Source organism: Lycium barbarum, chromosome 10 (assembly GCF_019175385.1).
Source record: "Lycium barbarum isolate Lr01 chromosome 10, ASM1917538v2, whole genome shotgun sequence".
Taxonomy (NCBI): Eukaryota; Viridiplantae; Streptophyta; class Magnoliopsida; order Solanales; family Solanaceae; genus Lycium; species Lycium barbarum.
The window spans coordinates 24,656,876-24,728,964 of NC_083346.1; the positions used below are offsets into that span (position 1 = coordinate 24,656,876).

At 36.5% G+C, this 72,089-nt stretch overlaps 2 protein-coding genes, 1 non-coding gene and 1 pseudogene across 3 annotated transcripts; 2 read left to right on the forward strand and 2 right to left on the reverse strand.

The window, feature by feature from the left end:
• Nucleotides 1–6,447: 6,447 nt before the first annotated feature.
• Nucleotides 6,448–25,822, reverse strand: LOC132612854 (uncharacterized; annotated as a pseudogene).
• A 5,239-nt stretch (nt 25,823–31,061) lies between these two features.
• Nucleotides 31,062–31,651, reverse strand: LOC132612855 (uncharacterized). The gene is made up of 2 exons (XM_060326935.1): nt 31,351–31,651; nt 31,062–31,228 (listed from the first exon to the last, which is right to left on the reverse strand). The coding sequence occupies exons 1-2, from the start codon at nt 31,649–31,651 to the stop codon at nt 31,062–31,064; spliced, it is 468 nt and encodes a 155-aa protein (XP_060182918.1).
• Nucleotides 31,652–32,554: 903 nt separating this feature from the next.
• On the forward strand, nt 32,555–32,661 carry LOC132616314 (small nucleolar RNA R71). Its single transcript, XR_009573104.1, has one exon. It is a non-coding gene; the product is annotated as a small nucleolar RNA R71 (small nucleolar RNA).
• Nucleotides 32,662–44,053: 11,392 nt separating this feature from the next.
• LOC132615210 (uncharacterized) lies at nt 44,054–46,704 on the forward strand. The gene is made up of 2 exons (XM_060329773.1): nt 44,054–45,985; nt 46,073–46,704. The coding sequence occupies exons 1-2, from the start codon at nt 44,687–44,689 to the stop codon at nt 46,484–46,486; spliced, it is 1,713 nt and encodes a 570-aa protein (XP_060185756.1). The 5' UTR covers nt 44,054–44,686; the 3' UTR covers nt 46,487–46,704.
• Nucleotides 46,705–72,089: the final 25,385 nt, after the last annotated feature.

The following is a 72,089-nucleotide window of genomic DNA, read 5'->3' on the forward strand; positions in this document are numbered from 1 at the left end:
TGATTAAAGTGACACTTATTATGGGATGAAAAGAGTAATTATTTTGGTCACATAGAAATTGCGTAAATGTAAATTTTTTGGATTACAAAGGAAATATTCGTTTTCCTAAAAAGTTACTTAAAAATTGAATGTCGGTTTTACTATTCTTCAGCGGCCCCCTTCCGTTTGTAACACTTTTTGGTGAGACATGGGCCATCATATTGTGAAAAATAAGGGTAAAAATTATTTTAGTTCTCCAACTTTATTTTAAAAATTAAAGACCTCCCTAATATTGAACAATCGATATTTTCATCGTCTTATCTCAATTTCTTCGGCCATTGATCAGTAACTTTATTTTAAAAATTAAAGACCTCCCTAATATTGAACAATCAATATTTTCATCGTCTTATCTCAATTTCTTCGGCCATTGATCAGTAACTTTATATTATTTGACTGATCATCAAAGGAGTAAAAGGGAATTTCACTTATATTTTTTTTATTAATTAGTGAGTATCCTAATTAATAATATATAAACTTTACACATTTTCCTCCGTCAACTAATTCGAACGCTTTCTGCCGTCTTCAATTTTTCTCCATAGCCAGAGCTGTTCTTCATATTTCCGGAGAACCTTTCAAACCCTTGTAACCTTCATATTTTCAAAGAACAATTGTTTAACCGGGTTTGAAAGGTTCTCTGAAAATATGAAGAACTACTTAGGTTATGGAAAAAAATTGAAGACGGCAGAAAATGTTAGAATTAATTAACAGAGGAAACTATGAAAAATTTATATATTATTAATTATGGTACTAACTAATTGATTAAAAATATAAGTGAAATTTCCTTTTACCCCTTTGATGACAATCAAATAATATAAAGTTACCGGTCAATGTACGGAAGTTGAAATAAGGGGATGAAAATGTCGATTGTTCAATGTTGGGGGAGGTTCTTTGATTTTTAAAGTAAAGTTGGAGGACTAAAATATTTTTTACCCAAAAAATAATAATATAAAAAGATATTTTCTTTCATTGCCACTCAACTAAATCAATCAGGTTAATATCTTAAATTACATGACCATTCAAGTCGGGTCATACAAAGGATGGGACGTAGAGAGTAGTTTAAGAAATATAGACTTAAAAAAGAAGTAAAAAGAAATATTTTCTTTCCCTACATCAATTAGGGAATCATTAATAACCACAAAGGTTGTGACACCAAAAAGTATACCAAACACCCCGTGGTGTCAGAAAAAAATAGGATCATTAATATTCTCAATGAACTCTGAAAGATGTTCTATTTTGTTGCTTCAACTCGTATTCTCTATAATGTAAGTTCCGATCCAATAACTCTGGATAATTAACGTAAATAAATGTATTAAGATATATGGAAGCTTCACTGAATCCAAAAAAATGAAAATAATGGTCAGTCTTTCACGAGAAATTTCACTTAGAAAAAAAAAGAATGTTTCATTCTAACGGTTTAATATATTTTTTTTTTTTTGGCAATAACGGTTTAATATTCTTATTAGTACTATTTTATTTTCCATGCACGTCATGAGAAGTGCTCAACTTTTCTTAATTTAATTTAAGACATGACGAGGACCGGAGCACTCATGCTGTGACTAGTACCATTAAACAAATAATAAATAATAAAAAAGCAGCGTCATTTGTGACATCGAAAGTGACAACTATATATTAAAGCAAAATATATAGTAGTATTATTGTCCTGGTTGTTAAGAGGAGAATTTTATACATTCCACGTCATACTTAAGTGAGGCTATCTATTGCTATCTATTGTCTGACACATGGAACAGTGGACCCCACCCTGCATCATCACTCTCTACACCTCGTTCTTCTTCTCTACTTTCTCTGCCCTCCACTTATTATAATTGATAAATCCTAATTTTGCTTTCACAATTTCCTTCCAATTAATCTTGTACCGAAAAAATGGATTTCAATCGATTATTTTATTAATCACTTCTCAGAAACCTAAAACCCAGACCACAAAAGGATGAACCTTAAGAAAGCGCACCCAGAATTTTAATTAGCTGTAATCATGAGCAAATGCCAAAGTGAGGAAATAGTCTAATTCGAAAAAATAGAAGAAGAAAGATATACTCCCTCCGTTCACTTTTATTTATCCACTCTTAACTTTGCACACCCATTAAGAATTAATAAATGAACTATGTATTTTATTATAATATTCATATTAATTGGTGTATAGTCTCATTGAACTTAATGAATGATTTAAAAAATGAGTAATTAATGTTAAGGGTAAAACAAGAAATAAAAGTTTGTCTTTTCTTGATATGCTAAAGTGGACAAGTAAAATTGAAAATTTATTTGTTCTTGTGCTTTGATTTCCCCTACTATCTGTTATTTCATGTACTTTGATTATCTTATTTTATCTGTAATAGTTACTGCCCCTTTGCAAACTGCTTCATCATGGCTTAGTAGTTTTCGTTATTTTCATTTTCATATCGCTTTGAATTTCTTGGCCTTATCTGACCTCTTTTTATGCTTTCTATTGAGCTGAGGGTCTTTCAGAAATAGCCGTCCTACCTTGGTAGGAGTAAGGTCTGCGTACACTCTACCCTCACCAGACCCCACGTTATGGGATTTTACTGGGTTGTTGTTGTTGTATAATGAACAAGTAAAAGTGAACGGAGGAGGGGGTATTTGAATTGTGAAATTACTTTGACACGTTCATCTAATCTGAACACTTACAGACTTTTTGATGCATCCTTCTAAAAGTAATTTGTCAAAGCACAATTACGAAAATGCTATTTTTTCCTTTCTTTCTTTGGGATTGCACTTAGCTAGATAATTCAGCCAATTTTTTTTTTTTTCCTTTCTCAATTTCTACTCTTCTTCTTGACCATCCCCTACTAACCCCCCCCCCCCCCCCCCCCCCCCGCAGCCCAGGATCCAAAAGAAGATTGATTGTCAAATTAAACTAAATTTAGAAATTAAGAAAGTTGTGTGAATATGAAGCAAATGTTAATTTCGTTTACCAAATTACATCACATAAAAGTAGACAGGAGGATGAAGTGGAAAGATTTATTAAGAAAAATGAGGAGATGAACCGGGATGTGAGGGGAGTCCGGAACCAAAATGCCCCAAAAAAAAAATATTTTGAACCAAAATACCCAATAAAAAAAATGTTACCAAACTAACTTTAGCGCAGTAATTTACTGCGCTAAAGCAGTTAACGGGGACGACTCCATTAACTACTATAGCGCAGTAAATTACTACGCTATAGTGCGCCTTTTTTTTTTTTTTTTTTGTTAACCCTTCTTTCATTACACTTTTTAACGTACTTTGACCATAGTGTCACGCCCCGAACCTGGGCCTGGACGTAACACGGCACCCGGTGCCTGACTGCATGCGACCGAGCGAACCAACTGGCTGACTGAATCAACATGTGATATCAAAACATAACTGAATGTGGAAACAATTAAACACATGCTGATATACTAAAGGTCTGACTGAAATCATAATGCGGAAATACTTAGACAATCTGAAATATATCTGAAAGTAGCCAACATGGCTAAACCAAAACAACTGAACGACTGAGTATAACTGTCTACAAGGCTAACATAACAAATATCTGACTGTCTGAACTGTGTCTATGAAGCCTCTAAGAGTACTGAATAATAAAATTGTCTATAAACTGAATTAACTAGATAGCTGACAACGCCCCGAAGGAATTTGGGGCTCACCAGTAGTTGATACGTGCACTCCTAAATAGCTGAGTCGTCAACCTGTATATTGTTGCCTGCATCGCGAGATGCAGGCCCCCAAGCAATAAAAAGGGACATCAGCACATTTGAATTGTACTGGTATGTAAAGCAACTGAAGCAATAAAATACTGAAACTGAAACTGATAACTGTAACTGTAATAGCAAGGAAGTAGAGATATGAATACTCCCTGCACTGTATCTGAATCATCTGTATTATCTGTGTTTGTATATGTGGGGCCTCGGCCCAATAATAAATGCACGCTATGGCCTCGGCCTAGTAGTTCGTCAGTCAATGGCCTCGGCCATGTATACGTATACACAAGACTGTGTTGTGCCCTCGGGAAAAATCACATATGTATAATTATGGTTAATTAATAAGGACTGAGACCATAACAACAATGAACAATGCTGAACTGAAATAGACATGCTGGACTGAATTGAAAACACTGACTGTTTCTGAGCATACTGAATTTCTAGACTGAGACTCATGTGGTAACAATACATAAGTCTATAAAGATTACGTGCTGAGTTCATGATATTCAAATTGATAACCATGAACGAATTCTGTAACTGCAATCCTAGAAGATAACAGTTCTACAACATATCATAAAACTAGGGCTAAATTGTATTCTGAGTCAAATTACTGACAAGTATGAAGAATGAGGCGTAGGGAGAATCATGAACATTCCCTAACGTAGATAGTTAGCCTCACATACCTTAATTCCAGCCTTTGAGCGTAATACAATGTTCGTCAACCCTTTCAACTTTGATCTATATCAATACAAGTCAAAGGGATTCTATATTAGCAATAATATTCATGCTTTGGTCATCTAAGCATTTTATCAAACACTTAGTTGGCATGAAGCCCCACAGTCTCCATTAATGGTGATTTCTTCACCCAATTCCCATTCTATTACTTCTAGGTGATTCTACAATCTTAATTAGATGTAATTAACATCATTCTCCATCACCCATATCATTATAACAATCTCAAGTCAACAATTCAAAACACTACTATAGTTCGTGTAATTATCTTTACTAAACCCATTTACTATTCTCTCAAGAACTCATCAATTCACTATTATGAATGATTAGAGTGTAGAAACATTACCTTTTTGACGTTCAATCCTCTTGAATTCGAGTTCTAGGGTTTCCACGCCCAACAATAATGTTCCACTCACAAATCTATTGATTAGAAGGGTTTACTCAAGTTAGAAAGAGATTAGGGACTTGAATTCAACCTAGAATCATGATAACACTTACCTTGTATGGTTCTTGAGGCTTGGGACTTGTTCTTATTGACTTTAGGGTAATTTTTCGTGAATGGGGTGCTGGGGAAATAAACCCCAAACCTTAGATATAACTAAAAATGTGTAACCCGACTTTTTGACCCGAATCTGACCCGATTCGCGATTGGTCCGCGATGCGGGACCATCGCGCAATGGTCTGCAGCTAAATGCTCAGACTTGCGCGATCGGCCCGCGATGCGGGGACATCGCACGCGCCTCCACGCGCATGAAAGAGCTACGGGTGTCGATTCTGCACAGCGTTCGGTAAAATGGACATAACTTCTTGTACAGAGCTCTGTTTGGGCTCCATAATATACCGTTGGAAAGATATTTCAAAGGGATACAACTTTCATGTTTTAAGTTTCCACAAATTCCCAATGGCGTTTCACCAAGTTGGACTGGAAGACAGACGTATCGAAAATTTAGCCGATTCTATCGAATTTTAAGTGTCTTACTATTAGCCATATTGAGACGATCATATCTCCGTGCTCCGATCTCTGATTGGCTTGGTCCTTATTTCGTTAGAAAGGTATTTATACATACTACAACTTTAATTAAGGGTACTTTCCCAAATTCCCAACTAATCAAGGAGTTATCACTGCCCGAAGTAGGCCTATCAACCATTTTCGCAAAACGTTCAAATCTTCAGTTTTTCCACTAAAACTCTAATGATATGAGTCTAACCTTAGTTCCAAGATACGGGGTGTAACATTATCTCCCCCTTGGGATCATTCGTCCTCGAATGATGGGTCATGGTTAAGAATATGGCTGGACATGACTTGACTGCATGAACGTGAAGGAAACATGACATAAAACATGGAGACTGAAATAACATGACATGGTTACATGGAAACGTGAATACTGAGACATGAGCATGGGCACTGGATACATGACATGAGCGTGAAACATGAGAAATAGCATGACATGTGTTATGAAAAGTTACCTTGAGAGTTCTCTGCTTGCTCTTTAAACAAAAATGGGTACTTGGACTTCATATCCTCCTCGGCTTCCCATGTAGCCTCCTCAACCTTCTGACTCCTCCACAGGGCTTTTATTGAGGCTACTTCCTTGGTTCTCAACTTACGAACCTGACGATCAAGAATGTCTACAGGGATCTCCTCATAGGTGAGGCCATCCTTAACTGTTATAGTATCAGCAGGAACAACCAATGAAGGGTCTCCTACACACTTCTTCAACATGGATACATGAAACACTGGGTGAACAGCAGCCAACTCTTGTGGCAACTCAAGTTCATAAGCTACTAGACCGACCTTTCGTGAAATTCTGTAAGGTCCAATATATCTGGGACTAAGCTTCCCTTTCTTGCCAAATCTCATAACACCCTTCATGGGTGAGACCTTAAGGAACACCCAATCATCAACTGAAAATTCTAAGTCCCTTCGCCTCACGTCTGTGTAAGACTTCTGGCGACTCTGAGCCGTTTTCAAACGCTCTTGTATTAACTTGACTTTCTCCATAGCTTGGTAAACCAAATCTGGTCCTAACAACTCTGCTTCACCAACTTCGAACCAACCAATTGGTGATCTACACCTTCACCCATAGAGAGCTTCAAACGGTGCCATCCCAATGCTAGCATGATAACTATTATTATAGGAAAACTCGATAAGAGGCAAGTGATCATCCCAATTACCTTTGAAATCCAAAACGCATGCTCTCAACATGTCCTCCAAAGTCAGAATAGTACGCTCTGCCTGGCCATCTGTCTGCGGATGAAAAGCTGTGCTAAGGTTCACTTTGGTACCTAATCCTTTCTGAAAAGATTTCCAGAAATTCGCTGTAAACTGAGCACCACGATCTGAAATAATGGACATTGGTGTCCCATGCAATCTGACAATCTCATTAACATACAGTTTGGCATAATCTTCTGCTGAATCTGTGGTCTTGACTGGCAAAAAGTGTGCCGACTTAGTAAGCCTGTCAACGATCACCCATATAGAGTCATGTCTCCTGGCTGAGCGAGGTAGACCTGATACAAAATCCATATTGATCATTTCCCATTTCCAGACAGCAATATCAATATTCTGAGCTAAGCCACCAGGCCTCTGGTGTTCGGCTTTCACTTGCTGACAATTCGGACACTTAGCTACAAAATCCGCCACATTCTTTTTCATATCGTTCCACCAATAAATCTCCTTAAGATCATGATACATCTTAGTGGAACCTGGGTGAATGGAATACCTGGAATTGTGAGCTTCTGACATGATTCGATCTCTGAGCCCATCTACATCTAGAACACACAATCTACCTCGGTACCTCAAGGTACCATCATCTCCCCCTTGTTCGAAAGCCGTCGTCTTATGCTTGTGAATCCCCTCTTTCAGCTGCAACAAGTAGGGATCATTAAACTGTTTCTCCTTGACTTCAACGACTAAAGAGGAAAGAGCTCTATTCTGGACAACTACACCCCCATCCTCGAAGTCCAAAAGTCGAACTCCAAGATTGGCCAAATGGTGAACTTCCTTTATCATAACTCTCTTACCTACGTCCACGTGGGCTAAACTTCCCATGGAACGCCGACTAAGAGCATCAGCTACAACATTCGCTTTTCCCGGATGATAGAGAATATCCACATCATAATCCTTAAGCAACTCGAGCCATCTTCTCTGTCTAAGATTCAACTCTCTTTGCTTGAAAATATATTGCAGGCTTTTATGATCGGTAAATATATCCACATGCACTCCATATAAGTAGTGCCGCCATATCTTGAGTGCAAAAACCACAGCTGCTAACTCTAAGTCATGGGTTGGATAATTCTTCTCATGAATCTTAAGCTGTCTGGACGCATAAGTAACAACCTTACCATGCTGCATTAAAACACATCCGAGACCAACTCCCGAAGCATCGCAATAGACAACGAATCCCTCGGTTCCCTCTGGTAGTGTCAAAACTGGAGCATAAGTCAATCTTTTCTTCAACTCTTCGAAACTCTGCTCACATACCTCTGACCATTAGAATTTGACTTTCTTCTGAGTCAGCTTAGTCAGCGGAGCTGAGATAGAGGAAAATCCCTCAACAAAACGCCTATAATAACCTGCCAGACCCAAGAAACTTCTGATGTCTGATGCTGAGGTGGGTCTGGGCCAGTTCTTGACAACGTCAATTTTCTGAAGGTCCACCTTAACACCTTCACCTGAAATTACATGGCTTAGGAATGCCACTGACTTGAGCCAAAACTCGCACTTTGAGAATTTTGCATAAAGCTCACGATCCTTGAGTGTCTGCAACACTATCCTGAGATGCTCTGCATGATCTGTCTCACTACGGGAATACACCAATATGTCATCAATAAACACAATGACGAATAAATCAAGATAAGGCTTGAATACTCTGTTCATAAGATCTATGAAAGCTGCTGGTGCATTCGTCAACCCAAACGACATGACAAGAAATTCAAAATGACCATAATGGGTTCTGAAAGTGGTCTTCGGAATGTCAACTTCCTTAACCTTTAACTGATGGTATCCTGATCTGAGGTCAATCTTGGAATAACATTGAGCACCCTGAAGTTGATCAAATAGGTCGTCTATTCTGGGAAGAGGATACTTATTTTTAATGGTGACCTTGTTCAACTGGCGGTAGTCTATACACATACGCAAGGATCCATCCTTCTTTCGGACAAACAAGACCGGTGCGCCCCAAGGTGAGACACTTGGCCTTATAAATCCCTTATCAAGAAGATCCTTCAACTGAACTTTTAACTCCTTTAACTCTGCTGGGGCCATCCTATACGGTGGAATAAATATCGGCTTAGTGCCGGGAAGCAGGTCAATTCCAAAGTCAATTTCCCTATCGGGAGGGACTCCGGGTAGGTCATCTGGAAAGACTTCTGGAAATTCACTGACAACTGGTACTGACTGAAGAGTTGGAGCCTGGGCATCTGCATCCCTAACTCGAACTAAGTGGTAAATATACTCCTTGGAGATCATCTTTCTAGCTTTAAGGTAGGAAATAAATCTACCCCTAGGTGCTGCTGAATTACCTTTCCATTCTATAAGTTCATCGGGAAAATCAAATGTCACAGTTTTGGTTCTACAACCCACAGAGGCATAACAGAACTCTAACCAATCCATACCCATAATTACGTCAAAATCTACCATCTCCAATTCTATTAAGTCTGCTATGGTGCACTGGACAACCCCTATAGATATGCCTAGCTATAACTGATTCCCCCAACCGGTGTGGATACTTCGAAAGGTTCTTGCAACTTTTCGGGTTCTATCCCAAATTTCTTAGCAATATACGGGGTTACATAAGATAAAGTGGATCCTGGGTCCATAAGAGCGAATACATTAAAGGTGAAGACTGTTAGCATACCTGTGACAACATCTCCACGAGCCTCTGTATCTCGGCGACCTGACAGTGCATACAGACGGTTCTGACCACCGCCTGTATTACCGGACTTTATTGCTCCGCGCCCCTGCTGGGCTTGGGAATTTCGGGGAGCTGCTGAATTTGTGGACTGAGCTACATTACCCCCAGTATTCTGTCTTGCGGATGGGCAATCCTTCAGATAGTGGCCCTGCTGACCGCACCCGAAACAACCATCCGTGCCCGAACGGCACACCCCTAGGTGTCTCCTCCCACACTTACTGCAGGGAGGATATGTAACTGCTCCAAAATTTTGACTCTTCTGGCTAAACTTGGACCTCTGAGATGGGACACTAACTATAGACTGAGCAGGTCCTAATGACCTATTCTTGAAGAACTGGCGGTTTCCGCCTCCCTGAGTTCCTGCCTGACTGAAATTTCCTGTAGACTTAGCCTTCTTACTGAATTCCCTATCTTTCTGCTTCTGCAGGGCTTCTTCTTCCTTCAGCCTAGTTTCATTACCTTGAACGAATGCCAGTATCTTGGAAATAGTCATCTTGTCATTCTGAGCAGCTGTATTGGCATCCCTGTGCAACTCGAGTTTAAGCCCAAGTACAAATATTCTAACCACGGCCCTCATATCAGGAACCATGTGAGGAGAATGTCTTGACAATGACACAAACTTGAGGTAATAATCCTGAACAATCATGTCCTTCTGCCTTAGATTTTCAAACTCTGTAGCCTTGGCTTCCCTGACCTCAATTGGCATGAAGTGCTCAATGAATGCGTCTGCAAATTCATCCCAAGTAGCGGAAGGTGCATCCTCCCCTCGGGACCGTTCCCATGTCTCATACCAAATATGGGCCCTTCTGTTGCTGCGTCAACGGTAGCCCTCTGGCTAGTAGCCGTATTTTTCTTGTTGTACTTCCTTTTCGGAGCCATTTCTGAAATACGTAATTCGCACGAGTTAGAAGAATTCCTAAAAGCATTACTCTATCTTGCACGATCTAGAGTATGAAAGAAGTGAAACAAATCCTGAATGTCTTGGTGGTCACCTGTTTATATGTGTGGGGCCCTCACACATATAAAACAGACCCCAATGGACACGGCTTCATAGACTCCCTAAGACACTTGAACCTGGGGCTCTGATACCAAGCTTTGTCACGCCTCGAACCTGGGCCTGGACGTAACACGGCACCCGGTGCCTGACTGCATGTGACCGAGCTAACCAACTGGCTGACTGAATCAACATGTGATATCAAAACATAACTGAATGTGGAAACAATTAAACACATGCTGATATACTAAAGGTCTGACTGAAATCATAATGCGGAAATACTTAGACAATCTGAAATATATCTGAAAGTAGCCAACATGGCTAAACCAAAACAACTGAACGACTGAGTATAACTGTCTACAAGGCTAACATAACAAATATCTGACTGTCTGAACTGTGTTATGAAGCCTCTAAGAGTACTGAATAATAAAATTGTCTATAAACTGAATTAACTAGATAGCTGACAACGCCCCGAAGGAATTTGGGGCTCACCAGTAGCTGATACTTGCACACCTAAATAGCTGAGTCGTCAACCTGTATATCGTTGCCTGCATCGCGAGATGCAGGCCCCCAAGCAATAAAAAGGGACATCAGCACATTTGAATTGTACTGGTATGTAAAGCAACTGAAGCAATAAAATACTGAAACTGAAACTGATAACTGTAACTGTAATAGCAAGGAAGTAGAGATATGAATACTCCCTGCACTGTATCTGAATCATCTGTATTATCTGTGTTTGTATATGTGGGGCCTCGGCCCAATAATAAATGCACGCTATGGCCTCGGCCTAGTAGTTCGTCAGTCAATGGCCTCGGCCATGTATACGTATACACAAGACTGTGTTGTGCCCTCGGGCAAAATCACATATGTATAATTATGGTTAATTAATAAGGACTGAGACCATAACAACAATGAACAATGCTGAACTGAAATAGACATGCTGGACTGAATTGAAAACACTGACTGTTTCTGAGCATACTGAATTTCTAGACTGAGACTCATGTGGTAACAATACATAAGTCTATAAAGATTACGTGCTGAGTTCATGATATTCAAATTGATAACCATGAACGAATTCTATAACTGCAACCCTAGAAGATAACAGTTCTACAACATATCATAAAACTAGGGCTAAACTGTATTCTGAGTCAAATTACTGACAAGTATGAAGAATGAGGCGTAGGGAGAATCATGAACATTCCCTAACGTAGATAGTTAGCCTCACATACCTTAATTCCTGCCTTTGAGCGTAATACAATGTTCGTCAACCCTTTCAACTTTGATCTATATGAATACAAGTCAAAGGGATTCTATATTAGCAATAATATTCATGCTTTGGTCATCTAAGCATTTTATCAAACACTTAGTTGGCATGAAGATCCACAGTCTCCATTAATGGTGATTTCTTCACCCAATTCTCATTATATTACTTCTAGGTGATTCTACAATCTTAATTAGATGTAATTAACATCATTCTCCATCACCCATATCATTATAACAATCTCAAGTCAACAATTCAAAACCCTACTATAGTTCGTGTAATTATCTTTACTAAACCCATTTACTATTCTCTCAAGAACTCATCAATTCACTATTATGAATGATTAGAGTGTAGAAACATTACCTTTTTGACGTTCAATCCTCTTGAATTCAAGTTCTAGGGTTTCCACGCCCAACAATAATGTTCCACTCACAAATCTATTGATTAGAAGGGTTTACTCAAGTTAGAAAGAGATTAGGGACTTGAATTCAACCTAGAATCATGATAACACTTACCTTGTATGGTTCTTGAGGCTTGGGACTTGTTCTTATTGACTTTAGGGTAATTTTTCGTGAATGGGGTGCTGGGGAAATAAACCCCAAACCTTAGATATAACTAAAAACGCGTAACCCGACTGTTTGACCCGAATCTGACCCGATTCGCGATTGGTCGGCGATGCGGGACCATCGCGCAATGATCTGCCGCTAAATACTCAGACCTGCGCGATCGGCCCGGGATGCGGGGACATCGCACGCGCCTCCACGCGCTTGAAAGAGCTACGGGTGTCGGTTTTGCACAGCGTTCGGTAAAATGGACATAACTTCTTGTACAGAGCTCTGTTTGGGCTCCATAATATACCGTTGGAAATATATTTCAAAGGGCTACAACTTTCATGTTTTAAGTTTCCACAAATTCCCAACGGAGTTTCACAAAATTGGACTGGAAGATAGACGTATCGAAACTTTAGCCGATTCTATCGAATTTTAAGTGTCTTACTATTAGCCATATTGAGACGATCATATCTCCTTGCTCCGATCTCTGATTGGCTTGGTCCTTATATCGTTAGAAAGGTATTTCGACATACTACAACTTTCATTAAGGGTACTTTCCCAAATTCCCAACTAATCAAGGAGTTATCACTGCCCGAAGTAGGCCTATCAACCATTTTCGCAAAACGTTCAAATCTTCAGTTTTTCCACTAAAACTCTAATGATATGAGTCTAACCTTAGTTCCAAGATACGGGGTGTAACACATAGATTAATCATGCTTCGGGACCCCGAAACTTCAATATTTTATATGGAACCCTACTTATTTTTGTGCGATTAATAAGGTAGGATCAATACATCAAGGATACACAAAAGTTCGGATGGCCGTTTTAGTGGTTGAAAAGTGCTCGAACGCCATTAGCTTGAAGTTCTTTACGAATACTTAAACTTGTTCATTAATAACTAATCAAAAGTTAGTCAAAATGGCAGCATTCATAAAATAAACAAAAATAAAAAACTTAATTAAATTGCATCATTCATAACCTTGAGTAGATGAAAATACTTAACATTTTTTCTTTAATAAGAAACCCAAACTTTTTAAAATACAATCATCAAAGTAAGAAAAAAAAACTTAAAAAACATTCATCAATTAATGCCCTTGAGTTGATCTTCCACCATCAGCGCGAGATGTGCCGCCACCACTAGATCTACCACCACAAAAGTTTCCTCCACCATGAGAGGTACTTCCATTTCATTATGAATAGGCGAGTATGCATTCTTTCTGAATTTACGGATAAATGCTTTATTTGCAACCATTAAAAATGGATCTGGTGACCAATAACTCTCATTACCAAGTGGATAGAACCTTCCAGCATACATTCTTGCATACTTTTCAACTGAATATTCCTCAGTCATATACGGGGAGGCGTTCTTTCCCATTGCGATAAAACACTTGAACGCATGAGAACATGGCATGTGATATGATTGCCACTTGCCGCATGTGCATGTTCTTGGAATCTCACAAGTTGTGTGGACGTTACCTCCTTTACCTTGGTGCACACTTGTTGTGAGTTCAAATATGCGCTCTGCAGAGTTGTACTCCATCTGGTCATGTTTTTTAGCCTTATATTTGTGGTACTCGAACAGTTTTGACTGTTTTGGCATCCATCTTAGACCTGCTGCTGCATGTGCTTTGGCCTCTTTTGATCTAGTGACCAACCGCTCCACAACCTACTTAAATGTCATTCTCACCATTGCGGTGACAGGTAGTCCCCGTGCAGATTTCAACAAGCCACTGAATGACTCAAAGCTGTTTGTTGTCAGCATACTCCATCGCCTAACTTCATCCCGGTATAATGGCCATTTGTCTTTATCAATTTCATTCAACCAGTGGAAGGCTTCCTCATTCGCCCGCCTAATAATGTCCATCTGTAGGTTAAACTTCTTCTCCTGATGCTCTGTTGCAGCCGCCCACATCCAATTGCAAAGTGCTGGGGTTTGATATACCTTTTGAAAGTTTGCCTTCAAATGGCTTAAACAATAACGATGGTAGGCAAAGGGTGGCTGCCACCCTTGCAAATTGAACATATTGTGCAATATGCCAGCATGTCTGTCTGATATCACACATATTCCCATGCGATCCTTAATAACGTGTTGCCTTAAGTAGTCCAAAAACATACCTCACGTACTAATGCTCTCATTAGCTGCAATTGCAAAAGTTAAAGGGAATATAGCTCCATTTGCATCCATTCCAACTGCTATTAGCAGCTTTATGTCATACTTCCCGTACACATGTGTTCCATCTATTGATATTACAGGCCGACAATGAGCAAAACCATCAATGCATGGTTTGAAGACCCAAAACACAAAATCAAAAATATTACCGGGCACACCAGGCTTCGATTTGACCTTCCATTCAACAACAGTACCATGATTGAAGTGTTGTAGAGCCACCATGTATCTCGGCAACTTCTTGAAAGATCCCTCCCAATTGCCGAAGACTATCTAATGTGCACGCCTATGCCCAAGATACGACTTCCTCCTAGTAACAGTTTTGCTATATACTTTCAGGACGGCTCTAATACAATCTTTAATAGGGAACCTGAAAAAGTTGAAATATCAGCATATAACAACGAGGAACATTATATTAACACCAAAAATAAAATAAACTTAGGAGAAGGGGATACCTTGGGTTTTCTCTAATGTCGCCAACTAATACACGCACAATCAAATTAGTATCTAGATTGCAATGATCATCTGGGAGGTCACCCATATCACAAGTGTGCTTTGTGTAGAACTTTGAAATAGTCAACATCTTTTCAGCAGTTTCCTTATCACGGAGCATCCATTCGCAGCCTTGATATTTTCGCTTGCAGACCAATCGGCAAAATGTTCGTGTGGAATCGTCAACTTTAAACTCCTTCATCCCCTGGATGCAATAAATCTTAACAGCCCTTTGCAATGATTTTTTTCGAGCTGAAAATCATGCCTTTTTCAATATGAGCCTTTTCTTTTATAAGATCCATTGGCTCTTTCCACAAACTTCGCCGAATATGATCATCATCCCTAGTAAAGACAAAGGCATCTGGGCGATCTTGAAGATGATCAAGATAGGGGATCTCATCGGAATGCCACTGAATCGGGGTCGACTCTTACTGTTGAAATTGGCTTTGCGGCAGAACCGGAGTCGACTCTTGTTGTTCAAATAGTTGCTGTGAATTCAGTTCCTCCTAGTGTGCCGGACTGCTCATCATGTCTTGCAACAGTTCTACTTGATGTTGAGGATTAGTTCCAACCTCAATCTCATCGTCACTTTCCTCCACATTAGGTATTTCCTCACTATCGCTGGATGATGGCACTATATAATTCGGATAATCCGGACTATCCATAGCAGGCCTTTGCTTATAATATGGTGCAACCACCACATTCTCCCTATATAAGAAATTAGGGTATTTTAACTGCTACACATCAAATAACACTATTGATGTTAAAAAAAAAATAGACGTACCGATAGTAATCAACTGCACCGAAACTTGAGGAAGGACCATCGCTTTGAGTTGTTGGATAGGATGAGGATGTTCCAACCTGATTCATCCATCCCGGTTGAGGAGACCGTCCGATATGATCCATATCAGGTGTATAACCCCTAAATAATATAATCGTCATCATTAGTAGCATTCAAGTGCCACTACACATAATAAGCATAATAATAATAATATTATAAAAAAATGAATATTTACCACTGCCCGTCAAATTGCTGACTTAAACTATCTAGAGGCATTTGGCTAGTCAAAATGCTTTCATAGGTACTCATGTCAGAGTAACTGTGTTGATAAGTAGGTTCCGCTTGAGTGACTTCGGCCTGAATTATAGACGGGGCTTCCCGATGAGGTATGTTTCGAGCTTCCCGAGGAGCCCTAGCCATGAATTCAAGTCGATTAATGGAGACCTTCTCTATATACATTTCAAGGACGTTTAAAGTTATGAATTGCCTATAATCATAAGTCGCCTTCAAATAATCAGTCAAAGAATCATCGTCTTGAATGTACCACTGTCTGTAACTAGTTACACCTTGCGGCGTAAATGACATTGGATATTTTTCAATTATATTTAGATCAAAATCACTTCTATTAACTTGTAGTCTATTATACAAGACTTGGAGTAGTTTTGAGAATTTTAAGTCAAGTGGAAACTTAACTTGGTATTTTGGGGGAGAATCATAGCACAAATTATTTTTCTCGAATGTAATTTGTCCGTCCCAGAATAAAGAAACTCTAATTCTTGGAACATCTGCCATATTTTGAATAATTTAGGAGGAATACAAAATGCAAAAAATGAAACTTAGAATTTTTTGCCTTATACGAACTCGGTATTAATAAGATTTGAAGTTTGAATATATAACCAACGCATGCATGCAATTAGTGTGTGTTGCAATGTTACATCAACTCAAATTAAGTATGGAATATTGCATAACGCATGAAATAACTGCGTTATGTCAGGTCCTGGCAGAATAGCGTGGTAAATTAATGCGTTATTCTGTCACAGCGCAGTAAAATACTGCGTTATGACAGTATAACGCAGTAATTTAATGCGTTATACTGGAATAAAGCAATATTTTACTGTGCTATACCGCTACAGCATATTGTCACCTCAACTGTCAAACAGAAAAACGTCATGATTCGAATCAAACTTTATATAACGTAATTTGACGAATAGTTGTTACCAACGACACACCATATCACACAAAATTGAGTTACTATGTCATTTTTTGACCAATTTAGAGATATTAGTCGTGTTATATCGTTCACTCCAGCAAATATATTTGAAGCAATGGGTAGGACCTGGGAACTAGATGATGATGATTTTCATTACTCAAATAAACTTAATGACAGATTCAATCGAGAATACAATAATAAAATGAGAGAGGAGTGGGATTGGCGTGTTAGGGAGGTTGCAGCACTGGAACACAAGTTAGCGTCAATAGGGCTTAAACGCCAAAAAAAAAAACGTGCTATGTCAATGCCTCGCGGAACTCCACAAGAGTTTATTTTAATCATTTTCGCGAAGAGAACAATCGGATGCAAATACATTACCATAGGGTAGAATATGGTATACATGGTAGCACAAGATTTAGATCCAAGTGGGATTCGGACTGTGAAATGTCCGATGAAGATTAATATTTTTCTTATAATAAGGTAAGTAGGTAGGGTCATAAAGACCCTCCCCCTTACCCCCCCCCCCCGAGGGTACTTGGGGGTTTGCAACTATATAAGTAGTCCTTTTGTTTGTTATTAGACTATAACGTATTCAATGTCGAGTAGTAGAAACTCAGCTTGGTCTTTACTCTTTCCAAAAGAACCAAATAGCAGTGATGATGAGAGTTCAAATCATAGCAGTTTTTCGAGCGATAACAGTGATTTCAAACTAGACGAGCTAAATACCCTCACCTTCTTATAGAGCGTAATGATGATTTCTGCAGTGTGAAATATTCAGATCTGCTGGAATATTATTGTGGTTTACGCCGAGAATGGTCACATCGGCTTGCCGAATCAGAACGTCTTGTTCGTCACTTGGAAAATCTCAACGCTCCAATCCCAACAAGGTACTCCTTAACCATGCCTCAAGTAGGTCCAGAAACTTGCGAGCTTGTCGTGCAAAGGATTAGAAAAGAAAACAACAGAATGCTGGCAAGACGATGTAGATTTTACATACTAAAGTTGGCCGAAGAACAAGCATCATCAACCGGTAGAGAACTAACTGCTATTGAAAAAAGATGTGTCTTAAGAAACCGCCAATATTTTTTTGAGGACGATATTGAGGACTTGTACTCTGATGATGATTAAGAATGTTGTGATTTTAGTTTTAACTTTAATTTATGATGATGCTGTTATTTTGAAAAATATTAGTATGTTAAGTATTTTCATCTACTCAAGGTTATGAATGATGCAATTTAATTAAGTTTTTTTTTTTTTGTATGAATGCTGCCATTTTGACTAACTTTTGATTAATTATTAATGAACAAGTTTAAGTATTCGTAAAGAACTTCAAGCTAATGGCACCGAGCCTTCAAACGAAAATGGTGTTCGAGCACTTTTCAATCACTAAAACGGTCATCCGAACTTTTGTGTATCCTTGATGTATTGATCCTACCTTATTAATCGTACAAAAATAAGTAGGGTTTTATATTTCTATATAAAATATTGAAGTTTCAGGGTCTCGAAGTATGATTAATCTATGGTCAAAATACGTTAAAAAATATAATGAAAGAAGGGTTAACCAGAAAAAAAAAAAAAAAAAAAAAAGAGGCGCGCAGTAAATTACTGCGGTATGGCAGTTAACGGAGCCGTCCCCGTTAACTGCTTTAGCGCAGTAAATTACTGCGCTAAAGGTAGTTTGGTAACATTTTTTTTTATTGGGGTATTTTGGTTCAAAATGTTTTTTTGAGGGGCATTTTGGTTCCGGACTCGATGTGAGGGAGAGAGTGGTGAGTATGAGGGAGGAAAATTAGTGGTTGAAGTGGGGTCCACGGTCCCAGGTGTCAAACAATAGCTAGCCTCACTCATATATGACATTGAATGTCTCACACAAAATAAAATTTCTCGGGGGGAGACCCTCTATCCTTAGGACCTCAATTACAATAGCATCGATGTAGGGAAAGAAAACATTTCATTTTGTATTTTTTTTAGTTTATATATATATATATATAACGACTCTTTGTGTCCCATCCTTTCTATGACCCAACTTGAATAGCCATGTAATTTATATAAGATATTTATTAACCTGATTGATTTAATTGAGTAACAGTGAAAGAAAATATTTTCTTTTTTTTAATTATTATTTTTTGTTGTATAGTATTAGTGGCGCGATTTTCTCCTTACCTTAATTACAAAAGCATAGAAGGGATAAGAATCCCTGAATAAAGCAACTATAAAGCATAACTATACAAACTGTACATAAAATACAAGATGAAAGGGTCCAATGTGTTAAAATTTGTCGTGATCCTCATTGATCTTCTTACACAAAAAATATTCCTCCCTGTTTATGCCTTATAGAAATCATTTGAATGTGGTCTTAACTGGTAATTAATACTCCATTTAGCTAGTGAATTTGCGACTTGATTTGTTTCGCTATAGCAATGTTGAACCTCAGAGTGTTAAAGAAAATATCTTAAAACTTTTATGGAGAAGACATTAAATCAAAATTTTAAGTTAATTAGTTATATATAAAACTTGTCAGAGTAAGTATTAGTTAATATTATGAATGAAATAACGGCAATATATGTACTTTGACATCTCCAAATAAAAAAGGACGACTCAGTTACATATATAAGAGCACATGGAATTACAAACTATTGTGATGTTGACGATCTTCCACAAATTCTGTCCACAATATTAAAGTGCTACTTTCGAAATATTGAAGGGCTAAAAGCAATAAAGTGATAAACAAGAAAGAGCAGAGAGATAGATAAGGCTGTTCAAATTCGAACTGTAATCAATAACCGAATCGTAAAATTAGCTTATTGATATTGGGTTATCGGATTAAAGGTTGATGAACGGATTAAGATTTTATACTTAACGGTTTATCTGTGCGAGGGCGAATTACTTAATTTCCTTAACGAGTAAACCGTTATCCCGTTAAGAATTAACATATTTACATTTTACCCCTATATATAAAGTATCTAGTGAAAACCCTAAAGCTAAAGCCCCATTCATATTTACTATTGAGTATTCTATAATCTATTCACTTCTTAGTTTTTAGAAAATAACGAGCAAAACAAATCTTTGTGTAGTTTCTGGGATTCTATCCATCTATGTAATGTTAGCAGAATCTGATATTTCTAACTAGGCTGGCATTTAGCAATAATTAGCACAATGAAAAGTAGCCTTTTTTTTTTTTTTTTTTTTTTTGTGTGTGTGTAAGGTGGGAAAATTTGAGAATGGCCAAATGAGCCCCCAGCATTTGACCGAAATCTCAACTACACACTATATATTTGTGAGGGTTCTATTAACCCCCCCCCCCCCCTCCCCTCCCCCGAGCATTTTTAAAGTGGAATATATCCACCCTTAAAACGCCACACTCACAGATGTGTTAGTTGGTGAAGCACACGCGCTTGACACGTGTAAAATTCAATTATTTTATTTTTCCAATTTTTTCTTATCCTTTCCCTTTTTTTTTTTTTAATTTATTACTTATTCTATTTTTTCTCTTATCGCGATTGTGACTCCAGATGGACCAACATTTTTTTGTGCACCAGCGTAAATAAACATGGCTTTGAACAGAGATTGTAGGACATGTCAGCAATTAGAATGGTTTTGGGGTAATCCTTGAATTCAACCTCGTGAATGGTTTCATTCGAGCTTATATGCAAATCCTTGGCATCTTGGTTTTGTTCCTACGAACCAATATCCGGGTTTTGTTCCAACGAATCAAAACATGAGATATTGGTGTATTTTTCCGATTGCCACTTCATATGACATTGGGTTTGCAGTAATTTCCTGGTTCTTTGTAAACTTTGTAACCCCATGAACCAGTGACGATGTAATCAACGGCATCCTCCGGTATGCAGCTATTGAGGGGAATGGTGGCGAATTGGGTGGTGGCTCCACCTTGGAGGAAGAACGTAGTTTTCAGGGATATTACTCTACTTTTTTTAATTTCTTGTTCTTTTTATTTTTCTTTCCTTTATCTTCCTCATATGTCCTTCTTCTACCAGAGATTTATGGTGGTTCCGTGGTTGGTTCGGTTCAGATGGTGTTAGTGTGCCGCCACCGACAACTCTGTTTTGGGTCGAGATGGGTTGAAGAAGACTATGGTCAATGGTACTAAGGCGGAACTTGGTGGTGCTATGGAGGTTCTAAGGGGTGGCACTAATGGTGGGAAACAGTGGGTGTTTTATGGTGGAGAATGCTCTTTAAAGAAAAAAAAATTGCTAGTGACTTCACAGCAATTTGGTGCTCAAAAGGGGCAATAAAACTCCCACAAAAGGACGACTTGGGGCATTAGACAACATGGGGTTTGATTTTGCGTTTGTATCATCTTAAGTTTTGAGAAATTAGATGAAAATGCAAAGTGGGAATTGCTTCTAAGTTATCTTAATTTTGGGCCAGAAGGCATGACTTGTAAATTTGTACAGATACATGGGATAAATTGAGGATTAGTTTTCTGTTAATCGGTTTAAATTTTTTCATGGATAATGAGTATTTTTCAATTATTTGGATTCATATTCAGTTGACGTGGGAATGCTTGGTGGTGGCTAAATAGTAAGGTGTGAGTCGATGGTATTTTCCGACAACCTGAATCCGGTGAAGTGTTGAAGGGAAGAAGAAAGAAGAGAAAGAAAATGAAAAAGAAAGAGAAAGAGAGAAAGAAAATGAAAAAGAAAGAGAAAGACTTTAAACAATCAGAAAATTAATATTAAATAAATAATTACTTATAAAATAAAATTTTAATATTCTATTTTTGCCTCTCACTCTCTTTGCCACCTCATGCCACATCAGCATTTAGGGAGCAATATATTCCATTTTAAATTAGTCTATGGGGTAATAGGACTCATTGCAAAGGTATAGTGTGTAGTTGGGATTTCGGTCAAACGCTGGGAGCTTATTTGGCCATTTACTTTGCATCTAAAAAAATAGAAAAGTAGACTTTAAATAAGAATATATATGAAGACCTTTCTCTTTAAAAAAAAAACACATAATTAGGGCCCCTCTTTGAAGTTTGGCTTTAGGCCTTCAATGTTGTTGAGACAGCTGTTGCTCCCAACATACACGAAAGTATACGTGGTCAACAAGTAATATAGTGACTTTTGAAGCCGGTTATCGTATCCGCAGAGACTTATGATCAATGGTTCCACGAAAATATACTATCGCCGCCAATTATGCAAGTAAATAAAATGATGTTTGTTTAGGTTACTAAATAAAGCAAAAAGTAAATAACTACTACTTATGTGAACAATTTGTAACAAACGTGGTTATAAGTTGAGTTTATCACAGAGAGAAGACATTCCAGAGTTACAGCACTATCATATTCATGTTACGCATGCACTATCACAGACTCTTATTCTTTATCGAGTTACTGATTGACAGGGTTAATTTTATGATTACGAATCTCTCGAGTTCTCTAGTCACCTATTCGTATTACTTTCACGCCTATATCTCTATGGTCATGAACATTTTTACAAACGCATTCATAATTCCTGTATATCAACCAAGTAGGGGGAACTAGGTATATCTCTATCCTAGACGCGAATCTGCTCCCCGATGCCCAGGGTTAGGATCCTACTCTGCTCAATCTTCGTTCTATCTTAGTATTCCTCTCTCGAGTTCAATCTAAGAATCAAATATATATCCTACTGTTCGCGAAGCAGTAAAATAGTCGTGCACAACATTAAGCAAATAACTCATATGATAAATAGAATAAACGTCAACTCAAGTTCATACGATAACAATCATACTTTGGCCATAACCCCAGAACAAGGGAGCTTAGCCGCTCATAGTCCGATTACAACAATTAAATTTCATGTTCGATTGAAGAAAAGATGAATTTAAGAAGATAAAAGTTCAAACCTTACGGTGAAAGGTCTTATTCCTTGCTCTCTGCGAAATTTTACGTATGGTTCTCAAAAAACGACTAAGGGTACTACTTATAGTAGAGAAATAACCCTACAAAGCCCTCCAAAAACGGGTCTAAAAATTAGCGTTAGTGCCCTTTTCTCTAGGGAGCCTAAAACTCATCAGGGCCTCGCTTTGAGTCACGCTCGGTGAGGGCCCCCTCTCGTTTTACACTTAGAAAAAAAAATTCAGGACTCTTGCATTTTTGAAGCCCATGCTTGCTGAGCGAGGTCCAAAACTTGCCCATGCCTCGCCTTAAGCCACGCTCGGCGAGGTCACTCTTCAATTTCACACTTAGCAAATTTTCTCAATATTCTGCAATTTTGGACACCCCCCTCATTGAGCGAGGCTTAAAACTCGATTGTGCCTTGCCTTAAGCCACGCTCCGCGAGGTCACATGTCAACTTTACACTTAGCTATTTTTCTTTAACATTGTGCAAATCTCATCTTCCTCCACATTGGGCGAGGTCCAGGGCGCGCCTATAGCTAGCTTTGAGCTGAGCTCGGCGAGGTCCCTTCCTCACTTTGTCGCTTCGGCGCGTTTTGCATGCAATTTCCATTTTCATCCGACTTACCACGTATTTTCTACAAAATTTCCTGATTGCAACAAGCACATAAAATTTAGCTCGTAATGCAAGACTAATGATTAGTTAGGTGTATTTAGCTCAATTCGTCCTCTAAACAAGGTAAAATATGGGTAATAAATGGTGGATAAGCATATAAATACGCCTAACATCACCACCCCACACTTAAACCTTTGTTCATCCTCGAACAAACCACTAGACATACTCAATTCCACTTTCAATTCACAAATGAACAGGTCTGCATCAAAAAAAGGTCACCCCGACATTTTAAACATTACCTTCCACAAATTTCACACATGCCAACAACTTCGTCCAACACCTTAGCCTCTAGCTGACTGGCAATTCAGAATGTAGGCAAAAACGGTCCTACCGCCTAATAAATGAATCAAACATGTCGCCAATCTCTTACCAATTATGTGCCCTTACCACAAAGAGAGTTGCCTGATTTTTTTTTTCGAATGAACACAGAACAAGGGCAATGAATAGACAGAATTACGCTCACTCTCACAAGAAAAATTCACATGCTCATACGACGTACCATAGGCTTGCCCTTAATGTCATACTCCACTAACAAAAGCATATCAAGTATAGAATCAAGTAGGACTTTTCATGGTTGTAATGTCGGCTAAGGGACTGGTAGGAATCATTTGGGTAAATAGTGACTAGCCTCCCTAAGCACTTTAAGACATATGTGTTCCCAATCCTTTATGCGCTTCCTATTGTTTCAATATTTCAACCCTTCTTTTCCACTTCACCTTACGCACCCTTTGCATATTAAGCACTCTCTTTATTTTCCGCATACACCACTAGTAAGGAGCAATTTTTCTATTATTCTTTTTTTTTTATGACTCCCTACTATCAACATACATTCAACATATTCAACAAGTGCACCCTCAATCTTATTTTCCTCTAATTTTCACCTTGACGTCCCCTTATATCTTCCCATTTACTTTCAAGCGCTAAATTTCTAAAGTGCTCTAGGAGTTCGGGATCAAATATTATAGGATAAACCAACAAAAGGGATGGCTACAATGTGGCTATCAAATAAAATAGGCTAAAGGCTCAAACGGGCTGACAAGGATCATTACATATGGGTAGGCAAAATAGAAGGTCAAAATTATGGCTAACAATGAAATGCCTATATCATTTTCTAATTCAACACACTTTGTTTCACTTCATAGACATACGGGCAAGTTCTAGACATCAATATAAGACACGAAATATATATAACAACACTCACCACACATGGCACACTCATGGTTCAAAATGGATCCACATTGACCCTCTATATAGCAAACAAGAACACGAATTCAATGCAAACATTTCTAAGCCAAAATTTATCAACGAGTCAACTAGAAGAACTTAGGCTATTCAACACAAGTTATTGTTTTTAAGCATGATTTCACTTCCACAAAATTTCATGGCTTGCTCATGTTGTCAATGGTGTACCTAATTCCTAGCACCTAGTATTCAATTGGTTCAATAGGGCTCACACTACACCTTTTCCTAAAAATAAGAAAATCTACGGTTCAAAACACCTCTTGGAAAAGAACCGAAAACAAAAACCAAGGGGTGCGCTAACTACTAGCAAGACACAATAGAATAATATTAACTATTACTACATTAATATTACTTATTACAGGCCATGAATAGTTTGAAGTACCACAACCTATAACAAGGCTACTTAACATAGTAATGAATATTACCGACCCAAAATAAAAGAGTTTACTCCCTACCCCACACTTAAAATCAAGAACTGTCCCCGGTGCACAAATGGAAAGACAAAATAGGGGTAAGAAATAACTCCCTGTATAGTCATCACTCTCATCCTGATAGTTAGCATCATCATCTTTTGACTCATCATCATCAGCAGCATCCGCATCATCTCCAGACTCCTCATCACTGCTCGTGGGGGCAGCATTTGGATCACCCCCATCATATCCACCTGCTTGTCCTCATCTACAATAGCATCTACTGGCTCCTGTAGCACTGTCTTGGGAGTAGGTATATCATCATCTAAGGGCTCTTCATACTCCTCCCCAAATTTGCATAACACCCTGGCGTGTGCATTGAGCGGAAATCACTCATCAACATAGGCTAGCTGCTCAGCTGTAGCAGCGTGTAGGCCAAGTGTCAAATGAAGGCGCTAGAGTGCATACATGTTAGCCATGATGGAGTCATCTCTAGTATGATGCTGAGAAGCTGTCAGATTATGCCCATGAATACCATCTAGGTTTTTACTGAGGTCACATCAACAGCTGGTCCTATCACTGGCACCTTACCATTTAGATCCTCCTCATCCACATCATCCTTACGACAAATATGAGTGAGGGTACTACCAAATAAAAACCTGCGGGCTTTATGATCTTCGCGAATTTTTTTCATGTTTCTCTTCAGTATCTCCCCCATATTAATTCGCTGACCTGTCATCAAGGCAAACACCTTGCAGATCCTCTCTCTACTCACATCAGAATAGTGGCCAACCGGCATAATCCTCGCACATACAATTCGGAGCCACACCCTTACCTTTTGTGTCATGTGGGCAAGGGGAAAAGATTTATGTGAATTATAATTAGAGCTGCGAAGCCACCTAACATTAGACTAGGGTCCACATAGAGTATGCCTCATCTGTCGATAAGGAGGCCAAAGAACCAATTACTCAAATGCATCCTTGTCAACACCACTCGGGGTCCCCAGAAAATCACATATGTAGTCATCAGTGAAAGGCACTACCACACCTCGAACACAAATTTCACCCGCATCATCAACAACCCAATTAGCATACACCTCGCGCACTAAATGCGTGTTACATATACCTAGGTCTTTAAAGACAAACTGGAATCCCAACTCATAAATTCGCGCCCAGATGTCAAAATGTTGTGCTTTGAGGCTAGCTTCCTAAGGTGTCTAAAGTAGGCATTTCATGGATTTGAGATTTTTGTACCACCCACGCCCGTAATCCTACACCCAGTACAACCCATATTTTCTTTGCACTCTCTTTTGTTGTTCCCTTGAGGTTGGTCAGCTTAGTGTGGTTGGCTACTTTCATCCGCAACCGGTATAGAGCTAGCGCCATGTAAAGACTGGCCCTAAGAAGATTGGCCAGTACGAGCTCTTTTCCTAGTTGGATTATCAGTGGCCTTCTCCTTTCTTTTGCCTCCCGTTTGCTTTGGTTTTCCCATACTTTAAGCACATGTGTCAACCAAACAAAAACATTAGTGTCAGAAGCGGCTAACTAACTGACCCAATTGGGTGTCGGAACGACCCTACACTTAGTTTACTAGTGTGGGTGTCAACTAGTCACGGGAATGGTACTCAGACTTCCCACGTATTTTTTTTGTCAACATTTTTATCGACGCGACTAGCAACACCTAATTTCAAAGCTTTCATAGCTTGAGATTCTAACAAACCACCCCGCACTTAAATATTTGCACGTTCGTGAGGCAAATCACACAAACTAACATCCTACAACTAATGTTCCCTCAAGACGGTCGCCATCCATCCATCGTTAAGATCATTTTGCCCATGAATATACTTTGGGGCATTTCATCGAACACTTGGGATGCATTGTTTGTGCAACAACCTATTTAATGGTTACAGGGTGATGAATAACCAAAATTTTGGCATGGAATTCAAGGACTAAGCAACACCCAAGCTTTAATCATTATCACAATTTCGAAATCCACATTCTCCATTATCAAAATTTCACATTGTCAACTTCCACCATTAACATAAACTCAAAAGCTTATAATTTTCATAATTTTAGAACACATGCAATAATTTAGAAGCAATTTCATCATTTAATGTAATGGGGGAATGGGAATGGGATGAACACATACCATGTTTCAGAAAAAGAAAATGAAAATAGAAAGAAAGAAAGCAAAAGAAAAACTTACAAGAATTTGGAGGGCAAACACTTAGAATAGAGAAGAAGGTTTGAAGTGGTGAAGGGTTTTAGGGGAATGGGGTACGGTTGGAATGGGGGAATAAGGAGGGAAAGATGGTTTTAATTCTCACTTTTAGCTGGGTCAAGTTGGGTCGACCCGACACTAAACAAAAAAAGATTCAATTTTAAGCCCAGCTCGCTGAGCGAGGCTCAAGGAGAGCAGTGGCCATGCCTTGGCCCGCACTCGGTGAGGCCTTTTTTCATTTTTTGCCTTAGAATTTTTTTTAAACATTTTTCGCGTTTTTGACTTACCTGCTCGCCGAGCAAGCAGGTTCCTCGCTTTGAGCCGCACTCAGCAAGGTACTTGTTCACTTTTTGCCTTAGAAATTTTTTTTCACCCCATTTGTTACCCGTTTCGCTATAACACCCATTTCCACCATTTTACCTGTAAAACACCACTTCAATACTACCTGTTAGCATGAATGAAAATCCTAACTATGAAAGAAATAAAACGTTGGGTTGCCTCCCAACTAGCGCCGTAGTTTAGGTCGTGGCACCACTCCTTTTTTTTGTGTGTTTTTCGTATACATTTTACATTACAAACTCGGGTTGCCTCCCGAGAAGCGCCTTAGTTAACGTTATGGCATGATGCAGGTCCTTCGCTTACTCATTCGAATGATCCACTGAGTTCTTGTGTCTGTCCACATCCTCAGCCCAATAATGCTACACTCTCTGTCCATTTACCAAGAAAGTTTCCTCGATCTCTAGCTTACGCAACTCCACAACTCTATGCTTTTCCACGCTTACCACTTCAAAAGGACCTGACCAATTCGATCTCAGCTTATTAGGGAACAGCTTGAGCCTCGAGTTAAACAACAGGACCAACTGGCCAGGTTCAAAGACCGTTGTTGGATTTTCCTATCATGCCATCTCTTGGTCTTCTCCTTATACAATTTGACATTCTCGTAGGCTTCCAGTCAAAATTCATCAAGCTCATGGAACTGCAACATCCGCTTCTTTCCCGTAAGCTCCATGTCAAGGTTGAGCTTTTTGATTGCCCAATATGCCTTATACTCCAATTCAACAGGCAAGTCACGGGCCTTCCCCTAAATTATCCTATAGGGAGAAGTCCTAATAGGCGTCTTATATGTTGTTCGATAGGCTAACAGTGCATCATCGAGTTTCATAACTCAATCTTTCCTTTGTGTATCAACAGTTTCTCAAGAATCTGCCTTATTTCTCGATTCGATACTTCTACCTGTCCACTGGTCTGTGGCTGGTATGCACTCGCCACCTTGTGCCTCATCCCGTATGTGTTCAAGAGATTCCTCATTAAATGATTGCGAAAGTGTGCTCTTCTAATCATCGCCCGTGGGGTCCCAAACCTAGTGAATATGTTCTTTTTCACAAAGCTCACCACCACTTTTGCATTATTCGTAGGCAAGGAGATTGCCTCCACCCACTTAGATACATAATCAATGGCCACGAGAATGTATTTATTCCCATAAGATTGAGGAAACGGCCCCACAAAATCAATACCACATACGTCAAATATCTCTACCTCCAAAATATTGGTCAAAGGCATCTCATGCCTCTTTGAATAATGTGGGCCAATAAAAATCCCCTAGCAAACGCATGTGCATCTTTGAATAATGTGGGCCAATAAAAATCAGATTGTAACACTTCTGCAGCAGTGCGATCTCCACTATGATGTCTCCCATATGGGGAGGAATGACAACGCTCCAACACTTGACTCACCTCTGTTTATGGAATGCATCTTCTTACTAACTGATCAGGGCCTTGCTTGAACAAATAGGGCTCATCCCATATGTGGAACCGCGAATCATGATAGAGCTTCCTTCTCTGTTGTGTAGTAGTTTCAGGTGGGTAGATTCCACTCACTATCAAGTTCACAATATTTGCATGCCATGGTACTTCTGCCGCAGGAATAGCAAAAAGTTGCTCATCAGCAAAAACTTCTTGAATTTGACCGTCTTCTACCACATGATAGTGATTCTCTAGTCTCGATAAATGGTCAGCCACTTGATTCTCTGTCCCCTTACAGTCTTTGATTTCCACATCAAACTCCTGCAATAGGAGAATCCACCGAATAAGCCTGGGTTTCACATATTTCTTGCTAAATAAGTATCGGAGTGCAGCATGATCCGTGTACACTATAACATGAGTTCCCACAAGATAACACCGAAATTTATCAAACGCATACACCACAGCTAACAATTCTTTTTTCGTAACTGTATAATTCATCTGAGCAGCATCCAATGTCTTCCTGGCATAATAGATAGAGTGGAACATCTTATTCTTTCTCTGGCCCAAAACAGCTCCTACAGTAGTATCGCTAGCATCACACATTAATTCAAATGGCAAGTTCCAATCAGGAGCAATCATTATTGGTGCAGTCACCAACCTCCACTTCAACTCTTCAAAAGCCTGCACAATGCATCAGTGAATAAAAACTTAACTTCCTTCTCAAGTAACTTGCATAGAGGGCTCAATATTTTACAGAAGTCCTTAATGAAACGTCTATAAAATCCTGCGTGACCGAGAAAACTGCGCACCCCCTTAACAGAGACTGGGGGTGGTGGTTTCTCAATCACATCCACTTTCACACAATCAACCTCCAAGCCCTTTCTCGACACCTTATTTCCCAGAATAATACCCTCTCGAACCATAAAGTGACACTTCTCCCAGTTCAGCACCAAGTCGGTTTCTTCACATCTTGCAAGCACGCGATCTAGATACCGCAAACATGTTGCAAACGAATTCTCAAAAATAGAGAAGTCATCCATGAACACTTCTACAAAATCCTCCACAATATCAGAGAATATAGCCATCATGCACCGTAGAAATGCTGCTGGTGCATTACAGAGTCCAAACGGCATTCGTTTGAAAGCATATGTACCGTAGGGAACGTTGTCTTCTCCTGATCTTCTGGTGCAATTGCTATCTCATTATATCCAAAATATCCATCAAGGATGCAATAGTGCTCCTGGCCTGCTAATCTGTCAAGCATCTAATCGATAAATGGAATAGGATAGTGATCCTTTCTTGTAGCTTCATTCAGTTTCCTGTAATCCATGCAAATCCACCACCCTGTTACAGTTCTAGTTGGGATGAGCTCATTCTTGTCATTCTTTACCACTGTCATCCCACCCTTTGTTTGACACATTGTACGGGGCTCACCTACTTGCTATCAGAAATGGGGTAGATGATGCCTGAATCTAACCACTTTATCACCTCTTTCTTAACTACTTCATTCATCAGTGGATTTAACCGTCTCTGGTGCTACATATTCGGCTTGTGATCTTCCTCCATAAATATCTTAGGCATGCAAAAATCTGGACTGATTCCCCGAATATTTGAGATCTGCCAACCAAGGGCCTTCTTTCTACTCTTCAAAACCTCCAGAGAAATCTTTACTTCTTCATCAGTGAGCTCTGCTGCCAATATAACTAGTAGAGTTCCACCCTCACCTAAAAAAACATATTTGAGATGCGTGGGTAAAAGCTTCAACTCCAATTTCGGGGGCTTCTCTATCAACAACTTGGGCGGTGGCCCAATTTTTCTGTCAAACGGCTCAAAATTCACCTCTCGAATGTAAATGCCTGCTAGGTTAAGAACCTGCATCATCTCAACCGCTTCTGTATCTCCAAAAATATCTTCACCTACTAGTGCTTTCTTCAACAGGTCATGAGAAGTAATGAGAGGTCTCCTAGTGTCGTCATTCACCACATTGATAGCAGAAAGTTCCTCATAGATTGCGGGAAACTTGAGGGATTTGTACACATTAAATACTTTAACTTTATCGTGTACCCTCATAGTTAGCTACCGTGCTGCTACATCGATCAACGCTCTTTCTGTGTCCAAAAATGGACGCCCCAAAATAAATGGGACTTTCGAATCGGGCTTGAAATCCAAGATAACAAAATCTGTCAGACATATGAGAGACCTAACCTGCACCAGAACATCTTCAATAATACCCTCGGGCCTAGCTAAAGATATGTGATGCAGAACAAGTAGTATGTCTCAAGTTTCCCAACTCCAGTTTTCTGAACATAGACGACAGCATCAAGTTGATATTAGCCCCCAGATCACACAGTGCACGTGGAATGACTTGCTTTCCAATCGTGATTTCGATAGTGAAACTGCCTGGACCCTTCAACTTTGTAGGAAATTTGTTTTGAATGGGAAGTGCACTCCTCAGTAAGTGCAACTGTATCATACTCTGTGAAATGACTCTTGTTTTTCATGATGTCCTTGATGTACTTGGCATATTTTGGGATCCCTTGCAGCATGTCCACTAAAGGAACATTCAAATGTACTTGCTTTAGTAAATCAAGAAACTTTTTGTATATGGCCTCTTCCTTCTGTTTTGCCAACCTTTGAGGGAACGGAGGTGGTGGTTTGGTAACCATTGGCTGTTATTGTTTTACCACCGATGTCTTCGCCACTCTCTCTATCTCAATAACCTCATCTTCAGTAACTGCTTCTGCCGGAACCACTTTCTTGGGGACCAATTCCTTTAGTTGCCTCTCATTTCTGAGAGACACTGCTGCACATGGTTTCAGATTTGGATCAGTGTCACTTGGAAGTCCCTCTTGTGGTCTGGTGTTCTGAGCACCAGCTATCTGACCCATTTGTCTCTCTAAGTTTTGCACTGCCAAGTCACGGTTCTGATTTTCTGCTATCAACTTTTGCTGCTCTACCATCATCTTTTGCATATAACCCATCATCTTTTTCATCATCTCTTCCATACTATTTGCGGGAGCTTGAGTAACTGGTGTTGGAGCCTGAGGTACTTGTGGTGGCTGATAATTCTGTTTCTGATTACCCTGGTTACTTCTCCAACCGAAATTTGGATGATTTCTCTAGTTAGAGTTGTACGTATTACCATACTGATTATTATTACCTTGCCCCCTTCCTACATTACCCACAAAGTATATGGATGTTGGATTCGCAGGACACATATCGCTCGTGTGACCTTCTACGCAGACTTCACCAAAAATGTTGGCTTGTTGCACTTCTTACACCTGTGGTTGGGCTTGCGCAGCAGTTAACTTCTTAATTTCAGTGCGTATGGCATCAATCTATGCTGATAGTGTCGTAAAATTATCCACTTCAAAAATACTCGGTACTTTAACTGAATTGCTATTTATGTCATCTTGCAGTCCGGAGTGCTCTGAGTAAACCTGCTCAATAATGTGAATAATTCTTCATAGCTCAAATCAAGAACCTGCCTTCCTGCAGCCGTTTCTAGTGATGACTTATGTTGGGCATCCAAACTCTCAATAAATGTATGTGCCAGAACTTCATTCGTTTGATGGTGGTGAGGAAAATCTCTGAGAAGACCCTTGAACCTCTCCCATGCTTGATACAAATTTTCTCTATTTTTTTGCCTAAATGACATGATCTCCCTTCTGCGTCGAGCTGTCTTTGCTGGTGGAAAGAACCTTGTCAAGAATTTCGTCGCCAAATCATCCCATGTAGTGATCGAATTGGCGGGCTCTGCTAATAACCAGTTACTTGCATTCCCCAACAGATAAAAGGGGAACAGTGTCAGCCGCATAAATTCTTTAGTGATCCTTCCTGTAGCAAAAGTATCAACAATCTGCAGAAAAGTATGGATGTGATGCTGAGGATCCTCGTGTGACATTCCCATGAATTGCCCACTAGAGTGAAGTAAGTCAATCATAGGATGCTTCAACTCAAAGTGCCTTTTGATGGTGGGCTTGATAATGCTTGAAGTGACATCTGCCACACGAGGCACTAACCTCTCTCATTTTTCGCTGGTGGATTATTGGCTATGACCATAGGTAATTCGACTAGAGCTTGCGGATTCTGCAATAAGTTCAAATCTCTCCTGCGCCGGTTGAAAGTACGCTCGGGCTCAGGGTCGAATTCCTCAAGATTGTTTTGACTCGCAGTCATTCGCATTCAATTAGAGTACCTGCAATCAAATAGCAGCTAAGACATTAATACATGGATAACTAAAGCAGAAATAGTTTATACTGTTAAAACAGTTGATTTCTAAGTTCCCGGCAACGGCGCCAAAACCTTGTTGCTCCCAACACACACGCAAGTATAAGTGGTCGCCAAGTAATATAGTGACTTTTGAAGTCGGTTATCGTATCCACAGAGACTTATGATCAACGGTTCTATGAAAATATACTATCGCCACTAATTATGCAAGTAAATAAAAGGATGTTTGTTTAGGTTACTAAATAAAGCAAAAAGTAAATAACTACTACTTATGTGAATAATTTGTAACAAACGTGGTTATAAGTTGAGTTTATCACAGAGAGAAGACATTCCAGGGTTACGGCACTATCGTATTCATGTTACGTATGCACTATCGCTGACTCTTATTCTTTATCGAGTTACAGATTGACAGGGTTAAGTTTATGACTATGAATCTCTCGAGTTCTCTAGTCACCTATTCGTATTACTTTCACGCCTATATCTGTATGGTCATGAACATTCATACAAACGCATTCATAATTCCTGTATATCAACCAAGTAGGGCGAACTAGGTATATCTCTATCCTAGATGTGAATCTGCTCCCCGATGCCCAGGTTTAGGATCCTACTCTGCTCAATCTTCGTTCTATATTAATATTCCTCTCTCAAGTTCAATCTAAGAATCAAATATATATCCTACTGGTCGCGAAACAGTTGTTACACCTCAGAAAATTTCATGACGTTGCCTAGCAAATAGGCCAATGTAGTGTGAGAAGTATACGATGTTCTTATAAGTAAGAGAGGTTAATTAACGATTCTAATTAAGATTCCAAAGACGTTGGAAGCAAGAAGAGAAAGTCCCTTAAGAAAAGCGAAGTATGTGTTGTGTCTTGGAAGAGTTCCGTAAAGTACCGAGCTAATGTTAACTTAATGATGCCTTAAGGAAGAGTTATAATGATCTTTAGATTGGTGATAAAGTGTTAAACAAGTGTTAAGAAGGTTCCATAAGGATTGGAAATCAAACGAACGGCGGAAAGCATTTCAGGGAGATGGGGTTATACGATTGACTTATATGGTCCGTATAACATTATACGGTCCGTATAAGGGTCCGTATAAGGGTTCGTATAACACCCAACAGAAGTGGTGTTTTGCCTGATGGTGAACCAAGACCACTTATACGGACCGTATAATCTTATACGGATCGTATAAGTGTCCGTGGAAGTCCCGACGGGCTGAGTTAAGTTCAATTACATATATGTATTCCCACTTCATTAATTTCATTTCCACACTTCTCCATCTCTCTCTCAAGGATTCTTGAGGGTTCCACACATTTCATCTTCAAGAATACAAAGGAAATCAAAGATCAATATCATAAATTCAAGTGAATCAAGTGTGAGAAACCCATTAGAGTTCATCTAAGGCAAGAAGTCCCATTGGGAGTGAACTAGGGTTTTGGCTCAAGTGAAGTATTTCCACTCAAGGCTCATTCCCACACTATCTAAGGTAATATTTATGATCATTCCATGTTGTTTAAGGTATTGAGAGGTTGAAAGACTTAGATTATGAAAGGAGATAGAAAATGGGTTACAAAGATGAGAATAAGGAGATTTTGAGTGGTAGATTGAGATGAGTCATGATTCTTGATATGTTGTGATTATAAATATGTTATAAATGACATTAAGAACATGGGATAAGCATTATATGTGAGAAAACGTATTAGTGTACTATGACCATGATTATGGATGAATTGAAGTGAATTGTGAAATGTGGATAATATAGTTGTATGAAGATTGTTGCTTATGATATTGTGAATGTTATTATAGACGTTTAGGAGTTGATATATGATATGAGGAAAGTTGTATAAACAAAGGAAATGTTTCCCAACTTTCTCTAGCTTTAATTGAGCATGTTCATGTAACCGATTAGCTAACGTTAATACGAACTCTATTGAAGGTAGAAACGTGAGCATTGAAGGAGAACGTTCAAGCGATAGAATAGCTAAATGAAAAAGTATGTGAGGCTAGTCCCTTCTTTCTAAGGCATGAATCTTATGGCATGATTTTCCCTCCATCTCCATGAATTTCCTACATTCCGGAAACTAAGAGTCTATGTTCATGAATAGCCATATGAGATAAAGATAAGAGATACGTTATGAGCACGATATGATGATGATGAGCTTAAGTCTAAAGATTCTAGAGTCCATGATATGATGTTACTACAAAGCTAATGATGTTAACTATGGTCCATTGATATTTTTCATTGTATACACTCACCTTATATGCTAACTCCTTCAAGGTGAGGCAGAATCCTTATGAATGCTCTGTAGTGGAATCGCGGGTTCACGACCTTATGTCACCCCGATAGAGTATAGTTGTCTTTGAGTTTCTATGCATGCATTATGATGAGTACATGATGATGATATTACACCGCGCATATATGGCCGGGCAGACACCGCTAAGGCCGGCAGCGTATACACCATGTCTAAATGGCATAGGCAGACACCACTAATAGGCGGCATGAGATGGTACCCCGGACGCCGTAGGCATAGACGCGGGCTAATGATTATCACACCGTACCTATATGGTCGGGAAGCTTATACATATATGCATACATGATATGATGATGATTATGAAGCAAGCCAGCATGCATTATTTCTTTCATAATTGACAGTCAGTTACAGGTTGCTCTTTATTTGATGCTTTCTTATTTCATTGACGTATTATTATTGCTTATGCCTTACATACTCGGTACAATGTTCGTACTGACGCCCTTTTCTTTGGACGCTGTGTTCATGCTCACAGGTAGACAGGGAGACGGTGCAGATCCATAGGAGCTATCAGCAGATTTACAGGAGCCTTCCATTATTCCGGAGGTGCTATTTTGAGACAGTATTTTTGTGTACATGTATTTTGGGCACGACAGGGTCCTGTCCCGTCTATATGTCTAGTACTCTAGTAGAGGCTCGTAGATACGCAGGTGTGGGTAGTATGGTCTCACGATTTTCCCACGTGTATACATGTACTATTTTGATAGCCAAAGGGCTTATGTATATAAAAGCAATTATGTTTCAAATGAAAATGGTTTCTCCTATGATTATCATAAGTATGAGATTAATGAATGAACGCAAGACGAGTACGATGAGTAATAGAATGAGTGGTGCTCGGTGGTTAGCCCTGGGTGCCCGTCATGGCCCCTAGTCGGGTCGTGGCAGCAGTAAAATAGTCGTGCACAAGATTAAGCAAATAACTCATGATAAATAGAATAAACGTCAACTCAAGTTCATACGATAACAATCATACTTTGGCCATAACCCCAAAACAAGGGAGCTTAGCCACTCATAGTCGGATTACAACAATTAAATTTCATGTTCGAATGAAGAAAAGATGAATTTAAGAAGATAAAAGTTCAAACCCTATGATGAAAGGTCTTACTCCTTGCTCTCTGCGAAATAATACATAATGGCTCTCAAAAAACGACTAAGGGTGCTACTTATAGTGTTGAGAAATAACCCTACAAAGCCCACTAAAAACGGGTCTAAAAATTAGCATGAGTGCTCTTTTCTCTAGGGAGGTCATTTGAGCCCTGCTCGGCGAGGCCCCACTCTCGTTTTACACTTAGAAAAAAAAATCAGGACTCTTGCAGCTCGCTGAGCGAGGTCCAAAACTTGCCCATGCCTCGCCTTGAGCCACACTCGGCGAGGTCACTCTTTAATTTCACACTTAGCAAATTTTCTCAATCTTCTGCAATTTTGGACACCCCCCTCACTGAGCAAGACTTAAACTCGAATGTGCCTTGCCTTGAGCCATACTCGACGTGGTCACATGTCAACTTTACACTTAGCCATTTTTCTTCAACATTGAGCAAATCTCATCTTCCTCCACGTTGGGCGAGGTGCAGGGCGCACCTATAGCTAGCTTTGCGCTGGGCTTGGTGAGGTCCCTTCCTCACTTTGTCACTTCAGCGAGTTTAGCATGTAGTTTCCATTTTCGTCCGACTTACCACGTATTTTCTCCAAAATTTCCTGACTGTAACAAACACATACAATTTAGCTCATAATGCAAGAGTAATGATTATTAGGTGTATTTAGCTCAACTCATCCTCTAAACAAGGTAAAATATGGGTAATAAACGGCGGATAAGTGTATAAATACGCTTGACATCAACGGCCATGTCTGCTTTTGCTAATAAAAATTAGTTGAAGGGCCTAAAGAGTTTTGTTGACCAAACATCTTCCGAATTTTTGCTTGAATTAATGGTCCAAAAATGTGAAATTTTCTGAAAGTCAATAAATCACTACTATGAAAGTTTTGTTTATAAAGGCAAAAGAAATGCGTCGTTACTAATTTGCGACTTTGAAAATAATTGGAAATGAGAAGATTCAGCTGCGAACTTTTTGCGGTCAAGTATAACATTTTAGGCAATTTGTCATCAAAACAAAAAGTGCACCATATAAAGTAAGAGTCGAATAGCCTACCCAACGTGCTCCTCCCTGTATAGAAATATTTGCCCATATGATGAAAAAAAATGTAGTCAATGAAGATGTTTGTTATGAGGGGTAAAAAAAGATGGAAGAGTTTGACATGGAAAAATAATACTCCCTCTGTCCCAATTTATTTGACATTTTTCTCTTTTCGAAAGTCAATTTTTTTAATTTTGATCGCGTGTTTGAACATAGAATTTTTTAAAATTTTAAAATAAAAAATTACATATTTGGAAACCACGTAAAAAGTACTATAAGCCGCCATAATTAATAATTTAAAATATTTAAAAGATATATGAAAAAATTACGGTCAAAGAACAACTCGTTTGACTCTCGAAAAATATCCCTTTCAAAACATATCGAAAAAGATATATTTAAAACATTCCCTTTTCTATGTGAAAAATATCCCATGTGAAAGAGTTATAAGTCTTTTATTTTTTGTGGATTAAAAAGCTTCCATGTTTTAATGCATTTATTTAATATTGTCACGAGCCAACTCGTGGGTCGGGCGGACACCCACACTAACCCTCCTGGCATGGGCGGCTCTAAGGCTAGGCCACTTAGGCCCTCAACATTTTGAAGGCCCCAAATTTATTTTTATTATTATTATTATTATTATTATTATTATTATTATTATTACTACTACTACTACTACGTAATTTATATAAATAATTATTATAAATAAAAGTGTTATAGTATATTTTTTGTGATTTGATTAAAGTTATTTTATACCAATAAGTTCATAAATTATGATAATTTTCTTCACTCATTAATTAGTATATTTTGTTTACTCATCAAGTTTAATTTTATCCCTTTTATATAGGAATCAAGTCATATACATCGAAAACATAATGAATTTTTTTTTACAATCTTCTCTGAACTGCATGGACAGAAAAGCATTCACAAAGGGTTTCCTTTTAGTGTAATTTAACATATTGTATGAGGTTATTTACAATTTATTTTAGATATTCACCAATGAGTGCTACTTAATAAAATGAACTACACTTATCGTTAAAATTGATCAGAAGTTGTAAGTATTTTTTACATTGTCAATGCTCAAAATATAAACTATTACATTATATATGTTCATTTCTTTTTCTTGTCTGTGGTGATAGCCAAATCAAATTTTTCACTTTGAGTTTGGACCTCAACATGAGAAACCCACTACTTTGAGTTTGGACCTCAAAATCCCGACATCCACCCGAGACCTCCCGGATACAAACCAAGCATGTAGATACATGTAAAAAAGGCACTACAAAATCAACCGTGGCCTCGGAATTCCCAACGGAGGTCACCTTGACCCGGTCAACCCCCAAATGGCCAAAACCAAGTTTCCAACCAAAGGTACAAAAACCCTCCCGAAAGCTTTGGGAACCGAACCAAACATCCCACCAAGTCATAATCGATTCTCCGGACCTCATGGAATCGGCGGAATTCCCAAAAAGGTCGGTTTACTCAAAAGTCAACTATCAATCAAACTTTTTTCACCATAAGGTTCTAACTTCCTCAAATCCTATCAAGACTCGCTCGATGACCTCGGGAACCATGTCGCCCATTCCCCCTGGTCAAAAACACTCTAACGGGGCTATGGGGAGGGTCAAAGGGGCAAAACACACATAACGACCAAACAAATGCATTCAGAGCTATTGATGGCAAATTAAATTTTTTACGGAAAAAAATGAGTTAAAGCAATGAACTAGAACATCTTTCACCGTTCGTTGATTCACTAATAGACTTGGGGAAAACAACAATTCTTTTACATTTGGACAATACATTTTTTTTTTTGGTTTCACAATATACTGTTTCTACAGAACATAAAGATGTTTCTAATGATTGGTTGAAATGGCCCCAAATTTTTGGTTGACCGAACATCTCAAGTCTCAACTACCCCGATTTGAAATCTTCAGAACGTTTGCTTGAATTGATGGAACTAAAGTGAAATTTTCAAAGTCAATCAAATCACTGCCTATATATATATATATATATATATATATATATATATATATATATATATATATATATATATATATATATATATATATATATATATATATATATATATATATATATTGTTTAATCAAATGCGAAAGAAATGGGTTGTTCGGTGTTATACTAATTTTCGACTTTAACAACAATTCGAATGAGAAGATTCAGCTGTTAATTGGTTGCGGTCAAGTTTAACTTCTGAATTTCTCTTTTATACCAAACAAACATCGCAATAAACCTGGCTTCCGTGAAACTTTGAAATATTCAATTGAGTTTGTTGTCAACAATGATAATTTAAAAAAAAAAAAAATCGACTATCAAATTAAATTGAAAGAGTTTTATCTTTTGTAATAAAAACTTATTAGTTAATAGCATTGTGGTGAATTAATCGAGGTAACCCACTAAATCAACTTAGCTCAAATAAAGTAGGGCGGCAAGCAAAACATGAAAAGAGATGAAATATAATACGGCGACTCTCAAACATGTTAATTATGACCCTTATTATATGTGTATAAAAATTTATTTGTGGGAATACGTTGGTATATAAAATAACAAAATATTGTGCATACCCTAAAGAAAAAGGTCACACTAGCACTACTGCAGATGGGCACCTCGTGACATATATGCATGAAATATCGCTGTCGTGGTCGGATATCTTCAGAAAAGATAGAAACGTGAAAACCACCATGACGATGGTGACATAATAATAATAATAATAATAATAATAATAATAATAATAATAATAATAATAATAATAATAATAATAATAATAATAATAATAATAAACATAATAATAATAATAATAATAATAATAATAATATTTCGACTTATATCCGAGGCCCGAGCCCAACCCGGTACATTAAGGGTCGGACCTACTGGTCCAAGAATTGGGTTGGAAGGGAATGCCCTTAGTGGGTCGGGCTGGGGTCGGGTTTTGGGGTAAAGGGGCTTCAAACACGGTCCCTACCCTGTAAGGATTTAGCAGGCTTGGATGAGCCGGGCCGGGGGGAGGGGGTGTGTCGGATTTAATTTTAATTTTGTTCAATTTCAAGATTTTATTAATTTTTGTAAGTTGGTGGTATTTATTTGAAGTTATTGAACTTTGTAAGTAAACACAAATTTGGTAAGGAAAAAAAAAATTAAAGAGTCTTAAATCTTAAGGATAGTTTCAGAGACCTCCCTTGAATACTAATTTAATAACACAAAACTCTCCTCGTGCTCTGTACGCTCACCTACCCCGAAGGGAGGTTAATGAAACTTTTCAAATTCAAAACTTACAACAAGATTTGCTACTTCCACCAAAAACATTCTTAAGAAAAATAGAAACTTCAAACTTCAAAAGTTATACATAAAATTAGCTAATTCATCCATAATGACATTAACAACGATTGAACGGAATTCTCATTTTCTTCATTGTTTGGAGCAAATTGTTCAGATGAAACGTAACTCCAAATAACATGATCTCTTCAAGTTGGTTGTCTTGATGTAGACGACTTCTACTCTTCCTTGATCCTTTCCTGTTTTATATGTAGTACAATTATATGGATGCCATTTTGTTGAGTTTGCTAGTATATCTGACCAAAATATAAAGACTACTAGCTGTATAAAATATTTTAGAGTTGTTCACTGATTGCACTGTCGATCTTGTTTTGATTACGTATATTGGACGACAAATTGAAGATTTACCATTTAATTTGATAGTGATACAGATAAGAAATTAATGTGAACAAAAGTAAACGGATGCAAGTTGACTTGTGTTGAAATTGTCTTTGCTATTAGTGCTATAAGTCAGATGAGTTTGATTTACATACTTAGTGAGATGAACCCCCTTGAGGGTCGTTGTTAGCCCCAGTATAGATCGTCATAACACCAAATGGAGAACATGTTCTGGTATTTTCAATGATTATACAATACTACTTATCTATCTATATCTATATTATTTTAAAAGCATGAATATAAATGTTGGTTGATCAAAATATCCTTCAAATATTAAACGACTTTTATGCACTTTAAAATTGAAATACTTTTTAAGGAGACAATTCCATGTTGGATTAAGTTGTAAAATTTAGAATTCGTATTGCATACCTGCAAGGATTCATATTATTCAATTAATCCATTTTCTACTAGGACTCACACAATATCTAAGCAGGCTTGTTTGGTATGATGGATAGAGAAAAATAGTCCTGGGATAAAAATTAGTACCGCCTTATCCCACGTTTGGTTAGAAAAAAAAACTCGGGATAAATAATCCCGGAATTAGTTATCCCGGGATTAGAGTGTATCCCACCTTGAGGGTGGAATAACTAATCCTGGGATTAGTTATCCCGGGATAAGTTGTTTCCAACCAAACGAGCCCTAGTGTTGTTAGTATCATAGTTTGGGAAAACTTCTATTGTTTATGGGTTAAGTAGTATTGTTTGTCTTTCGGAAGACGCAGAAGGTTATACAATAATAATTGTAATTGATAATATTAGTAAACACAAAAATTCAATTCTAAACATCCAAAAGTGTTTAACTTGGAGAGTATCAATTATTGTGAGGTGTCTGATGGTTTGGGTTAATTAGAAGATGGATTGAAGGTATGGCTATTATGATTTCTCATTTTTTTATTTGTATTTTTGGTTCTTAAATTGATTGTTGAAATTTGTTTGTTTCTCTAAGGTAAAAAACTGTTGGCTTGTGAGAAATATTTAGTTGGCCAAATACATAAGAAGGCCCTTAAACGTGATATAAAATTTCATTTTGGCACCTCAACTGTACCTTGTTTCCATTAGGCACTCCAACTTTCACCGAAGTGTGTCTACTAAACACTTTATACCTACGTGGCACATGAAGTGAGTTTTACTTGTAGTTGGGCGCATGATAAAATATTGTCTTTTCTCTCTCTCTCTCCGTTTTTTCTTCACAAAACATACTCCCACCATTATAGTCTTCTTAGAAGTTTTCTATTAGCTCCGTTTACGAATTCAACCAGAGTAAGAAAATCAAAAGTCCAATTTTGATAGAAATTTTCAAACCTAAAAAAGAAAAGAAAAAGAAAATTAAAAGTCCATCTATTCCAGTTCAAGCCCTTAATTCAGGGTCGAATCCACATGGGGGTCAGGATGTTCACCCAAACACCCTTGGCAAAAAATTATAGTATATATAGGGTAAATTTTCTGTATTTATATGCATATATTAACTTTTGAACACCCTCGACAAAAAATTACAATATATATTTAGCTTCTTCTTTTTTTCCGAACACCCTGAATGAAAATCCTGGATCTGCCACTGCCTTAATTACAATCTGCTTATGTTATATTTCCAGATCAATAAGTTGTTTAATTCTCGTAGTAACCACAGTTTTAGAGAAACGAAGATGAGCGGCCAAAAGAAAGAACAAAATGATTGGCCAATTCTCCAAACAGCCAAAAAAGGGGCCAGTGAAAATTGAAAATCAGAAAGGGGCATTGAAAATCTGGGGAACACAGCAGCATCACCGGGAAATTTTTGGTTGGTTAGCAAATCAAGTATTCACATGAAACTAAAAAGAATGGCAGTAGATGTCCATGGAAGTCGGAAAATTTTCAGCCAAGTCGTGGCTGAAAATTACTCTGTCAGAAACCTCTTGCTCGTAGGGGTGGCAAATGGGTCATTTGGGCTGAAGTTGGGCTAATCAAGATGAGCTTAATAAATAGATGAGCTAATGCTCAACCCTGCCCAAAGTGTATTTGGGCCAGAATAAGCTGGGTCAATATGGGCTAAATAATGGCCCGTAACCCAACCCGCCCAAGTTGATTCACTTCTTTATAATATTCATAACTTTTAAACAAATCAAAAATCAATATTTTTTAAAAACAAATTTATTTTTTGAAGCTATACTCAAATTTTGACACAATGCATCCTCAATTTTTCATATACAAAATTTTGACAGATTTTTTTAAGCATTGAGCAAAAAAATTTTTTTTTTAAAAATAATAAAAAAAAAATTTAAAAAAATAAACGGAAAAGGGCCTAAAATACCCTTGAACTATTGACAATTGTGCAAAAATACCCTCCATCCACCTTTCAGCCTCCAAATACCCTTATCATCCACCTATTGGGTCTAAAATACCCTCATTACTAACAGAAGCTTTTCATTAAACACGTGGCAATTTTTTATTGGTTGACTTATAAAATTAATTAAACTAATTACCTTTTACAACATTGACCGGATAACCCAAGTGCCCCCACCCCCAACCCGACCCGCCCCCTTTCCATTTAATAGAAAACAAAACCCTTCAACCCATTTCATAGAAAACAAATTGAACCCATTTCATTAAAAGAAAAAAAATCAGCGCTGCTACTTCGAAAACCCTAGAAAATTTAAACCAATTTCTAGTCAAAATTTCCCTATTTTCTGCGTGAATAAGTTCGTTTGGTGAAGATTTGGATTGTACAAGTTCTGTTCCGCCTTTTAAAGTAAGATTTTGCTGCTTATTACTTATGTATTTTAAGTTAAGGTTTAAAATTTTGTTTATTTTGTGCGAGATTTGATGTATGTTGTCATTTTTGCTGAGCTTCCATGTGTTATATGCTTTTTTTAGTCAATTTTTTTGTTGTTGTTACTCCATTACACTATATGAAGTGTCACAAGTTAAGAATTTTTTAATTATTGTTTCAAGTTGGAATATTTTGTTGATTGTTGTGTCAAGTTGGAATCTTTTGTTGGTCAGACCACTTTATATGCTTTTTCCTCTTCATTCTTTTTTTTTTTACTATTTTTGTATTGTGTATATGTGTATCTGTTGGGTGTATTTATGAATGTTAGTTGTAGTTTTTTTTTTTTAATGCACAACTCAATATTTGTTTGTTTTTGCTACTTTATTCAATGCTTTTGTTTGTGTATGCTGTTTCTAAGCATGTGGTCCCTCTTCCCTTATCCTTGTCTTCACATAAATATTGGTAGATTCCCTATTTCCTATTCAACTTTCTATTTCCCTTTCTTTAATGTTTCTAACGGGTCCCTTTCCCTTTATTTTATGTTTGCCATGTGCTTTTCTTGAAGGATGTTTGACAAGGTTGATTTAGTATTTAATTATGGAGGTAAGTGGGTCCTGCATCCTCAAGTTGTCTACATAAAAAAACAGAACCATGTGTGGGAGGGATATGATCCAGACTTGTTGTCTTACGTAGATATATGTAATGAATACATTGAAAAATTAGGTTTTAGAGTGGTAAAACAGCTGCTGGTCACAGGGCCCTCTGGGAGATATTTTTTGGTTGAGAGTGATGCAGGCATTAGAACACTTCAATCTTATCTGTCTAGTGAGTTTTGTGTGCTGCAATTCTTTGCTGTAGATGAAAGTGAAGATAATGTTTCAGCTCCCAACATCATTTATCATAAAGAACCATGCTTTGTATCAGTAGATGTAGGAACTGATTGTGAGTCGGGTGGGGAAGAGGATGATGATAATGAACCAGTTCCTGACAGTGAAGAATTGGAACTTTTTAGAAAGGAAAAGAAAAGGGAAGTGAATGAGAAACTAGACAGGTTTTTAGTGTTGGAAAAGGGTATGAGTTTTAAGGATCTTGATGAAGCTAAAAGAGTTGTGAGCCATTACGCAGTTTCTAATAAGAAAGGACTTAAAGTTGATCATAGTGACAATCATAGAGTTAGATATAAGTGTGATAGTGGTTGTCCTTTTGTGTGTTTGATTTCTGAAGATAACAAAAATCAGGGATTTAAGATTAAGACGTTGCATTTAGAACATAATTGTCAGCCAACATTTAAAAATAGAAGAGCTACTCAGCAAGCTCTAGCACATTACTTCAAGAACAAAGTGCAGAATAATCCTAAGTACAAGGTGAAAGATATGAGGCAGGATTTGGATGATCAATTTTCACTTAATATTAGTGCTTCAAAGATGAAAAGGGTTAAGAGGCTTATTTTAGAGAAATTGGAGGGTAGCTACCTTGATGATTTCAATAGGTTGGAGGCTTATGCTCAAGAATTGAGGGATAGCAATCCTGGTACTGATGTGGTGATAAATATATCTAAAGAGGCTCTTGAACAAGGTAAAAGAAGATTTCTGAGAATGTATGTGTGCTTCCAAGCTTTGAAAAGTGGTTGGAGAGGAGGTTTGAGGCCATTTATAGGGCTGGATGGCACATTTTTTAAAGGGAAGTGTAGGGAAATTTTATTGGTTGCCCTTGGTCAAGATTCACAAAAGCACTTTTATCCTCTAGCTTGGGCAGTAGTGGATAGAGAAACATCCAGAACTTGGAAATGGTTCATTCAGTTGTTGAGAAATTCTTTAGAGCTGGCAGATGATGAAGGATTGACACTAATGTCTGATATGCAAAAGGTATTTGTTTTCCTGTATTATTATTTTCTGTTTTTCTATTTTGTATAGATGATGTACTTTAACTTGTTGCGCTAATGATTCTTACAGGGATTGATTGATGCTGTTACTCATGTGCTTCCCAAAGCACACCACAGATGGTGTGTAAGGCACATTGAAGCCAAGTGGAGCAAGATGTGGAGGGGTATAGAAATGAAGAAATTGATGTGGTGGTCTGCTTGGAGCACATATGAAGAAGAATTCCATGATCAATTGAATTCCATAGGTGTTGTGTCCGAACAAGCTGTCAAATATCTGTTGTGGTACCCAGCAGATCACTGGTGCAGGACCTATTTTGACACGGTCTGCAAGAACTTCTCAGTTGAAAACAATTTTACTGAGTCTTTCAACAAATGGATTCTAGAAGCAAGGAACAAATCAATAATCAAGATGTTGGAAGATATTAGAATAAAGGTATATCTCTTTGAATATAAAGGCTTTGTTAATCTTTATGCTATTTCCTGATTCTAGGCAGTTCTACGAAAGGTATCATTGTAATAGTTCGGTCACTGGTCAGCTGCTGCAGTTGTTGTATTAGAACTATTATACTGTCGATGGATTACTTCTAAATAAGGAATCAGTAGTCATTGCTGTGATATATTGATAAATGTTTCCAATATGAAAAAATATAGTTACAAGATCCCATACTACAAAAGTGAATAGTCAGAAAAATTGTATTTGACAACTGCTACTTGATATAATACGAAAATAGTGCATGTCTAAAAATTTTCACTTTTCATGGCTTTCCTTTTAATTACTACTGTGTCTCATTTATTTTGGGAAGCACATGAGTTACTCAATCCCTGTAAGAATCATTAGCGCAACAAGTTAAAGTATAGTGATTTCAGAATCATTGCACAAGGTTGTCAAGTTCAAGGTAATGGAGACTTAGGGTATGAGGTGGTTGAGGGTTCTGATAAGCATGTTGTGGATCTACTTAGGAAGAAGTGTACATGTAGGACATAGGGACTTGACAGGAATTCCATGTCCTCATGCCATTAAAGCTTTACTTCATGAAAAACAAGAACCACTTAATGAGATGCATTGGTAGTATTCAAAAGAGGCTTACATGTTGGTGTACATGCATAAGATACAACCTGTTAGAGGTGACAAATTCTGGAAAGTTGATCCATCTCATGCTATGGATCCACCACAAATACGTAAAATGGTTGGCAGACCAAAGATTAAGAGAGCAAGGGAAAAATGAGGCAAGGATGAGGGAGGGGCTGTGGAAGAATTCAAGAAAAGGTCTGAAAATGACATGCGGGCATTGTGGTGCAACATACCACAATAAAAGAAGATGCCCTCTGGTAAAAAAAAATTCCTTTAATTATTCAATGTTTACACTATCCTATTTAAATGTCTAACTTGACAAGTCTCTGACTTCCTTCCCCTATTTTTTTGATGCATTTCATTCTCTATTTGGCCCGCTTCAAACAAAATGAGATATTTGTAGCTTCAAAGAGGTGCACAAACAGTCCAAGATGTGCCCTTGTTAGCACCCCAAGCCAGTCAAGATTTTGAAATTAGTTTCATGCCCAACTCTGGCTTTAATGCCTCTTCCGGTCAACATAACAGCCAACCAATCTCTGAAGGTGTTGGACCTTTAAAATCAAAGAGAAAATCCAAAGCCAAAGCTACTTCAACTTCAAACAACGCACCTTTAAGAGCACTTGTTGATGAAGATGATGATGCCGAAATTGATGATGAAGATGAGCAGCCTATTCTTAGGCCTAAGGTGATATCTGAAGCTAAAACTAGGCTTCAACGCAAAAAGATGCATCAGCCACCAACTGGTTCAAGGAAAATTAGCTTAAGGGGAGATGAGAATGGTGTGAGTAGGCCTACTAATCTGCCATACTCACCAAGAAAGTTGGGTTGGAGAGGTGAACCATGTGTGACATCAAATCAGTTGGAAGTAGCAAAGGAGAAGAAAATTGGGAAGTTGAAGGCAAAAAGGGGCAAGCATTAGGGCATAAGTGACTTGGTTCAAGTAGTTGTTTGTTTTTAAGTTTTTCAATGTTATGTAATGGCACAATTAAACGTCATATTTTGCTATTTTTTGTTGTGAATCAGTCTTAGAAGTGGTTGTATTGATTCACTTCAAAAGTTTTTGGGTGCTTAGTTTTTGTGGGTTTCCCTGTATGTCAATGTAGTAGTCTTGTCAAACATTTTGCAAAATATATGACAATGCCATTATTAGTTATTTGGTTTGTCTTCTAGAATGGAAATGTTGTTTAAACCTTGTTGTTGAATGTGTTTGCCATTTTGTTGAACTCAAGTAAACTTATTTATCAAGTGCAGATGCCACGTTTTCTAGTAAAAAAAAATGTTTTTTCATGCGTGCTAGACTATCGTTTAATATGAATGATTATTTGGGTTGAAACTTGAAAGCAAAGGCCCCTTTATTTGGAAGTGCAAAGCCAGAAATGCTAACAATTTTCAGCCACTGCAATTTATATTAGTGAATAAAGCAAGTGGTGTATTGATTTTTCGAAATGGCGTGAACAGAACCGAGAAAATTTCAGTAGCATTGGTTGGTATGGATCAGCCACCACAATCTCAGATTGATCAGGTCATGATAGACTTGGACAAAACAGAAAATAAGGTACAAATGTTCAAACAATTAGGTACTTATTTTGTTTAGCTTATCATCTGAATCTGAATGCCTCTACATACTTTCAACCACCACATAGTTTATGAATGTGGAATTTAGTACTTAAATTATGGTGCATATGGCAGCTAAAATTGCTAGTTACTGATCAGTGGAAATTATATGGGAAAAGGGCAGCTAAAATGGGTTCAATTCTCTACTGTCCGATACATTCTTGCATGATGAAAGTAGAATGCAACTTGGGAATGCAAATTTATTCATCACCCAGGCATTACAACGTCTAGTAGTTAATGTTTCCAAACTAGAGAAAATGAATTACTTAAGCAACTTAAAAAAGTGGAAAGAAATTAAGTTAAGGACAAGTTCTGAGCAAATGCAGAAATTCTTCATTACTCACCAAAATACCAACACAACAACAATTGATGTCCATAACAAATTTAGTGGACATCAACACCAACTCACAAAAACTAACCTAACCAACCCAAAACAAAAACAAATAAAGACAACTACAATTCTACATTTTGTTGGCAGTTACAACAAAATACAATTACACTACATTATCTTGGCAATTACAAAACCAACAATAACAGCCCAAGACATTAGAAGCAAGCTTATCAATTTGTGAACTTTCAACTCCAAGGTTTCCACTTTCTTCAAATTTGAACTTTCGAGACCACTCTTCAACTCCAACATTGACACTTTATCCTCCAACGTAGAAACTTTCTTCAAATCAGAAATTTCAGTAGCATCCATATTCTTCAACTCTGAATCGTCGTTGGATACTTTGTTGGGTTCTTGGCTTTCAATACCACCTATACCCTCCACAATCTTTCTTCAAATGATTTCTTTCCTTCCGAATTAAATCCAATTCAAATTTTTGGTTATGGATCATCGTAGACACATGAGGTGGCAGTTTATCATCAATCCAATCCCAATAACCGCAAGACTTTGACGCAGGAAGACGACATTTGTAGAATCGACGTCCACCATTCTCAGGAGTCGTAGCAGTAAAATATCTTGCAATCAATCCACACTTACAAGTTCGAGACTGAACTTGTTGAGGAGAAGAAACGGACGAGGATGTGCTTGACATTTTAATAGAGAGAACTTGTTCGAGACTGGACTTGTGTAGTCTTGTGAGTAAAGATTGAACTGCTTCTATGGCATACACTCCTAAAAAAGAAAACAAAATTAAGTTTTCAAGACTCACATTTAACATGAAAATTTAAAACTTTTAACCAAATACAGAAATTTCAAAAGATAATAATTAAATGAAGCTTACGGCCAGAAATTAACCCAGCTCACGGCTCACGGCCAGAAATTAACTACACCGCGTCATGAAGCTCACAGCCAAAAATTAAATGAAAGAAGAGGGTATATATTTGAGAAGGGTTGTAAAAATACCTAGTACATGTAGAATTTTCTTGACTTTCCTTTTGTAATCTTCACAGTGAATGAAAATTTAAAACACAAAACGTCTGTAGAAACTAACAAGAAAATTGAATAATTATAAAAGCCCTAATAAGAACACAAAGAAGAAGGTGGCGGCTGTTCGTTTTCTATGAAATGGGTTGAAGGGTTTTGTTTTCTATTAAATGGAAAGGGGGCGGATCGGGTTGGGGGTTGGGGGGGGGGGGGGGGGCACTTGGGTTATCCGGTCAATATTGTAAAAGGTAATTAGTTTAATTAATATTATAAGCCAACCAATAAAAAATTGCCACGTGTTTAATGAAAAGCTTCTGTTAGCAATAAAGGTATTTTAGACCCAATAGGTGGATGGTAAGGGTATTTAGAGGCTGAAAAGTGGATGGAGGGTATTTTTGCACCATTTTCAATAGTTCGAGGGTATTTTAGGCCCTTTTCCGAAAAATAAAACATCAAAAATTAAATTTTAAAAAATATTTAAAAAAAAAAAAAAAAAAATTAAAAAAAATAAAAAATAATTAAAAAAATGATAAATGAAGATTCTTATATTTTGTAGTGTTAGATTTTGTAAATAAGAAAAAGTATAGTTATGTTTTGTAATAAAGAGTTTTAAGTAGGTAGTTTATGTTATTTTCCCAATAATGAATGGGTCAATTTGGGCTAAAGTAATGGGCTGCTTTGGGCTATCTTGGACAAATGGGTTAAGTTGGGCTTAGCCCAAACTTAACCCATCATAATTGTATGTCCAAACTCATGAAAATCTGAGCGGGTTGGGCGGGTCAATTGGGTCTGGGCCAAAATTGCCACCCCTACTTTCTCGTAACCCGCTCCGTAGTACCGGTCACAAAACATTAAAAAAAAAAAAAAGACCAAAAAAGAAAAAAGGAGCAACGAAGAAGATGAACGTAGGGGATGGGGAAGGGGTTATTAGAGAGGAACAAAATATTTCCTTTTTGGCTTAGAAGCAACTTTTCTTTTGTCTTGTTAATTTTCCTTCTTTTGTTTTTGTTACACGTGTAACCAATTGATTGGTGATATTTTTATGTCAGCACTTTTGAAAAACACTGGCTTCATTTTGATGAAAGATTGTGGCTTAAGTATTTAATAGACACATTTTAGTGGAGGTTGGAGTGCCTAATTGGAATAAAGTTTAGTTAAGGTGTCAAAATGAAATGTTATGTCTGGTTTAAGGGCCTAATGATGGGAGATTTAGGTAAACATGGATTTGGGTAGTTGCTAAAGCTAAAGAAGACGAAAGAAAATCTAGAAGTTGCTACGCAAGACAATTGACTAAAGTTTTGAAGGAAAAATTAAAGTACATGCGGACACTAAGGGGTCGTTTGGTGTGAAGGATAAGCAAAAATATTTTCGGGATAAAATTTAGTACCTCCTTATACCATGTTTAGTTGGAATAAAAATCCGGAATAACTAATCCCGGGATTAGTTATCCCGAAATTGTAGCCTTATTTTATCCCACCTTGAGGGTGGAATAACTAATCCCGGGATTAGTTATCCCGAAATTGTAGCCTTATTTTATCCCACCTTGAGGGTGGAATAATTAATCCCGGGATAAGTTATCCAGGGATTAGTTATCCCGGGATAAGTTGTTTCCCAACCAAACGAGCCCTAAGTGAATTAAGAAAAAATTAAAAATACCACGTGACTTAAAAAAAGAAGTCTATCCAATTTTTTTAGTAGACTTATTTTTCTAATGCCACGTGGTAATTTTTTTATGGTGAGTGCGGTCTTATTCGTTTAAAAAGTGGGTAGACTTGTTTTTTTTAAGCCGTGGAGATATCTTTTTAAACGAACCAGACGATCCACTAAAAAAAATTGTAATGCCGCTTTAAAAAATATGTCTACTAAAAAAGGGTATATTTATTTTTTAGAAGCCGTGTGATATTTTTATCACGTTGTGAAACTATAATTCTAAATATCTACACTAACAAGAACAGAGATAACATTGTTATCATGTTGAAATCTAAACGAAAGTTGCACAAATTAAATAAGAATAAGTTGTAGATTGGTTTTGTATGTTAACAGAAATTGTAATGTAACTACATGTAATATTACCCAATTATTTTTTTGGGGATAATTGACAGGGAATAACGTGCAAGCGCACATTCGTAGAGACTATCTTCTACATATATTAAAAGCACGAATAATTTTCGCTAAATGTTGAACGATCAAAATATCCTCTAAATGTTGATCTACACATTACTATCCATTCTAAGCACAACAAACTATGCTGGTTATATCTTAGTTTTTTTATATTCATTTTATTTCTTTTTGAAAATAAAGATACGCCAAATTTGAAACAACTAAATTATCTAATATCTTTTGTGGTGATTGTCTGGGAATAACGTGCCACTGCACGTTCATAGAGACTAGTCTATAATTACTCTATTAAAAGCACGAAGGACCCTTACAAATGTTGATCGAACTTTTTGCCCTTCATTAAAAGACTTTACAATAGACAAAATAGTCATTTTACTTGTCTTTCTAACATTTAAAAGTTCAAAATCAACTATATAAGAATTCTAAATATTTGAAAGTTTGAAATCAATTAGGATTGTACCATATATCAACAAAAAGAAAAATAGAAAAAGGAAAAATGGCATTCAATTAGTTTCCATCCAGTAGTCCTATTCCTATAATTTAGTTGGCAACTTTGTATAGAAGAGAGTTCACGTGCTCTTCTGCAACGTGAAGTATCAACAAAAAATATTATTTTCTTATATTTATTTTTATGAATAAAGTTGTCATTAAATTATTTTTTTCAGATTTTTATGGCAAATAAAATCTATTAGGGTTAGAAAAGTACATTTATACATCTATAAATAATTTTATAACTGGGTGAACAAAAAATCCTCCTTAAGTACGTGTTCAACGACCTTTTTTCTGAGATTGTGTTCTTTTGAAGTTATACAATCTTCATAATTTATAAAGGTTAAAATTGCATGTGACTGATTGATGTGTGGTTAATAATCTAATTATTTTTTTTTTTTTCATAGATTGGTTGATTCATGCCACAATTTATATTACTTCATCCTGCTAATTTCTTCAATCTTGCTATCTAGCTCGAAGACAAAAAAGGTTAGAGTTTTGGTGTATAATGTAAGTTTCCACTCATAAGTAATAGATACAATTATTTACAGAAGGGTGTAGAATTAGTAAGTTGGTACATTCAAGATTAATATCTACAACTTTTTGTTGTTAATGAAAATAATGTGATAGCTATTTATTAGAAAGGAAAAAAGAGCATAGCAAAGGAGGTGCTTTTGACTATTTACTAATCAGTAAGTAGTTAATGATTATATTTTCCCCACAGCTTTTGTAAAGAATTCTTTGTCATATCTGATGGAATACAGGCATACGCAGCGGAAGCAAATAGTCAGGATCAAACTTGCATGTAATATAGATAACACATAATCAAGATATTAATCAAACATAAAATTGATACTTATCTCTTGAAGCGTGACCGCGACCAAGAATCGAATCTTCAACCACGAGCACACACCATCCAGTTGATCGTCATCCTTCAGTTCCACAGTCTTCTGCTGTGTAACCCGAATAATACCAGAATTTGTGAAATTCGTGTGGGCGAATTTCTATGGAAAAAGAGTAGACACCTGTAAAACCCTTCGCCTTCTTATGGAATAAGACCCTTATTTTATAACTACAGGTTTTAGGGTTTTCCCCTTTTCCAAAACCTATTGGGTCTTTATTTTCCACCTAGAAATAATATTCCATATAATTCTTTATTATTCGGGCACAGCAGGGACCACAGAATTTAATTATCGAAGCTTCCTATTATGGAATTAATTCAAGAAATCTGAATTAATCATACCATAATAAATTACGAATTATTCCATTAAAAAATTGTAACTGCACTCCTCAGTTCAATTTCAAAATCATACATTAAAACTTATTTAACTCCCCATGTTAAGATTACAGATACCAATCAATTAAATTAAATTACTGACAATTTAATTCATTGACTAATTGAATCCTTTATATTTCTGCTTAACTTACATCATGTGACGGATACAAAATCCACCTGCAGGGTTTTCACATGAGACTTATAAGCATCCATAAAGGGGTATCATCAATCTCAAAGTCAAGACATGGATTCTATCAACTAATTATTATTTCACAAATGTAATTTGCCATTATTCAATTCACCAGGAATACATAGACCCGCAATTGAGTCGTACCTTTTAGTAAATCAAAATAATGAACAAATCACATTGATCATAATAATTATATCAAGATTAAGAGTATAAGTACATTTAATGAACTAGAGAATTTGTTTTATATATTCAGTACAAAAACACTTATCTCTACTTGGTCCGTTCAATACATACAAAATGTACTAGCACAAGAAGACGAAACTATACCGTTCCCATAATGAATATACATTAGATTAATCTTGGGCTACAATCATACCGATGACTTTGTCCAATTTCCATCTTAGATTGTGAACATAAATTTTATACTTATAAGAACCGACGATTTAATCTTCCGTGTATAAGCTAAACTCTATACACTAAATCATCTACTATATAAGTAAAGGACACACATACTGGTACATGATCTATTTAATTCTTTATTAAACAATGAATAAATAATTGTTCTATAATAAATACTATATCCAAACACATGGTTAATAGTATATATCCCAAAAATCTCTCACTTAGACTTTTAACCATGACAATTGTTAGAATATACCATGTCTAAACGCATGGTTAATGGTATATACCCCAACAATCTCCCACTTAGACTTTTAACCATGCATTTACAACTTTCACATGTATTCCTTTTGCACGACTACCAAAAGTTTTAGCGACTAAGCTCTTTGCTAAAATTAACTTACCAAGTTGTTTTCTGATGTAACTTCGTCTAGTAGTGTTTCGCCGTAAATGACCGGTTCTGTACTAAGATCTTCAGGGATCCTATCATGAAACTCTCCAAAAAAAAAATACACCGAACCGATCTTGGTTATTATTCTCCCACTACGACTAAGTACTACTACTATTATAGTCACACTATCATATTTCTGAGTCTTAATATTATCTTCATTGCTTTTCGGTATTAAAATATTAACGACTTCATATAGCGTTATTTGCTCAACATCACTCCCACTACTTAAAAGTAGTGAATTTCCTTATGCCTATTAACGTTTCTCCCACTACTTAAATGCAATGGAACGTCAACCCTGACTTGTCGGTTAGATGTTCTTGAACTTCTGAATTTTTTAGATGACTCATTTGCTATTTCTTTGCTCAGTTCCTATAAAACTAGTTTACTTCTAGCAATTTGGTTTATTAAATAGTCCTTTTCGAAAAATCTAGCAATTGTAATAACAATTACCTTATTTTCTTATAGGACAGTAAATAAATCTCTTTTCGTTCCCTTTGGATATCTAATAAACATGCGTACATCCGTTCTTGATTTCCAATTATCTGTTTTCCCTTTGAACACGTGTGCTAGACAACCTCATATCCGAACATGTTGCAGATTTGGCTTACTTCCAATCCACTTTTCTATGGGTATCAAAGGTACTATGTAACACCCCGTACCTTTAACTTAAACTTTGATCATGATCCTAGACTTAGAAAATCAGATAAAGAATGTGGGAATTGAAATTTTTCCGTTCAGTTGTGATATGGTGGTTTACGCCCATGAACAGTGGTCGTATTTCAGTTTACTGGCCGTAAACCAAGTCGTGAACTGAAACCAAGAATTTTTGAACATTTTGGAATTTGACATTTTTGAGGTCATAAGGTTAAATACGGACCGTATTTCACTTTACGGCCCGTATTTCAAACCGTATTTGGAATTTGGGAAAACTTCCTTGATGAAAGTTGTAGATTATTGAAATACCTTTCCAACGGTATCTTACGGGGGTCAAACGGACATCTTTGCAAGGAGTTATGGCCATTTTACTGAAGCGACACAGTGCAATCCAAAGTGCAGAATACGGTCCGTAAATCAATTTACGGCCCGTAAACTGACTTTACGACCAGCAGTGTTCAGGTCGTAAATTTCACTTTCACAGAACAATATATATTCATCCATATCAGTTCAACTCATTATTTTTCATTCCTTCAAACCCTAGAACGACCTCCTACTCTCCTCCAACATCAAGAACACCAAGGTAAGTCCATTCTAACTATTCCAACTCCATTCTAACATATATCCTTGTAATCTAAACAAGAAATCATCATTCCTAATCTAGGGTTTTCAAGAAAACCCATCTCAAGATTCAAGAATCAAGATTTAGGAAATCTTCTCCAAAATTCAAGTCTTTAATTCAAGTTTTGGAGCAATTAAGGGTTTGCAACATATTTCCTTCCAAACTGATTCGAGCTAGTTTTTGGGTGTTCTTCAATAGAAAAAGTGAATTGTTAAATCTTGTTTAACAAATTAAGGTATGTCTCCCTTTTAAAAACATTATTGTGATTTGTATGTCTCTTTTGAAAATCTTATTTTGGAATGCATGACTTCTTTTCTTGAAAGTTCTTTATTGAATAGAAAGGGTGAACTTCTCATACAAAACCCTAATGTATGTCTAAGATTTTAATAATGTTCTTACCCTTATCATTGATAGATTTGACGGGTTAGAATAGAGAAAATGACATTGAAAGCTCGGTTATAATATTTGGATATCAAATGATTTGTGGGCTGTTTTGGTATGATTAAATGGATAGAATTAGTTGGATATTGATATAAAATAATTGTTGAGATTGTTGTTGATGTTGTTGTTCTTGAATTTGGAAGTATAAATATTATTCAAGATCCTTTAATGAATGAAAGGAAAAGCAATCTTTTCATGTTCCTTGAACTCTAATTCATGTTTAAATGGTGGTTAATGTGTGTGAGGGGACAAACCCACATTAAACCTAGATTGTAACAAACCCTATATATGTATGTGATATTATGAATGTTTTCCTCTATAAGATATGTTTAATAATGATGGTTAAGGGTTGGTAATGATATTCTCATTGATGATTTAAGACATGGAAATCTTTCGTAAAGAAGTTATACGTTTTCAAACATTGGTCGGAATAACTTATCCTTTCAATATGGCATAATGGCCCGTAATGATAATTTGACTACAAAGATGATTTCTTTTAGACAAGGTCATGCGTGTGTAGGGTCAAGCCCGCATCGAACCTTACACGAACTATACTACTTTGTGAAACTTGCTTTTCCCCATTATTGGATGATTGAATTTCATCTTCTAAAGGTTAAACCTTCAACTTGTTCTGTTGTAAAATGGGTTTCTTAAATTTGAAATTTGAATAAGATTCTCAATCGGTGGTAACTTGAAATGCCTCTATTTGAGATGATGACTTGAGAAGTGAGGTTCGGCTCTAAGCCATGATTGATAATTTAGTAATATGACATGATAAGTATTTTTGTTTGTATTTTGGACCTGTATGGTAAAGTTGTGTTAGTCCAGAGGACGATTAGCCTTCGTGGTTTCCTAACCAGGAGTATCGATTGATTGATTAGTTTGGCTGTGAGTGGCTTGCTTTCTATCTTGTTTCCTGTGAGTGGCTTGTAGTGATATTGAATTCGTAAGTGAAATGCTTGGCATGGTAAATGGTAAAGAGTTGAATTGATATGTCTTTTATTGATCGATATGTGTAATGAACTTAAATGTTATTGACGATATGACTACTTTGAGACAATTGGTGAATCGGCTTCTATGCCATGGACTTTGTTGTTGTGTTTGGCCTAGCTACTCGGGAGGAAGGGTAGCCACTATGGATCCTAGTGTGTCGTTGCCTAGCCATTCGGGAGGAAGAGTGGCCACCACTGGGTTCGCTACCCGGGGTGTGATTTATGCCTAGCTATTCGGGAGGAAGGATAGCCACCGCGTACTACATAGTCCGGTGTGATTTATGCCTAGCTATTCGGGAGGAAGGATAGCCACCGAGAATTATATGTTCCGGTGTGGTGCGCTATGCGCGATATGCTTGATTCTTGGGCCTGTATTGGCATGTGTGACATTCTTATTCTCTTATGAAATTGTTGATGACTATCTTAATTGATTAAAAGGGCATATTTGAAGTTGTAACTTGACAATAGGCTTTATGAATGGGGTTTGACATTTATTATCGAGATACCTAAGCTGAATAACTGTCCGTATATTGATTTCATATCATTTTTTTCAGAACTGATTTCTTTATATATTATTATATTTTATTTTCATAATACTTGTTGTCCCCGAGGCACTCACTGAGTACGAAAGTACTCAGGCATACCATTGTTGTTTTTGATGGTATGTTAGGTAACGAAGAAGAGCAGGTTCGTGATACTTTCAAAGCTTAAGAGAACTTGCTGCTATTGTTGATTTGGTGCACCCACATCCTTGTTCGTGGAACACTTCCTGTTTCGTTTATTATTCTAGATTTCCGGGCTGCGTCCCGAGGTTTGACGACTGTTATGTCTCTTAGAAGCTCCATAGATAGTTGTCATAATTGTGGGTAGATTGTCAAAAGTCTCGTACGACTAAATGGGTGTTTGCCACGTTGATGGCTATTACTTATAAAGACTTCCGCTGATTTAATTCATGTGTTCATGATGTGTTGCATTTAATTTATAAATTGTTGGAGGCGAATGTTGAACCTGGCGGGTTCAAGTATTATTATTATGTCGTTTAGGTTCTTCCGATGTTGTTCATGACGTCGGATGCCGGTCACGTCTAGGGTGGGTTTTGGGGCGTGACAAGCTTGGTATCAGAGCCTAGGTTTAAATGTGTCCTAGGAGTTGTCTGTGTCTGTGGAGCTGTGTCTAGTGGAGTCTTCCTTGTGCAGCCTGATCACCTGCATGATCGAAAGACTACCAGGGCATTTATAGGTGTTTCTCACTCCTCTTTATTCTAGATTGTGCTATAGAGCCTGAACTTCCTTTAGGATCATTCTGACGTGTCCAATAATTCGTACCCCGCAGAAATGGCTTTAACTCCTGCGAGGACTGGTAATCAGGGAAACAATGGTGCTTCTAAATCATCGCCTGGCGGACGAGCCACCAGGGTCACTAACCATACCACTGCTGGGGTCAAGAACGGTAATTCCTTGGTTGGGTTTGCCGAGCAACAAGAGAATTGGAAGGGAGAAGAGCGGGTAGACAGGGAACAAAATAAGAAGGCCCGATCTGTGAGTGGTTTCACTGGTTCATATGATGGAGGGCAACGGAAAGGAAGTTATGCACCTCAACAGTTTGGTTCTCAGTCTAATATAGGTGTTCCATCTGGTGGACAAGGTCAGAGGAACAATGATCAGAACAGATATTCGCAAGGTAGTAACCGACAAACATTTAGATGAGAGGATCGTGTTTGTCACCATTGTGGGAATAGGGGTCATATCAAGAAATATTGTAGGAAGTGGCTTCTTGAACTGGCTAACTCTTCAGGCCAAAGGAATAATCCGTCTGATGGTAATGCTAACAACACCCCTAATGCTCGTGGTAATAGGGCTGGTAAAACGGTTGCTAACACCGCTTATAGGGGACAACCTCGACTTTATAGTTTGATTCGAACGGGTACGGCAGGAGATCCTGGAGCCGGGGTCACAGGTATTCTTACTATATGTTCTTTTGAAGCGTATTCGCTGATAAATTCGAGCTCGACTCTTTCTTATATAACTCAGAATCTTGCCCTTGATTTTGGGTGGAAGTCGAATAATTGTTGACACCCTTTTTCTATGAATACCCCTGAGTCCTTGTTATCGCTTTTATAATGTATAGAGATTGTGTCATTGTAGTTAAGGGCTGTTATATTACTTTTAATGTGTTTGAATTAGAAATGATGAACTGTGATGTGATTTTTGGGGATGGACTAGCTTTCCGAGTGTTATGAAACTCTGGATTGTCAATCAGAAATGGTTAGGCTTGAATTTGCTGATGGACCCGTTATAGAGTGAAAAAGTGATATTGTTAAAAATTCGGAGTAGACTTATGTCGTATCTTAAGACTTGCGGGGTGAAATCAAAAAGGGCTTAGTTCTATCTAGTTGTTGTGGTATTACTCAAGCCGTGTTACCTTGAATATTATTCCCTACTATAGGTATGTGTTGAACCTTTCGGATGTGTTTTCCTGTGAAAGTTTAGAGTGAAGTATAAATCTCACAATTGTGTTTAGGCCTTAATGATGCATTCGTTATATGGTTAGTCGTATGTTATCTCTAAGGATGTTTCACCTTGCTAGAAGAATTCTTGAAATTTTGAAATTTGAGGTTTAGTGAAGAATCTTAAGCCATGACTTTCATTCGAGGACGAATGATCTTAAGGGGGGGATAATGTAACACCCCGTACCTTTAACTTAAACTTTGATCATGATCCTAGACTTAGAAAATCAGATAAAGAATGTGGGAATTGAAATTTTTCCGTTCAGTTGTGATATGGTGGTTTACGCCCATGAACAGTGGTCGTATTTCAGTTTACTGGCCGTAAACCAAGTCGTGAACTGAAACCAAGAATTTCTGAACATTCTGGAATTTGACATTTTTGAGGTCATAAGGTTAAATACGGACCGTATTTCACTTTACGGCCCGTATTTCAAACCGTATTTGGAATTTGGGAAAACTTCCTTGATGAAAGTTGTAGATCATTGAAATACCTTTCCAACGGTATCTTACGGGGCTCAAACGGACATCTGTGCAAGGAGTTATGGTCATTTTACTGAAGCGACACAGTGCAGTCCAAAGTGCAGAATACGGTCCGTAAATCAATTTACGGCCCGTAAACTGACTTTACGACCAGCAGTGTTCAGGTCGTAAATTTCACTTTCACAGAACAATATATATTCATCCATATCAGTTCAACTCATTATTTTTCATTCCTTCAAACCCTAGAACGACCTCCTACTCTCCTCCAACATCAAGAACACCAAGATAAGTCCATTCTAACTATTCCAACTCCATTCTAACATATATCCTTGTAATCTAAACAAGAAATCATCATTCCTAATCTAGGGTTTTCAAGAAAACCCATCTCAAGATTCAAGAATCAAGATTTAGGAAATCTTCTCCAAAATTCAAGTCTTTAATTCAAGTTTTGGAGCAATTAAGGGTTTGCAACATATTTCCTTCCAAACTGATTCGAGCTAGTTTTTGGGTGTTCTTCAATAGAAAAAGTGAATTGTTAAATCTTGTTTAACAAATTAAGGTATGTCTCCCTTTTAAAAACATTATTGTGATTTGTATGTCTCTTTTGAAAATCTTATTTTGGAATGCATGACTTCTTTTCTTGAAAGTTCTTTATTGAATAGAAAGGGTGAACTTCTCATACAAAACCCTAATGTATGTCTAAGATTTTAATAATGTTCTTACCCTTATCATTGATAGATTTGACGGGTTAGAATAGAGAAAATGACATTGAAAGCTCGGTTATAATTTTTGGATATCAAATGATTTGTGGGCTGTTTTGGTATGATTAAATGGATAGAATTAGTTGGATATTGATATAAAATAATTGTTGAGATTGTTGTTGATGTTGTTGTTCTTGAATTTGGAAGTATAAATATTATTCAAGATCCTTTAATGAATGAAAGGAAAAGCAATCTTTTCATGTTCCTTGAACTCTAATTCATGTTTAAATGGTGGTTAATGTGTGTGAGGGGACAAACCCACATTAAACCTAGATTGTAACAAACCCTATATATGTATGTGATATTATGAATGTTTTCCTCTATAAGATATGTTTAATAATGATGGTTAAGGGTTGGTAATGATATTCTCATTGATGATTTAAGACATGGAAATCTTTCGTAAAGAAGTTATACGTTTTCAAACATTGGTCGGAATAACTTATCCTTTCAATATGGCATAATGGCCCGTAATGATAATTTGACTACAAAGATGATTTCTTTTAGACAAGGTCATGCGTGTGTAGGGTCAAGCCCGCATCGAACCTTACACGAACTATACTACTTTGTGAAACTCGCTTTTCCCCATTATTGGATGATTGAATTTCATCTTCTAAAGGTTAAACCTTCAACTTGTTCTGTTGTAAAATGGGTTTCTTAAATTTGAAATTTGAATAAGATTCTCAATCGGTGGTAACTTGAAATGCCTCTATTTGAGATGATGACTTGAGAAGTGAGGTTCGGCTCTAAGCCATGATTGATAATTTAGTAATATGACATGATTAGTATTTTTGTTTGTATTTTGGACCTGTATGGTAAAGTTGTGTTAGTCCAGAGGACGATTAGCCTTCGTGGTTTCCTAACCAGGAGTATCGATTGATTGATTAGTTTGGCTGTGAGTGGCTTGCTTTCTATCTTGTTTCCTGTGAGTGGCTTGTAGTGATATTGAATTCATAAGTGAAATGCTTGGCATGGTAAATGGTAAAAAGTTAAATTGATATGTCTTTCATTGATCGATATGTGTAATGAACTTAAATGTTATTGACGATATGACTACTTTGAGACAATTGGTGAATCAGCTTCTATGCCATGGACTTTGTTGTTGTGTTTGGCCTAGCTACTCGGGAGGAAGGGTAGCCACTATGGATCCTAGTGTGTCGTTGCCTAGCCATTCGGGAGGAAGAGTGGCCACCGCTGGGTTCGCTACCCGGGGTGTGATTTATGCCTAGCTATTCGGGAGGAAGGATAGCCACCGCGTACTACATAGTCCGGTGTGATTTATGCCTAGCTATTCGGGAGGAAGGATAGCCACCGAGAATTATATGTTCCGGTGTGGTGCGCTATGCGCGATATGCTTGATTCTTGGGCCTGTATTGGCATGTGTGACATTCTTATTCTCTTATGAAATTGTTGATGACTATCTTAATTGATTAAAAGGGCATATTTGAAGTTGTAACTTGACAATAGGCTTTATGAATGGGGTTTGACATTTATTATCGAGATACCTAAGCTGAATAACTGTCCGTGTATTGATTTCATATCATTTTTTTCAGAACTGATTTCTTTATATATTATTATATTTTATTTTCATAATACTTGTTGTCCCCGAGGCACTCACTGAGTACGAAAGTACTCAGGCATACCATTGTTGTTTTTGATGGTATGTTAGGTAACGAAGAAGAGCAGGTTCGTGATACTTTCAAAGCTTAAGAGAACTTGCTGCTATTGTTGATTTGGTGCACCCACATCCTTGTTTGTGGAACACTTCCTGTTTCGTTTATTATTCTAGATTTCCGGGCTGCGTCCCGAGGTTTGACGACTGTTATGTCTCTTAGAAGCTCCATAGATAGTTGTCATAATTGTGGGTAGATTGTCAAAAGTCTCGTACGACTTAATGGGTGTTTGCCATGTTGATGGCTATTACTTATAAAGACTTCTGCTGATTTAATTCATGTGTTCATGATGTGTTGCATTTAATTTATAAATTGTTGGAGGCGAATGTTGAACCTGGCGGGTTCAAGTATTATTATTGTGTCGTTTAGGTTCTTCCGATGTTGTTCATGACGTCGGATGCCGGTCACGTCTAGGGTGGGTTTTGGGGCGTGACATACTAACTTAGAGGGAATTTAATTAAGAATGTAACTCGCAGTTTCTACGACATATCCCAAAATGAAAAAGCAAATATAAATAAGTCAATTAATCTTACCACCTTCAAAAGAGTCATATTTCTTTTGTCTTCCAGACCAATCTATTGTAGAATACTTGATGTAGACAATTGAAAATGCAATCCCTTTATCTAATAAGTAACTAATGAACTCTGCAAAGAGGTACTCGCCACTATGATCAAATCGCAGTGACTTAATATATTTCCCTTGACGCTTTTCATTTTCGCCTTAAATACCTTGAAATTTTCAAAGCATTCGGACCTACAGAGCATCTATAGATATATTCATATCATGAGTAATCTTCTATGAATGTCACAGATTACTCAAAATCACCTCTTGCCTTGAAGTTCATTATACCACACAAATCAGAATGGATTGTCTTAACTTATCATTAACTTTATTTCCTTTTAAAAGAAAAGGTCTGTTACTCATTTTTCCTTCTAAATAGGACTCACCAGTTGGTAGTGCCTCTACTTTCAATGAACCTCAAAAGTTTATCATTTGACCAACTTCGAAATTCTATTCAGATTAAAATGACCTAGACACAAGCGTCACAGCTAAGTTCATTCAATTCACGAAAAAAAAAAATTCTCTGATGGGACAGATTAACACTATTCAGTTCAGAAGAGTTATTAATTTAAAGGGTCACGCATCAATGTACCACAAGAGATAAAATGTTTATCAAACTCAATAACACAAGAGTTACAAGAAAAATAAACTAACTATCCATCTCTTGTTTGATTAGAAACTGAAAATAAATTCTTTCTAACAGAAGTTACATATAATGCATCCTTTAAATTAATATCTTATTTCTATCAGAAGAAATTCCTGACTAGTAGTAAGTGGGCTGGATAAAATCTATTGAGAATTTGAGATATAATCATTAAATAGATCATTAGTTATGCTGAATGAATAATAAAATTCAAACCACACATCACACATATAACCATGCTTACCGAACAGTTAGATTCGATAGGGAAACTTAACAATTCATGCAAAATATATGAGTCATGCCAGATATATCACCCCATAAAGAAACAGAACCAACTCAGATGGAGAGTAAACTGCTAATTTATATTAGGTAAATATCCCATTTAATTATCCCTAGTTCCATTGAACCAACGTGTAACTCAGTTGGAGAGTCAAGACAAGCTATCAATTAACTAGGGACTAGAACACAACAATTAGCCATAGTGAATCTATCCGATAGGGCGGAAGACCTATGTCAACACATAAACTCATTATATCACTGCTATATACAATGGAGACCATAGAGAATGAACCCTACCACCACTGTTTGAAGAAATCAATTTTTTATTTAATAAAAAAAATTCCAGAAAATAGAAAAATGACCAAAAAACCTATCTAAATGACCCCAAATGGCCAAAAAAAAAAAAAGGCCCTCGGTCACAGCATATCTGTGAGTATTGCTCAGTGGGTTGTTTTCGATGAACCTACCAAATTTTAAGTCAATCGGAGTTCGTCAAAAATCAGAATTTCGAAACGATAACCAATTCAATTTTTTTGTTTTTGTTTTCGCCAAAATAGAATTTAATAACGTATACATTTGTTCAATAGTTCTTATCACATATCATCATTAGCATACTAATATACATGAATCAAGAACAACAAACAAATTTTAAAATATGTTTACATAATTTTCGTGTTGCTTTCTCGAAATTAGCATGTTTACGTAATCATTGAATATAAAATTCAAAACACACCACATAGATATCCATGCATCTTGAACAACAAATTTCAATATATGAGAACAATTCATGCAACATATACATGTGATGCAAGATATTCACTCCATAAATTTAAAACCAGAGCTAACTCAAACGAAGAGTATGCTGCTAATTTAAGCCAAGTGAATATCATTATCATTATCTCTAGTTCCATTGACCCAACATGTAACTCAGATGGGGAGTTAATACAAGTTATCAATAACTAGTGATTATACCTAGTGACGATCCATAATTAATCCATCCGATGGAGAGGAAGACCTAAAGTCAACACATAAATTTATTATCTCACTAGTATTTAGACATGAAAAACATAAGGAAGAATCTCTATCACCATTAGATCATAACCGAGTTATTTTTCCTTAAAATAATTTTCAAGAAATAGAAAAAAAATACCTAAAACACCATTTAAACAATCCCAAATCATGACAATGAATATTGTTTAATGGGTCATTTCCGATGAATCTATTAAATTTCAGGTTAATTGGAGTCCGCAAAATAATTCATCTCCAAAGCTATAACCAAAATCAGATTCAAAACAATTTAAGCATATTTAAGAATTAAACAATATGACCTACATTCTTATCATATATCAATTCATATTAAATCATCATGTGTATTCATGTTCTAGATTTAACATAAATAAAACTGACATAAAGAGTAGTTTTTCATACTCGTTTTAATCCGAAAGAACAACATAAAACCCATCTAAACAGCCTCAAAGATTATTTCTTACTGGGCGTTTCCAATGAACACACCAAATTTCAGGTCAATAAGAGGTCATAAAATTCTTGATCTCCGCAACTAACCAAATTCGTCAAAATAACCATTTTAGGCATAGCTAAGGATTAAATAATCTAATTTAGGTTTCTATTCTCCTTTTATAATTATCCCACGAGCTCAAGGCATATATTCTGTCCCTTCTTCTGGGTAAGACACACAATACCTAATTACAACAAATTGTCCTCACAATTAATATACGTGAAAATCAAGATGTTACGTTTCTCCCTTTTGAGTGAAATCTTCAATATCTCTTCTCATGAATTAATTAAGCTCTACTAGTAACAAAAGATAAATTTTTTATCAGTAGATAAAAACCACAACTAGTATACACTTATTCAAGAATAATTTTCACAATACATTGAGAAGGTTTCAATGACTCAAATAAATAAACCATATAAATGGATCCTATTTATTAATAAAAAAAATCTCAATCCATGTATTGATATAATCTCACATCACGTGTATGAAACTTCAAGAATTTTCAATGATTCCAAATAAATAGACCATTTTAACAACACTATTTATTAATCATTAAATTCTTAATTATACATTATAATCTACTGTGATAAAATAAAAATAATGCCCATATAATTAAACAATGCCCATGTAGTTCAATCTTTTCAAATAAAATTAGATCAACTTCAATTAAACACCTTACACGGCATTTTCACATGGGTTGTACGAATACATGGAGTAGCCAATCTGATCTACAATTGAGAATTCTTTTGATAAGAAAAAGAAAAACAAATTCCAACTACATGAGAGAAAAGTTAATCACTGCCGCCACCCCTTTGATCACGTAAAGCCAAGTCTCAAGCAAAAAAAAAAAAAAAAAAAAAAGACTTAGCCGCCACTGTTAAAAGTTTTGCAATCTTTCAACTTAATTTGAAATTGTTAAATGGCCCACTTCCAAGAAAGTCATGTAAACCTATTTGAAACACAATAATACCGCGTCGCAGCCGTACCCAGAAACAACTAGCAGCCATGTGAGACCACTTTGTTTCCTTGCTGCCAAAAACCAGTTTACAAGCAATCAAAAGGGACTTGACACCTTTCATCTACACAACTACTTTGTATAGGAATCAAACAATTTCCAGATTTAAGCGATCAAACTTAATAGAGTAATCAAACTAATAGACACAGTCGAATAATCAATAATTATACGGCTACAATATGCACCAACCATGACAGAAGAGTCAAGGGTATCATCGCACATATATACGTATATCATCCATGTTATCTATTTAGATGCAAGCAGGCTCTTGATGATGGAATACATGCATACGCAGCGGAAGCAAATAGTCAGGATCAAACTTGCATGTAATATAGACAACACATAATCAAGATATTAATCAAATATAAAATTGATACTTATCTCTTGAAGCGTGACCGCGACCAAGAATCGAATCTTCAACCACGAGCACACACCATCCAGTTGATCGTCATCCTTCAGTTCCACAGTCTTCTGCTGTGTAACCCGAATAATACCAGAATTTGTGAAATTCGTGTGGGCGAATTTCTATGGAAAAAGAGTAGACACCTGTAAAACCCTTCGCCTTCTTATGGAATAAGACCCTTATTTTATAACTACAGGTTTTAGGGTTTTCCCCTTTTCCAAAACCTATTGGGTCTTTATTTTCCACCTAGAAATAATATTCCATATAATTCTTTATTATTCGGGCACAGCAGGGACCACAGAATTTAATTATCGAAGCTTCCTATTATGGAATTAATTCAAGAAATCTGAATTAATCATACCATAATAAATTACGAATTATTCCACTAAAAAATCGTAACTGCACTCCTCAGTTCAATTTCAAAATCATACATTAAAACTTATTTAACTCCCCATGTTAAGATTACAGTTACCAATCAATTAAATTAAATTACTGACAATTTAATTCATTGACTAATTGAATCCTTTATATTTCTGCTTAACTTACATCATGTGACGGATACAAAATCCACCTGCAGGGTTTTCACATGAGACTTATAAACATCCATAAAGGGGTATCATCAATCTCAAAGTCAAGACATGGATTCTATCAACTAATTATTATTTTGACAAATGTAATTTGCCATTATTCAATTCACCAGGAATACATAGACCCGCAATTGAGTCGTACCTTTTAGTAAATCAAAATAATGAACAAATCACATTGATCATAATAATTATATCAAGATTAAGAGTATAAGTACATTTAATGAACTAGAGAATTTGTTTTATATATTCAGTACAAAAACACTTATCTCTACTTGGTCCGTTCAATACATACAAAATGTATTAGCACAAGAAGACGAAACTATACCGTTCCCATAATGAAGATACATTAGATTAATCTTGGGCTACAATCATACCGATGGCTTTGTCCAATTTTCATCTTAGATTATGAACATAAATTTTATACTTATAAGAACCGACGATTTAATCTTCCGTGTATAAGCTAAACTCTATACACTAAATCATCTACTATATAAGTAAAGGACACACATACTGGTACATGATCTATTTAATTCTTTATTAAACAATGAATAAATAATTGTTCTATAATAAATACTATATCCAAACACATGGTTAATAGTATATATCCCAACAATATCATGTGAATTCTGATATAAAAAATTTATTCACTTCTTTTAACCTTCTAAAGTTTGCAGAATGCGAAGATGAATTAGGTTTTCAGACTTTTAGTTGCAATCTGGTACTAATTTACTTTTGCATAATGTCAATTATTTTAAGAAAATTCCGCCAAAATTGTTAGCTCAATGAATTAAGCATGTAAGTTTATAGATGGTATTTGTATGTATTACGGAGCCTCAATTGAAAATTGATGTTAGCACTTGGACTTCCTGTTAAACCCGAAGCATTAGGGTCAGGGGTATTCATCATTCAGTTTGGATCAATTTTTTATTAAAAAGAAATTAAACTACTTAAACAGTTATTTAAAAAAAAAAAAAACCTAATCAAACAAATTAATTCGTTTTTATTAGTTTGATCTTTGTAGGTTTTTTCGATTTTTATTCTATTTTTGTCGATTGCTTTTCTTTGTCGAATTTTAATAAGATTAATTGATTTGCTGGATAATGAATCTTTAATTATCTTGTAGATCTTTCATTTGAATACAAGAACCTAATCAAACAAATTAATTCGATTTTTATTAGTTCGATTTTTGTAGGTTTTTTCGAATTTATTGTTGGAGACTCTATCCAATTATCAACCCCGACGCGGAAAGGAGTAAAGAAAGAATAGTTGAAGAATTTCATTTTATTTTTTTTGATTTCTTTGCTTTGTCAAATTTTAATAAGATTGATTGATTTGTTGAATAATGAGTCTTTAATTATCTTGTAGATCTTTCATTGTTGACCGGCTACACCTTTTCAAATCTTATGAATGATGTGGGTAGGGTAAATACAAGATGTTTAATGAATGTTATCCTCGTGAATTTCGAATTAAATAAATAAATATTTTATTGGTTATTTGTTGATTATATTGCTAAGTATTTCATTTCGAGCAATAGTTAAGCTAACTTTTGCTAAGACTTCCCGAAAAAGATTTATCTGAATCAGGCTAAGCTAAGATCTTTAGATTCATCATTCATGAGTCATGACACGAAACTTCTATTAAAATCAACTGTAATACTAATATACTTCAACCACTGGGACAGTTAGTGTCACAGTAAAAGTTAAACGAGTAGTTAACGAAGTATTCTTTTGGAAGTCAAAATCATTTTATGAAGTCAAGAAATTATTTTTGCCGAACATAATTCAACAACTAAGTCAATGTAATAACATTATTTCGTCACGTAAATGAATGTTGCAACTATTTTAACGTTTATCGCTATATTAAATAATTTATTTCTTTTGTAATTTATTGGCACGTGCAACACACGTATGCTAAAATTAGTACTATATTAAAAGCACGAAGGGCCTTAGAAATTTTTATTGAACTTTTTGTCCTTCATTAAAAGACTCTACAATAGACAAAACTGTAAATTAATAATTTCCCTAATATTATTTAGAAATAGATAATTAATTATTCCTTAATATTTAGGAATTCAAAACCAACTAAATTTTGATTATTAAATCCTAACGTCATTACGTATAAAACTTTCTAGGTAATTAAATATATTTCCAAATATTTAGCCGTTCTTTTAGGAATCAGACTTCTCTATGTTTATAGCATGTTTGGCCAAGCTTATTTCTCCCTAAAAGTACTTATTTTTTTCAATAAGTGCTTATTTAAAAAAAGGTGAGGTGTTTGGCCTATATTTTGGAGAAAAATAAGTACTTTTGGGGAGTAGCAGAAGCAGTTTTTCAGAAGCTAAAAAATAGCTTTTTCCCAAAAGCAGAAGCAGTTTTTAATTTTCTTCTTGACAATAATACCCTTAGTAAAATAAGTTATATACCATAATAACCCTATTTACTTTACCTAGTAATAAATACGTGTTCTACAGCCTATTCCTTAAAAACTTCTTCTACTACGGCAATAACCCCTTCAAGCAAGCCTTCAACGTGATCGACCTTATTTTTCACAAGGTATGATTTTTTGGCAACAATGTACTGTAAACACCTAATTTTTGACCGAACATAAGTTTTACACCCTATTTAGTTTTTAAATATTTTTTTTAGGTCTAGATTAGACATCTTGATTTTTATGTCAATTTTAGTTAGTTTTATTTTAAAAATTGAGAACTTTAAAAATAGAGTCGCATTTTAAAATAAATCTTGTTTTCATTTTTATTTAAGAGAAAATAAATTTGAAAAAAAAAAAAAATATATATATATATATATATATATATATATATATATATATATATATATATAAATATTTTTTCCTTCTAATTTGGGTTTAATAAATAAGCTAGTGATTTTACTATTCCTTGACTATGAATTAGCTATTTAATTTTTGCTATATTTCATTGGTCTATAAATGATTAGCTAATTTCATATTTTGTATACTTTTATTTTTGTTAAAAAAGAAAAGAGGGAAAAATTATTTTTTTTTTTAAAAAAAAAGGGCAGGTAAAACTTCCCAACTCACCACTCCCTCACGTCCCATTTTTTTTTAAAACACATGCACACACGACACACAACACACGCACACACGATACACAGCACACACACACGACATAACACAACACATAGATAAAAGGGGAAAAGAACAACAAAAACAGTAGAAAAGAAAAAGGGAACAGAAAGAGGAGGAGAAAGAAAGAAAACATGAGAAACAGAAGAAAAAAGAAAGAAAGAGAGTAGAAAAAAAAAAAAAAACATACACATCGGAGAAGCAGTAAAAACAGTAAGCAAAGAGAGCAAAAAATACCGAGAGATAAAGAATACCAGTATTTGAAAAGGTTTTTTTTTGTTTGAAAATTAAGTTGGAGTTCGAGGTTTCCGTTTCGCGGTTTTGAGTTCGCGGACTTGAAGTTAGTCATTATTAACTGGGAAATCGGGAGAATATTGTATCTTCATATTATTATTTTTCAGCGAGATATTTACGCAAAGGTAACACCCGAATCTTTCTAGTAGTTATTTGGTGTTCTTTTTTTCAATATATAATACATGAAGAAGATCCGTTTTGGCTCCGTTTAAAATCCGTTGATGCTTTTGTTGAAGATTGTGCATGCCTATTGAAGTTTTGGTGATATTATGAACATGATGGATTAGTTTTAGTGGTCTTTCTTCTTTCTTTCTATTTCTAACTTTGTTTAAGTTATTTCGGTTTTCTGTCTCCTTCCTTGAGAACTTGATTGTTGTAATATCTGTTATGGTCTTTACTCTGGTCTCATAGATTTTTATATGTTAGTTTGCATATAACCATGTAACAAAGCTTTGAATATTTAAGAAAATGTGTTTGAAAGTTGGCATGCAAATTCCATGATTTTATTTAGTTTCTTTTCTAAAAATGGGGGTAAGTATTTTCTTTAGCTTTGGGGCGTTCAGTGCGTTTTTTAGTTGCA

Bases quoted from the DNA above. Each gene is read 5' to 3' on its own strand.
- LOC132612855 (XM_060326935.1), bottom strand. From the start codon at position 31,651: ATGGTTACCAAACCACCACCTCCGTTCCCTCAAAGGTTGGCAAAACAG. The intron at 31,229-31,350 runs GTCATTCCACGT...ACATATCTTTAG, and splicing joins AAATCACGATTGGAAAGCAA to CTAGGCCCGAGGGTATTATT.
- LOC132615210 (XM_060329773.1), top strand. From the start codon at position 44,687: ATGTTTGACAAGGTTGATTTAGTATTTAATTATGGAGGTAAGTGGGTC. The intron at 45,986-46,072 runs GTATTTGTTTTC...TGATTCTTACAG, and splicing joins TAATGTCTGATATGCAAAAG to GGATTGATTGATGCTGTTAC.